Here is a 66,002-nt window from a genome sequence, read left to right as displayed (position 1 = left end):
GTCTGAACCTGAGCCTCCTCACACACATTTCAGTGCCTGTGTAACTGTGCAAATAACAAATAAATGATTCTTGACTACTGCAAAAAACAAAAATGTGCAGGACAGAGGGTTCTCCAGGACCAGGGTTAGGAACCTGTACAATGCAGTTACCACTGTACACTTTTACCATGCCATAGTGTGCACTGCATAGTGTGTGTACTACACAAACATCACCTTTCTTCATGTCCATAGTTGTGTCCCAAATATTATACACCATACACTTATATACTATGCACTATACACTCTGCCGTCTTGTGTATCGTCTCAAATGGCACACTTTCTGTATTGTACTAACTGGAAGTATACGCTGTTTCTTGGTAGAGGGCAAATTATATCAAATGCACATAATGCAATGGCAATAGCATTAGCGAAATAGTCAAACAGATAACAAAAATGAATTGGTACGTTTTACTGTTTATGTTAATGTTTCCATTTATGCCCAACAAGACCTCGGTCACCGTCAGATGGAGTAATCGTCTCCGCAGGCGAATTTTGCTTGCACAATTTAAACTAAATTTAGTAGTTAGTTGTGGTTGTGGCTATGGCTGCTGGCAATGTAAACATCTTTTTTTTGTTGTTGTTCAGCATCTGAACCTGATATGCAAGGCTCTGTTTTAGTCCCACTGCTTTTTTCTTTATATATCCTACCTCTGGTTTAAATTATTCGTTAACATAGCATTAGCTTCCACTGTTATGCTGACGACACACAGTCGTATGTTTCAGCAAAGCCAGCTGACAGACACCAGCTTAATAAAGGTGAGGAATGTGTAAAGGTCATTAGCTGCTGGATGCTTATTAACTTCCTTTTACTTAATTCTGACAAGACATGTACTCATACTAAGACCACATGCAGCTAGAAGTAAGCTTTCTCATTACATAGTTACTCTGGATGGCCTTTCTGTTTCATCTTGTGCAGCAGTAAAATACCTTGTGATTATTGACTCCAGTCTTTCATTTGAAGGTCATGTAGATAATATTACTAGGATAGCCTTCTTTCATCTCAGAAATATTGCTAAGAAATATAATGTCACTACACGATACAGAAAAATTAGTTCATGCTTTCGTCACATCTAAGTTGGATACTTGTAATGCCTTACAGTCTGGCTGTTCCAGTAGGAGCATAAACAAGCTCCAGTTAGTCCAGAATGCAGCTGCAAGAGTCTTTACTAGAACCAGAAGATATGACCACATCACCCATAGCTTATCCACACTGTACTGGCTCCCAGTAAAATTTCGCATTGATAATAAAACACTACTATTGACCTACAAAGCACTGAATGGTCTTGCGCCACAGTACCTGAGTGAACCTTTAGTCTTTTATGATCTGCCACGCCTACTTGGATCAAAAGGTGCAGGTTATTTGTTGGTACCTCGAAAAGTGATGGCTATAGCAGGGGGAAGAGCTTTCTCTTACAAAGCCCCACAGTTATGGAACAGCCTTCCAATTAGTGTTCGGGACTCAGACACAGTCTCCGTGTTTAAGTCCAGGCTGAAGACATATTTGTTTAGTTAAGCCTTTTGTGAATAGCTTTTTTCTTAGGTAAAGAAGCAGATCTAGAGGGCTCACAGGCATAGAGTGTTGTGGTGAACTGGGATGTTTGGATGCTCTGGCCCCCCTACTTTTATGCGTTCACCCAGGTTTGTTGATGGTGGAGTGGCTGGCCACATTATGTCCCAGAGTGCCCTCATGTCTGTGTTACCTTCTGGCCCTCCCTTTTACTTATGCTGTCATAGCTAGTCTTGCCGGAGTCCCTGCTTACACTCACGCAAATTACATTGTCCTTAACCGTTACGGGACAATAAGTGTACCTAATAATCTCTCCATCTCTTTCCCTCTCTCTTCCTCTCTGTCTATCGAGCTACACATGATACTCCTGAGATACCAGTGATCCTGACCCCTTCTGCATTTTTCTGGTTACACAACTGCACTATTTGACCATGTAGTATTAGCACATTTATAGAAGGGATTTATTTATTTATAATCGCACTATCTGGTGTCACCCAGATGAGGATGGGTTCCCTTTTGAGTCTGGTTCCTCTCAAGGTTTCTTCCTCATATAGTCTCAGGGAGTTTTTCTTCACCACTGTTTCCTCTGGTCTGCTCATTAGGGATAAATTCATATATTATCCTAAATGTATATATTTCTGTAAAGCTGCTTTGGGACAATGCCCATTATTAAAAGCGCTATACAAATAAAACTGAATTGAATTGGCTGATTGGATAATTGTATGAATGAGCAGATGTTCCTAATAAAGTGGTTGGTGAGTGCATATGTATATGTAATGATATTGGAAACAGTTATTGGTAATAACTTTTGTAAGTCCCTTCCTGAAGGGACTTTTATTTCAGTTTCTGTTATCTGATTGGAATTTTCTGTGCTTCACTTAAAAGGACTTTTTTATGAACTCCACTATTATAAAATGACATCAGTTGGGAAGTTTCCAGAATTCCAGAAAGTTAAGGACAGAATTGAACACAAATCCCTCTGCCTAATAACTATAAACACCACCTTTAGGTTAAATATAAACATAATAAAGGAAGTTACAAAGGTAAAAGAGGTTGTTTATAAAATAAACTGCATAATTTAAAAAGTAATTTAGCTCTTTGTTGATAATTAAAAAAAAAAAAAAAAAAAAAAAAAAACCTCTCACATGACTAAAATGGAGAAATACAGGAGTTGCAGTTCCTAGTTTCCTTTCATCTACGGGAATTAGAATACTTTTAATCTCACTGGCTAATGAGACTAAAGCCCCACTTGCTCTGATTGGATAAGGGAGAAGTGAGATTCATTCTCGCTGGACAGTGCACCTTTGTCTTGTTTATGGTTATATACTCATGTCAAATATACCAGCCTATCTGTAACTAGACCTTAATTAGAACTAAACAGCAGCTGAGTGCTTGCTTTATCTCTAAAAAAAAAAAAAATAGGTACACAGTTAGACAAACAAACATCAAAAAGATCACCCATAGCCCTCAAACCTTTGGTACATTCAGTGCAAAATATATTTTGAAACAAGACAGGCATCCATATAATACATCTATATACAAACATGGACATGATTGTGAACAACATGCATGAGCTCCAATTGTTTCACCAAATTGTTAGCAGGTGCAACAGACTTTCACGTACAGTCTTTAACTTCAGTAACTCAAAATCAAAACAGGTGAACATGAGATAGGTGATTTCGTCTTCTTCTTCTTCTTCTTCTTCTTCTTTAACCTCATCTGTTGTTAACAGCAACTCCTCATGCAAATAAAACTAATCATGACCGGCGTTGGGTCACTACTTCCAGCATGCAATATCAAGCTATGACACCTAAGGGTCAAACTCAGGTACTGCATTTTAAGACCCTGCATGCATTAGTTTAACCATAAGATCAGTTTATACAGAGAAAAAGAGCACTGCTGATTTGTGTTTATGTCATAAATGTTTGTGTTGAGATGCAGATGTGTGGATTGGGGTTGTGTGTGTGTGTGTGGGGGGGGGAATTGGGGCAATACAATAAACACAATGTCCCACTTCTGCAAACCAGTTCATGAAGTACAGTTATTTTTTTTCAGTGGACCTAATTTGCAGCATTGAGCTTGTTGGCAGTGTGACCCCTGGATGACAGGGTTTACACAGGCCTCTGGATGATGTCCTTTGTTAACCTTTCAAAAACAACCTGTATGTAATTGTACCTAAAGAAAAATATTCTTAAAATGACTAAACTGATATAAAATTCAAACTGGTGTTCAACATGCATCCCTTATCACTTCCATTACAATTACTTATTCATTATTCAGATATTAGGCTTAGTGGTTAGCACTGTGGTGCCTTGCACCTCTTGGTTGGGGGTTCGAATCCTGTCTCCAGCCTGAGAGTTTCCATGTTCTCCCTGTGCTTCGAGGGTTTCCTCCAGGTACTCCAGTTTCCTCCCCCAGTCCAAAGACATGTGTTTTAGGCTGATTAGCATCTCTAAATTGTCTGTAGTGTGTGAATGGGTGCATGATTGTGCCCTGCGATGGGTTGGCACCCCGTCCAGGGTGTCGCCCGCCTGATGCCCCAAGGCTCCACGTGACCCTTAGCGGATAAGGGGATGGATGGATTTGTCCTGACAGATGCAAGCTCTACAAGTAGCGATGAATTATGAATCTTTGGACAACAGGAAATCAAACTATGGTAATATTATCCCTGGCCGTTTTGAATCCAGTTAACTTGGAGCTCCTAGTTATTTCCTGATTATCACTGAACCTCTATCATTATCTTCAGCTCGATATTTGTAACACTTATTCCGCAATATCATGTCAAGTCAATTTTCTCTGTTCTCAGTTAATTCAATTTACATTTTCATTTAATGTACTCTAATAGATGCCTTTCAGAATCATATTCCTCCCTTACATCTTGGAGCAGGATGTGGAAAAGTGGCCTACGTTATTTCCAACGCTGAGAGGCTGTGATGGGAAAAACTTCTCCCTCAGACATCATCCAAAGGTCCCTTCAGCAATGCTGCTTTCCTCTCTGAACCACAAACCACAGATTAACAATGTACAACTTTAATGTTGCATGGTGGATGTAGTAAATGTGATGTTAAAAGTGGCTCAGGAGACACAGTGACATGCAGCTTCAGCATTAAGATATGAAAAATACTGGACAATATTAGCCTGTGTGAGTGTGTTTTAAATACAGCATGGGATCTGTGCCACATTTAAATACAATCAATACAGTGTGAAAATATCAAATGCAAAATGAAAAGTAAAACGTTATAATATTTTCACAATACTTAAATATCTTTACTGAGAAACAATGAGCAGGGATTTACTATTTAACAATAAAACCTGAACTAAAAAAAAAAAGCTGTATTAAATTTCACTGTGCAGAAGATAAAGGTGACTAAATTGTTAAAGGAAAAATCCACCCTGAATAGCTTGTATATAAATATTTTAGTCAATGGAGTTGACTTATTTGGACTACTTTTTCACTTTGGTTTTCTACATTACCCACAATGCTGTTCGATTACTTCTTGATAGTGTTGCCCTCACTTCATGTCTATCTAAAGAGAGCGATGCAGCGGTGCTTTAGTCGTTTAGCCTGTCCAGCACTCTCATCTCCTCATCTGAACACTCTGCTCAAACAGATCATCTTCCAAACTTTCATGCTAATAACACCATCGTCATCTCGTAGTTCGCAAACTAGCTGAGTCGAGTCTCTGCTGTAACTCAGCCTAACTGTGTCCAGTGTTTGCACCAGCGTCTCCACTACTTCTACGTTGGAGTCGTAATGAGTCATTTATATGATGTTGAAGGTTGCTGGAAAATGGTGAATAAAATAAGAAGCTTGTGCTCTTTTGTTCTTAGCAGCTAAAAGCAAAACTCGATTTATAAAGTTGTTCCTTATATTTAAGATCGTTTATTAAACATCACTGGAATGACCTTAGTAAGTCAGCGTGTGACATCGGCGTATAAAACGACCCCTAAATTCTCACATTAATAGTGTAAATGTAAACGCACAAACCAACAAATTAGCACCAGAACTGCTAAGCATGCCATAAATATTTCAATATAAGCATATTAATGTGTTTCAGGGTGAAGTACACTATCTGGCCAAAAATCTGTGGACACCTGACCTTCACACTATGTGGTTCTTCACCGAACTGTTGTGTATAGAATGTCTCTGTATGCTGTAGCATTATAATTTCCCTTCACTGGAACTAAGAGGTCCAAACCTGTTCCAGCATGACAATGCCCCTGTGCACAAAGCGAGCTCCATGAAGACATGGTTTGAGAAAGTTGGAGTGGAAGAACTCGAGTGTCCTGCACAGAGCCAAGAGTGGACATTATTATAACACCACATCTGGAATAAGATGTTCAACACGCACATATGGGTCTGATGGTAAGGTGCCCACAAACCTTTGGCCATATATTAAAGCTCGTTAAAGTCTTCTGCTTTTCAATTAGCAGTGGAGGAGTCATGCCAAAGCATAACAGAACCACTGCCCAATCAGTGCTTGTCAAGCAAACCTCAAATGTCTGTGAAGACGTTAGAGACGAATTTAACAATGCAATACTGAAAATAACGCAGTCGTATCTTACAAGAGCGCAGGAGCTCACGGTCACCTGCAAAATGTGTCTAAGTTCTATGCAGCTGTCTGAGACATCCTTATGTGAAACTATGTAACTTTAGCCACACCCCAAAACCATGAGAGGACTGATTGTACCATAATTATATTTAATTATGGCATGCTGCTTCATTATGTTGTAATGTAGGAACGCTGGATTGCAGTGTGATCAAAATAATTCTTTACTAACATGCAATGAAGTACTTGACATTTGGTTTTGGCTTGTTTGAGGCAGCACAGTCAAATACAATAAAGCTGAAGGGATTATGTTTCAAGGTGGGTGGCATTCCATTGCGACACGAATTCACTAGATTCGCTCTGTGGAAGAAAATCTTCACTGATTCTTTTTCATTACACAGATTAAGCTATGTGAAAGCAGCGGCAATTATAGATTCTCTCGCCGTTTTATCATGTTCTACATTAGAAGCAGTTCAAAATGTGTCTAGCATAATTGTAATTAAATATTGCACAGATTCCTCACCACTAAGCCACGCCAGTAAAATAAATATGAGAACACACAATATCCACAAAAGTGTGTTAAATTCCTCATCTCTCACACACTCATCTTTAAATGAAGGTTTCTCTCTGTTTAGATGAGGAACAAGCTCTACAGTTACAACAGTGCTGAACGACAACAGTGCTGTAACACAAATCATTCACCCGATCAGTGTAACGTGAGAAATGTACATACAGTATATCCACCAGTTTATTTTGTACATGTGGGTTCGTCTTCTCTCTGGTGAAGTGGGTGAAAATATTGTGTATGCTTACAGAGGATTTTAGTGGAACCGTTATTTACCATGTTAGTAGGCTTTGTTTGCGTGTAAGAAGGAATTTCTGTATTAAAGACTAGTGAAGTGTTTTATGTTCCTGCTCAGTATCTAATGCATTCACCATATGTTTGTGTGTGTTTGAGGACCCAGAAGGAATAGGTCCCAGAAATAGCTGTCATGCTTTAGTCACATAATCCTGGTTTTATAGCAGAGGAAGAAAGGGGTCCAGGAAACAAGGCCATTATTAAGACTGAAGTGAGGATTTGGGTACAGAATAAAAGGCAAAAAAGGTTTCAGATTTTGAAGAACACGAAAAAGAGACCGTGCAGAAGCATCACTCTAGACCAAAAGTGCTCGTTTCCTCCACAGCAGTGAGCACCTTCTCGTAAAGCATGGAGAAGGAGTGGTATGGGGGAAGATCCAAACGGTTAAAGCAGGTGTGAGCCCTGTGGACACACACACGGAAAAAAAACAGTGATGCATTTACAAATTTGAATACAAGATATTGGCTAAGCCAACTATTATGTTATGTTATTAGCAGATTATAAGAACTTGCTTTAGGTGTAGCAAAAAAAGTTCAATTGAAGGTTTATTTTTATTTTTACAAGTTTACAAAAAGCAAACAATACATTCAGAAATGCTGGCCAGTAACGGTTAGATTATATTACTGCTAGGGATGCTATACCATTTTTTTCAGCTGAAGTATGATTATTTCAGTACCAGAGTTGCTGTATTCTAATTACTTTTTTCTGATAACACAGTAATGTAACGTATTACATTTAAAATTTATATAATTTTATTACAGTTACTGATGTCAATAAAATCACATTACTTGCATTACAAATTTACTGTTAAGAAAACAATATTAAGTAAAATGCATTTTTAAATTAAATCCCATTTTGCACGGCTGTATCAGTTAAAAATTCTGTTGCATTGTTTAGTGCAAAACTATGCTATGTAGGCAGCTTTTGTGTGTACGTAGGAACTCATGCGATATACCTTTGGAAAGCTAAGATTCTTGTGATTCAATTGATATAAACCATTTCAAGATACAAATCACAACAGCAGCTACGATCAACTTCTCTGTCAGACCACCAACATACAAACAAACCTGAGGCAACTCACATATGAAGCCTCATAGCAGTCCAGTGATCAAGAACATCCCGACAAATACGGACTTGTTGCACCGGCAAAGGTCTAAGCAATCCAATTATGTAAAAATATTTAGTCCAAAACACATCATTACATCAGTAAATACCCACTGACTGTTGCTGCGTCATTTCAAATTACCTGCAAATGTACCTAATCTTTCACGGATTCTCCGTTATAATTTCAGTTCACTTGTGAATATTCCTTATCTCTTGATTTCAAAATAGCCGCTGGGTTCTGTCCTTTCGATTGACACCTCATTTGAACCAACAGGAGCTTCCATGTCCTGTCCATAGCCTTCAATAGCCAATGAGAGTCCGTGTGAAGGGAAGTGCCTTCCGTCTTTCCTTTGTGAAAAGCTCGAGCCTATTGCAACCGATTGTGTAGATGACTGACACATCATATAGCCAATGAAATTCTGAAAAATATGATATGCTGCTTTAGAGGTGTTTCAACACTTCAATTTAAAAGTCTGTGCATAAAGGTGCATAACCAGTGGCAAGTGCCTCATTTTTCTGCGCGTAAAAGCACACAAAGGTTTAAATTATGAATATACATTTTGTAGATTGCTGTGATATGACATGTGATATGATAGCTCTTAGTGTCACCTTTCATTAGCACCCAAAATTATGAGAAAAATCAAGAGTAGTAGCCTTTTTATCCTAGATATGTTTCCATGGTTACCAAGGGCCCTTTGGAGGTGTTTTTGAACACAAACACAAGATGATTTTGGTAAAACGCATGGACATACCCTTAGAAAAACATGTGTAAAATATACATTTTCTTTGGTGTTTGGTATTGTTATCAAATTGGAACTTGGACAAGGTAAGGGTTCATGTTGTGGTGCAATTATGTTTTCCAGCTAATAGCTCCCAGCTGTAGTCAGCTCCAGACATCTGTATGTACACAAACAAATCAGGTGGAAAAAAAACCCTTCTATTTCAGTGTGTTCAAATTTCTATTACTCAATACCAGTAGCACTTACAGTGAGTCTGACTTCTGGGGAAAAAAACTTAAGAGAGTCACCTTTCAAAAGAGATGATGTACCATGCACGTACTGTACTCCAAATGGTTCAAGAACAGCTTTAATTTTACTTTGGGTATGCCTTGGATAGGCATTTTAGGCTGATTTTAGAGTTGAGCAATGAGCAAGCGCTTTAATGAATGATCGGAGAACAGACGCTAAAATTACTGAAAGAACTGTCTTTTTGTAGGTTTGACAGGTTTTGAAAGTAATTTGAAAGTAAAGTAATTAGTAATCTGATTACTTTTCATATGCAGTAATCAATAATGTAATCAAATTGCAATTTTAAAGAAGTAATTAGTAATCTGTGGTGGATTATTTTTTGAGTAACTCGCCCAACACTGTTTGGTACTCATCAATACTAGGGATTAACGATACACTCTGGTCACAATTCGATTCGATTTGATTCTCAGTGAATTTTGTATAAAATTTAAATAAAGAAAAATGAAGACTAAAAAGACTTATTTCTGTATTATGAACAATGCAAAACAGTGTGTATTTTTGTCTGTATAAAACTAAATCAATTCAAAACGGCTTTGAACAGAGGATTAATACTGTAAAGAAAATGTACCACAGGTTCACCAAGTCTTAAAAATAAATAAATAAATTTATATATTCCCCCCTAAAAATTTTAATTGAACAAAGAAGTTGTCTGACCCAGGGACTTGACCTGAGAAATGATCGACTGAATTTTAATCAGCTCTGTAGCAAAAATGGAGCTCCAAAATCAGCTAAAATGCCCGGTTTCCGTGGGCTCTTACTTGGGCATTGGAGATCACAGAAGCGTGGAGATGGTGTCATTTGACAGTTAGTGTTATAAAAATAATAATAATATTAATAATAACCATTATAAATGTGGTTGAGTAACTGTATAACATATAATGTGTGATGTTCTCACAGGCTCTCCATAAAAGAACATGTTCATGTGACCAGCGTGCTCTGTATATTTCAACTCTGTGGGATGTGCAGATTGATACCTCCGGTATAAAAACAGTGCAATTGCATTACATGCATAATTAATAGAATGCGGATATCGCACATTTCCACGCTGCACATCTTCACATTTTTTCCTTGCAATGCATCATCGTCACAATGTATCGTTGTACCCCTTAAACAATACTGATACTGGTACCAAAATGAGTAAGATACTTAGTATTTATCAGGGATGTCATGGTTAATTAAATATAGCTCTGTGTGTGTTGAGTTTTATGTTATGATGTTTTAAACAGTATGTTTAACAGAGAGCAAGAGAGTGGTAGACCTGAGTGTGCAGACCAGTATCATAAAAATAATGGTCATTAAAAATGAGAGCAAGGTGCCATGAAGTGCCCCCTGACTTACAAACAAAGTGTAGATGCTGGTGAGCGAGGGGAGAGGGCATGCATGTGTCTTAATGCCTATAAATAACTTTGTGCATGTGCAATTCATGCCATCCTGTATTCATTTTTTAAATATCATGCTCGATGAGACTGCTCGGCATGCTCAGGTTGGCCGTTTTCACATTCTCTATTAAAAATACTGTTCAAATGCAATAAAGAGGTTTTAATCAGGTTAACTGTATTGTAGGAAGATGCTGTAGTTCCCGCCTCTTGATAGTTTTACCAGTCTGCAGTCTGCTTGCTTTTGATTATTAATCGTCAAATACGTGTCATTTTGTGTCTTCTGTTCATTAGGATACGGTCACTTATGGTATCGGATGTTGGTATTTTTTCAGAGTATGAGTAAATAAAAACAGTATCGGACCAACACCTGATACCAGTACTGGTATAGTTTTACTGCAACTTCCACTGCTTTTCCAGCACAAAATAACAATCACACCATGTCCTATTCCAAAACTTAGTGTTTATTACAGTCTCCTCAGATTGGATTTTAGCAGGAAGTGACATTGCTTCGACCAGTGAAATGAGCTTAAAAAGCAATAATCGCTAGATTGTCCCGCATACCTTGGAAGGGAAGTAATTTTGCCCCATTTCTCAACGCAGAAGCGACGTGGCCCGTTGCTCCCCCGGAGAGAGGCGAAGCCTTCATAGGGAACACTTGAAGTACCTGTGACAAACTGCACAAAAAATATCCAACAGTGTTATAGTTATTTACACTGGGGTCAGGAAACGTCACGACCACAAAGTAACACTACAGAAAAAGGAAAATATGTGCGGTCCAATTTAGCAAGAACAACAGATCTGGTTATGCGTACCTGAAGAAGTCTCAGTCTCTGCTCGTTGTTGAAACGCTCCACCGCCGCCCAGAACCATCGGATAACAATGTGACCATCGTGATAACCTTCAGCGGAAGATCCATTTTGTTTTTTTTTAGAAAATGCCAATGCAAAATGGCCTAATCAGCTCTTCCATTGCTTTACAAAGCCAATTAAAAAAAGATATTTGAAATTGAATATGTTTTTTAAACTAAAATACACTCTATGATTTACTGTCTTAATACGATATGCAGTCATATCTATATTCTCAGGTTACCTAAAATCAGGTAAATTCCATAAAAATAAAATACTTAATTATTATGTTCTACTTATTTCTAATCCTTTTTTTTATCTCACTTTTCACATTCTGAATTAAAATTAAAATAATTCATACCTCCTCGATATTCTGTGTTGTTTCTCCAGTCAGCCAGGTCAATTTCTGCAGTTCCAGCAATGACAAGCTCCAGCTCGCGGGCATCAAACACCGAGACCAGACGCACGTCCACAACCTGTACAGACACGAGCAAATCATAACATTTTACAAATCAGAAGCAAGTTTCATGAAATTTCACTTTCACGATCACTTTCTTACTTAACACTTCGCAGATGACTTTCCTGACAGTAATACGTATTTTGAAATCTGTAGGTAAATTGTCATAAACGCCAGAAATTAAATTAAATAAATGCAGTAAGGTTTTCACTTGCTAATATTTAGCAGAATTTGACTAATTTCACATGTGGCAGTATTGATGTCAACACTAGCGTCATATTCGAAGGTGATGTTCTACCTCATAGAAGCCCCGCACCAGGCTCTCCGTCTGCTGAGCCACACCTCTCTCAATGCGCCACTTCACCATGCGCTCAATGTACTCCTTCTTATTTTTCTCACACACTGGGACACCAGCTCCTCCAGGCTTCAGCTCCCGCTCTGTAATCTGCAGTGGAGAAAAGTAAAACCCTTCCACATTACTCATATTCTAAATGAATAGATAAGATATAATAATACATGCCACATAACACACTTGCAGAAATAGGAGGCATATTCGCTAAAGGTTTACTGGCCCGGGGTTGATCTAGTAAGCTAAAACTAAAACCATTAAATAAAATGTTTGTTTTTTCCACAAAAACTAAAACACAAGCATTAATTTAATCAAACACTGAAAGGAAAAATATGAAACCTGTATGTTAAAACATAAAACTGAAAGCACAATTGGCATTTTGTGGCTATGATGAGAAAGGAATCTTAAAATAAACATAAACCCATGGTGATAGATGTTTTTTCCTGTATATGAATATTATAGCTTAAAAATATAACTGATGATACTGTTAAGGCCTAATATTTACATACACCTAAAGATATTCGGTCTTCACACTTCACACATGTCAAGGTACCATACGTTTCTTTTTGCAAGTCAATTAGGGCATCTACTTTATTCACATCAGACATCATTTTAAAACATAAAAAAAAAAAAAAAACTGATTAAAGACAGACTTCTTTCAGCTTTAAGTCACTATATCAGAACTCCAGTGGGTCAAAAGTTTATGTACACCAGTTTGTCTCTTTAACTCCCTGGAAGATTCCTGTAATGATGTAATGAACTTCTGATTGGCCAACTGTCATAGCTAGGAGTTAATTGGGAGCGCATCAGTGGCTGTATTTAGAGCCAGAGCTTTTTTGCCTTTGATACCATGGGAAAATCCAAGCAAGTCAGCCAAGATCTCAGAAAAAAACTGTGGACCTCCACAAGTCTGGTTTAACTGAATCCCAAAATAACAACAAAAGGAGACTTCGCCATGGCCTGAAATGCTGTCGTGCAAGAAAGAAGCCTTACTCCAAGAACAGCTTTAAAAAGACAGACCAAATTGGGCAGGTAATCACCAGCTGTTTGAAGGAGTGTTCTCTGGACAGATGAAATAAAAATTGATTGTGTAGCCATACAATCTAACAAAAAAACAAAAGGCAGGAAAAAGAACAAAGAACTAGCAAAACAATCCAAAATCAAGACAAGGCCATCACAGGAAATACATAACAAGGACATAGACTATGGACAGAAAAAACACATCTTAAGAAGGGAAACTAATCAGGGGCACTACAATTTGGGTGAGCCCTCTGGTGGTCTGGGGGAAATTGTCCATGGTGGACGTGACATAGCACCCTCCTGAAGTGTCCAAAACTTAGGAGGGCCTGGACCCCTGGGCAGAGTGACAACACTAACAATGCCAGAGGGGAGAGCAATGGCCACAACGAGGTCCTCAGCTGAGCAGGTGGGCGGAGCAACGTCCTCAGCTGAGCAGGGAGGGGTAGTGAGGTTTTTATCCAATCAGGGAGGTGGAGCAATGTCCTCAGCAGAGCAGGGAGGTGGTGAGTCATCCTCAGCTGAGCATGGAGGAGTAGTGATGTTCTTAGCCAAGCAGGGAGGTGGAGCAACATTCTCAGCAGAGCAGGGAGGTGGTGAGACGTCCTCAGCTGAGCAAGGTGGCAGAACTATGTCTGCAGAGGAGCAGGGTGGCAGAGACTGAGCAAGGTGGGGGAGCGTCATCCTCAGTGGAGCAGGGTCGTGGAGCACCATCCCCAATGAGGTGGGGGGGGGTGTTCTCAGCAGGGTAGGGAGGGGGGTGATGATGAAATCACTGAATCACTGACCTGGGCTGGAGCCCTCTCCCCAAGAAAGCTCTTGGGTAAAGCCGTGCAGCAAGCTGAGTCCAAGTGGTGTGATTATCTGAAGCTCCCACTGCTGTTCAAAGAAAAGGAGGTTCAGTGCTGACAAATCCCATGTCATTCTCATTAAGCCTGCTGCATCCATATTAAGGCCTGGCATTGTGTAACCAATCCAGGAAGGTGGATACAAGTGCAGGTAAGCCTTATTGAATAAACAACTAACAAATAACCAAAAGGCAGGAAAAAGAACCAAGAACTACAGTAGCAAAACAAACCATAATCAAGACAAGGCTATGACAGGAAAAACATAACAGGGATACAGACTTCTCCGGGAAACAATTCCCAAGCAACTAAGCAGAGAAAACACAGAATACAAGTAGGGAAAATTATCACGGAAAATACAACTCAAGTGAGCACAAACACAGAAATCAGCCAGACAACAAAAGAAGTTCAAAAAAATTAGTGAGGGACTGGTGCACATCAGAAAATAGATGGCATCATGAGGAAGGAGGATTATCTCGAAATACTGAAGCATGCTTCAGGACATCAGCCAGAAAGTTAAAGCGTGGTCGAAACTGGGTCTTCAAGCAGGACAGGGATCCTAAGTATATGCATATCATGACGCTCTGACCCCTATTTCCTAACTGTATATGTGACGAATAAAGGCTTCTTCTTCTTCTAAAAGCTGAAATAAATTTGTCTCTTAGCTATTATTTTATAATGACCTCTTATGGAAATAAAGTAGATGCTTTAGAGAACTGACATAACAGAGGAAATGTTTGGTAGCATGAAATGTGTGGAATTGTCTAAAAATGTTTTTAGCCTACTGTAGGTGAATATAAACTTTTGGCCTCAATAATCAATAATCATGTATGAGTACTGGCTACTGTATACATCATAAAAAAATTTTTATAAACTAAATCTATTATAACTTTGCACAAGATGATGTTTTGAAGTTTGTATTATTTAAATCTTGAGAGACTTAACTTATGGTACTTAATGTAGATGTTAGCTAACGTTGACCAATAAATAAGGCTAATATGTAAGAGCCACGAGCACACAGCTGACCTGACCAAACACCTCCTCATTGACGGTGAAGGTGAGATCCAGCATGTTCTCAATGTCGTTGTCTTTCATCCACTGCAGGCTCTGATGAAACTCCTCATCCAGAAACTCCAAGTCACTCAAATCACATGGACTACAAAATAAAGGTCAACTGCATTTACATACATTCCAAGGATAGAGCTGATTTGTGGTTTAGAGTCCCTGCTCAAGGACTGAACAGTGACTCTCTAGTAGAAGTGGGATTTGAACAAATAAAGTCGTTCTCTGTTTCCTTGGGCATGGATTAAAAAATCTGTTTCCTAAATTAATGATGAGGGAAAACAAGAACATGCATCTGAATGGTCTGATTGAATCGGATTGGTCAGAAAGTATTGATTAAGTTTCCATAACAGCAGGATTATATTATATATAGTTCTAATTACGTTATCGTTTCAATAGTCACAGCTTACACAGGGACTTGTGTGCAGGTCCCTCCAACATAATCTATGACTAATAATAACTAAAAAAGTAAACGTTATAATCACATATATCAATCATACACACACACACACACACACACACACACACACACACACACACACATAAGACAAAATAAGACTTTTGACACCGGTACAGTGGTGACACATATAAAAGAAAAGGGGGAGTCTGGACAAAAGTAAGTCGGACAAGTAGGCAAAAAACTCTTCCTTGAGCAATTACAAAAGAAAGGTAATTCTTTTGTAAACAGTCGTTCCCTCATCAAACTGTCCTGAAGTTAATAAGACTCTGTAAAAATCTGTAATATAAATGCTTTAAGTACAAGCACGAATGTTACTCTAGGACTAGGAAGAATACAAACCACTAGGTAAATCACATACACAAACATTCATGTCAACCCTGTTGAACCCTATTTCTCAAGAATATCTGCCACTAATAGAGCTGAAGGAGAATTATTTCACTGAAGCACATATCTCAGTAGAAAGACTCACATGCGCAGCAGTCCTTTATAGAATGGACGAGTGAAGAAGGCATCCAGGAGGTATTGGTGAATCAGAGCGAGGCCCAAAATTCGCCCACTGTACCGGAACCTGAGTAATAGGGGAACTTTGATAAACTGGTTGTTCCATTAATTAAGTGAATTACCCATTTTCTCCACTGGTTATTGACTTCCTATTGACTTCAAAAACACAGTGGGTTGATTGCGTTTGTGTTTTCTGCTGACTCACCATTCATGGTGGTTGTCCACGAAGGCTGACATTGGGCTGATCTGCACAGTGTAGGTGTCATTGGCCGAGTATTCGAAGAGTCCGTAATATGGGTTAAAGAGCTCACGGGACACCAAGAAGAAGAACTCCCTCGATGGGCCACTGTAGTCCAACCTGATTGACAAAGAAAGACTCGATAAGATAGGAGAACTAATCCTGATTCAGTCTTCACATTGACTGGATGCACAGGGGGTTGATAAACACGCTGTTGCAAATAAAAACCACTTTGTATATCAACTCAGTGGTGTGATGTACTAGTAGTACAGGATACCGTGATAAGGATATCTGAAATATTCTTTGAGTAGAACTAAGGTCCTATTTATACATGTGCTTTAAAATTCTAGAGGTTAATTAAATAACTGAATAATCCTCGAACTGTCACTGCAGTGTTACGTAAGGAACAAAACACTCAGGGGTGTGTTGTTATAGCAAAATAATTCACGATGGGGTGCTGTGATGTGGCCCAACACAAAGCAGAGTTAGTGTTACCACCCCAATGAGGATTATTTTCCAATAACAGTATGTCCTGAAGTGTTTAATTTCTCTCATATTTGCCAACGATTACAATTTTTGTACTTATTCATGAATGACAGATTGTGCTTTTAACCATTTATAGTTAATTTAATGTTGTGGAACAACTGAGAAATGAGTAAGTTCCTGATATCACTTAATTTGTAAACAGTCATTCCCTCATCAAACTCTCCCGAAGTTAATAAGGCAAAATAATATAGCTTGTCATGTTATACATAAACCACAAACTCCTCTGTCCTGAAGACTTTCCCGTACACTGGCACCAGTGAAATGGAAATTGACTTATCAGGCATATTCAGTCAGTATAAACAAATTAATGGTTTTATCGCCCTAAGTCTGTTATAAGATTAGTCATGACACTGTTGGGTTTCTGTGTGTAGAGAATCATGACACTGTTCAGCTGCTGGGAAGCAGGGTAATGGGAAAAGGGAGGGGTGTGAGCCCCCTACTGGGCAAGCAATTCACACAAATGGACAGCACAACTAAAAATATTTTTTGATAGCTAATGCTTTGGACTTAAGATTCAATGGATGAATGTCCTTGTGGATTCAAACCCCACTCCTTGTAAGACCTCATCATAGCACAGCTATGGTAAAATAACCTACTTTTACCATTGGTACCAATGATCATTTTACTGATCAGGGTTGTGTCTCATTGCTTGACCTTAGTGCAGCTTTGGGTAGTGGTAGCTTAGTGGTTAAGACATTGAACTACTGATCAGAAGGTTGGGAGTTCAAATCCCAGGACTTTCAAGCTGTCACTGCTGGGCCCTTGAGCAAGGCCCTTAACCATCAACTATTCAGTTGTATAAATGAGACAAATATAAGTTGCTCTGGATAAGGGTGTCTGCCTAATGCCTTTAAAATGTAAATGTAAACCTAGTAGGCTAGGTAAAAAATGAAGAGATACTTATGAATCACTGTAAATTCTTAAAACCTTTAGTGTCTACTTTGATATGAGACCTTAAGCACTACTGGGGAGTGTGACATCACAAATAAATTCAATGCTGAACATGGGAACCCCCCAAAAACAGGTGGAAATTCCATATTTTGACCTCTGGTAAAAAGAGTTACAGCATTGCTTGGAGATACTGTTATAACTAGGACACTGGAGACTCCTTGCAAAAAATGTCTCCTAAGCTCCAGTATATCAATAATAATCTGTTCTATTTGTTAAAAATTTGTTTTTTTTTTCTGAATTTGTTTATTATTAGTTTTAGATTTCATAGACTGTCCTTCATTCACGTCCCTGTGAATGAAGTTACTATAGAAATAGTAACGTATTAGAACGTCTGGATTAATATAAACCTGTGATTTGCAGCCAAAACTATTGTCAGAGCTACTGTTACAGTAAATTAATCAATACTTTTTGACCAATCAGACTGAAGAATCCAACAGTGTTGAGGTATAAATGGAATTTAATGTTGTGCTTTTTAAAAAAATGTGAAAGACCTGTACACAGGTACGAGGATGTAGTAAAAACTCTGATACTGAGGTGTACTGTGAATATATCATCATCTATATTATCTGTTATTATTATAAAACAATAACCAGACACTTGAGTAAGCTGTCCTGATTCTAAGTCATTAAGCTGTTAAAAGGAAGTAAGTCATTAGCTAGTTTCCTGTACTAGTGAATTTCATTGACTGAACTTTTGTCAACTCAGATCTGGATAGAGAGGGCATAGACTATCTAATACATCACCTAAGGTGCTTACAGTATTTTCATTACTGTAAAATGAAACTAACCAGCATAATCTGTGCTAACGTTTTAGAAAACGTGGTGCTCTGTTCTTATGGAAATCTGAGACAGGTGAAATGTTAATAATCCATACCTGAATCTGCAGGAAAAACTAAACCATTGAAAGGTAATAATACAAGACTGAATAAACACATAACATACAGCAACCACCATACCAACAAATTTAAAAAGACTAAACACAAAATACAACATACAGCAGCAACAACAGATAATATTATCAGATAATGAAACTAATATTAATAAATATTAAAAGACTACCTTAAATAAATGAGTCTTAAGTAACTTCTTAAAACAATCCAAGGTTGGGACATTTCTAATAGTAAAAGGAAGAGCATTCCATATCTTAGGGCCTCTGAGAGGGCTGCTGAAGTGCAAATGAATTGGCCGAACGAGGAGAACAGGAGGGAGTGTAGGGACAAGACTGCAAAGATACTCTGGTGCAGTACCACGAACTGTTTTATACGTTAAAATGAGAGTTTTAAAATCAATACAAGTATGGATGGGAAGCCAGTAGAGCTGTGAGAGCACAGGGGTAATGTGTTGACATGGTGATGTATGTATAAGAACACGAGCAGCAGAGTTCTGAATATACTGAAGCCTAGTTATGGTTTTTGCTGGTAGGCCAGAAAAGAGGGCATTGCAGTAATCCAGCCTTGAGGCGATAAAGGCATGGGTAAGCCTTTCTGCATCAGGCAGAGAGAGGAAGGGCCTAAGTTGGGCATTATTTCTAAGGTCGTAAAAGGCTATTTTAGAAATATTTTTAATAAGTGCATCAAATGACAACTGAGCGTCAAAGATGACACCCAGGTTCCGTACTTGAGAGGAGGGAAGCACAAGGCTGTTGTCAACCATCAATTTGAGATTTAGGTCAACTTTTCGGGTAGCAGCCAGTGTAACAATGAGCATGAGCTCAGTTTTGTAAATGTTCAGCTTCAGAAAATTATGCTACATCAGGTACTAATTCCTTGCAGACACTTCGTCAGCACAGTTAAAGTACAGTGATTATCAGGGACAGTGCTGATGTAGATTTCTGTATCATCAACATAGCAGTGATAACCAAGGCCATACTTCCCAATAATGTGGGCGAGAGGAAGCATATAAAGGCTGAATAAAGTGGGGCCCAACACTGACCCCTGTGGAACACCCTGATAAAGTCTCAGATTTATTATTACCCAAGATGACAAACTGAGAGCAATCTGTAAGATAAGATCGGAACCAGTCCAGCACTGTCCCAGAAAGACCAAACCAGCTGCGTAGCCTATCCAGTAAGATGGTGTGGGATATAGTGTCAAAGGCAGCACTGAGGTCTAACAAGACCAAAATACTGCATGCAGCCGTGTCAGCTGCAATAAGGAGGTCATAATGACCATCACCAATGCTGTCTCAGTGCTATGCCCAGTTCTAAAACCTGATTGAAATACTCTGGTTTACTCACCCCTCCTCCCCTACGAAGCTGACGTACAGTTTGCTTCTCTGCAGGTCCTTACACGAGTAGCACATGATCTGGTTAAAGGCATCTTCGAGTAGATGATCTCTGCGGATGATCAGTCTGGGAATGAGACAATAAAGGTAGCAGGATATTATACAATAGTGTCTAATGTTGAATTCTAAGGACCCATTCAGTGCATTTCTGCACTTAAGCTTCTTAATTTCATATTTCCGGAGCTATTTAATACTTGAAACATAAGCTTTACCAATCATCCTATACATATGTTACATATACAGTGGGGGAAATAAGTATTGAACACGTCATCATTTTTTTTAGTAAATATATTTCCAATGAGGCTATTCACTTGAAATTTTCACCAGACTTTGGTATTAACTCAAGAAATCCACACATATAAAGAAATCCAAACATTAAAGTCTATAAATGAAGTTATGTGTAATAAAGTGGAATAACACAGGAAAAAAGTATTGATCACGCCAATTGAAATGTATTTAATACTTAGAGGAGAAGCCTTTATTTGTAATGACAGCTTCAAGAGGTTCCTGTATGAAGAAATTAATCGCCCGCAGTATTCAGGTGTGATTTTGCCCCATTCTTCTAAACATTTTTTCTTTAAATCTTGTTCAATTTGATTCAAGTCAGGTGATTGACTGGGCCATTTTAACACCTTGATTTTTTTCCTCTGAAAGCAACTGAGAGTTTCCTTTGCTGTATGGTTTGGATCGTTGTCCTGCTGGAAGGTCCACCCACATCTCATCTTCATCATCCTGTTGGATGGCAGCAGATTCTTCTCAAGAATCTTCCAGTAAAGGGCTTCCTTCATCATTCCTTCAATTATATGAAGTCTGCCAGTACCATGTGATGAAAAACAGCCCCACACCATGATGCTTCCACCTCCAAACTTCACTGTTGGTATAGTGTTTTTAGGGTGATGTGCAATGCCATTTCTTCTCCAAACATGGTGTGTACTATGACAGCCAAAAAGTTCAATTTTGCTCTCGTCTGACCAGACTACACACTCCCAATATTTCATAGGCTTGCCCAAATGAGTTGTAGCAAACTTTAAACGAGCTTCGACATGCCTTTTCTTTAGTAATGGAGTCTTGCGGGGTGAGTGTGAGCAGTGGAGTGCATTGCCTATTGTTTTCTCTGTGACGATGACACCTGCTGCCTCTGAGTGTTTCTGGAGCTCTTTCCGAGTGGTCCTTGGCTCTTGGGCTACTCTTCTGACTATTCTTCTGACTCCCTGGTCAGAAATCTTGCAAGGAGCTCCTGTGTGTGGCCGGTTGATGTAGGAGTGATGTTGCTTCCACTTGCAGCCCCAGTGGTGCTTACTGGAGGATTCAGAAGTTTTGAAATATGTCTGTATCCGATTCCATCAATATGTTTCGCAACAATAAGGTTGCAAAGGTCTTGCTTTTACCCATCATGAGATGTTTCTTGTGTGACACCTTGGTAACGAAAAGCCTTTTTATAGACCAACAATTTACTAACCCAGCTGATATTAATTTGCACAGATAGGAGATATGATGGATTTCAGCTGGTTCCTTGCCTTACCTTGCCTTAGAGAACTGCTTTTTCTTAGCGTGTTCAATACTTTTTTCCTGTGTACTTCCACTTTATTATTCATAACTTTATTTATTGACTTTAATGTTGTGAATTCTTTATATTTCTGGATTTCTTGAGTTAATACTGATGTCTGGTGAAAATGTCATGTGAATAGCCTCATTGGAAATATGTTTACTGAAAAAACTGTTGACGCATTCAATACTTATTTCCCCCAATGTAGAGTACAACCTCATCTTGTTTGTTACAATTTTCAAAGCCTACAAAAAGGAAATAAAAGGGAATTATGTTATACTGGATACATGGAATTGAGCTCAAATGGCAGAAAAAGAAAAACATGACCAATTAACATATCAGTGATGGTACGTATGTACATATAAAATCAGTATATACAGTATGTTTAGATAAAATCAAGGTACACTGAAAAAATCCAAACTCACTTCACTTTTCCTGGGCCCTGTCCATAACCCTTTGTTTCCAGTTTGCGGTAGAAGTTTCTTAGTTTAGCCTCAAAGTCACGTTTGTAAGGCGCAGGGGCGCGAGCATTTGCACGCGGAGTTCCTTCACGTGAGTGTGCGAGAGAAAGAAGCCAAGATAGAGACGAAATAGAACGGAAATGTTATATCTTAAAAATTTAATTTCCACAATTTAAACTCTTTGTCATTCGGTTGTATAATTAAATGTAGTCTATGTAATTAAAAACAACAATACTACAATTAATTTCTGAAGCACTGTTAAAGTGTAGGCCAACATGATTTACAAACAATACATGACAGTATACAGTATAATAAATTCAAACTGTTAAACATGAATAAAATAAAAAAAAATGAAAGTGGATATAAAGTACAAAAGAACTACAATGCAAGACATACAAAAGTGTACACATTTTTTTCAAAGATATATAACATAATATAGTTAAATGATGAAGTAAAAAAATAGTTTTAGCTTATAATATGCAACATCAACTTCTGACACTGATACAGAGAAGCGTGAAAGACATTGAGGTAAAGGAAAGGGGACGTATGGAGTGAGACCAGGTCATGTGACCTCTCACCAGGGGAGCTTTGTGGGGAGGCATGAGAGTAACTGGGGTGCAGTAAGGCATGGGCCGGCACGTACGACATCACTTCTTCTTCAAACAGACTGCAAGGAGAGACGTACAAACAAGTCTGCCATACACACTATGGTGTAAAACACACACACACCCACCCTCAGTACTGAGACTCTTCTTGATTAGTAGCACATGCAAGATAATAAATCAGGTCACACAGTCACTGACCTGAGCAGCATCACCAGATCTGCGTCACCAGAGAGCCGAGCCAATCCAGATGCACCTTCATTACGAATAAACTGGACTTTCTCTCTGCAAACACAATCCTTTTTGGTCAATCTGCACTATTCTTTTAAATCAGATCTTTATCCCCACAGAAAATACTGAGCAACGTAAACATGATTCATTTATTCATCATATTATTGCAGAAGAGTGAAATAATTCTTTATTGTTAGTTTCACTTTTACACAATCGCTGTTGAAATGAAGTGCGACTGACAGAGAAACATACTTGAGGGAATGGTTTCTCACAAGCTCCGGTTGCCTCTCTTGTAGGATCTCTAAGATGTTTGGTTGTCGAAGGAACGCCACAATTTTCTCATTGTAAGCTGTAGAAAAACAGAAGCATGCTTGTGTAAGTCAGTGGAAGAAAAGTGTTAAACACACTTATATAAGACCTATCGCAAGATACTCAATACACATTGGTCAGGGATTAAGTAATAATGTCTCATTATCAGTACTGTACACACCATTGGTAAATGAATTTTTAATCACAATCAATGTTAAGCATACCTATGGTGTTTTGTCCACTCTGCTCTCTCTACACGTAAAATATAATTGTTAGTAACCATTAGTTTGTGTTAGAATGGACTGACAGATCATTGTTTAGAAGCCACAAGATTAATAACAGCTTATATTTGCCATTCCCAGTAAAAACATATTATACAATATTATATTATCTGAAGTAGCCTTTGAAGTAACAATTAATGGTACGTGTCTTATAGTTTAAATCGATTTTGTCTTCAGTACATCTGTGAATTATGGTGGACACCCCAATCCTATGAAGTGGTTTATACACTACATCTGCTTCCCTGTTGGATTTTTTTTTCTTCCGTCTTCAGCACCAGCAGGTATTAATGGGTTAGAGGGTCATGGTAAAGCTGTAGTCAAGACCACCTGTGTCATGTTCAAGACACATTAAAGACCAGAAGTAGCTGGGTCAAGACTATGTCTTAAGGGTGTCAAGACCAAGACAAGTCAAAATTAAGACTGAAATCTTTTTCAAGGCCAAGCCTTACTTTGACTAGTTGGCTTAATTTGTGTATTGTTCCTATGATTAGGCTATGTTTTCTAGAAGAAGGAATCACTTCTTGTCAAAATTTGTGCATTAAAACACATCTTTCAGTGTAGACCAAGACCTTATTTTGTGAGAGCACACTGCAAAAAATGACATCTTAAATGTTAAAATATCTTAAATATAGTCAAACTTATCTAGTATTTCTTATTATAAGATTACCATAAACCAAATATAAGATTATTACACCTGTTTCTAGACCTATCTGAAATAGTCTTATTCTATTGGCAGATAATTTTGCTCATTTTATGCATTTATTTCTAGAAAGAAGCTAATTTATCTGCCAATAGAATAAGAAAATGGAAAGCTTAAAATTAGTAATAGTGGCTCAAAACAGGTTTAATATTCTTATATTAAGTTTATTGTAATCTTATTATGGGAAATACTAGATAAATTTGACTATATCCAAGATATTTGCACTTGCTAAGATGTCAGTTTTTGCAATACAATGCCCAAGACTGAGACAAGTCCAAGAACAAATGTCAGAGTCAAATCCAAGTCCATACAGAAAACTTCCCGAGACCAGACTTGAGTCCTACTCCAGCACTAGGTCATGGCATGAATGTAACCCACATTGGATTAAAACCTACTCTCAAATGAGGTCTCAATAACAAGGGCAATACGCAGCAGGACAAAATCTTTCCCAAGAAGAATGTATGTAGGACTGGGAGTGAGGTTTTGCATTCCCACTTACCCATAGGTACCAGGTCTTGGTATTGGTTGCGACTGGAGCCAGCAAAAGTGCTTGAGGGTCGAGGTTGCATGGGTGGGCTTGGGGAGCGAGAGTCATCTGCCACCTGGACCACAAAGAAAAACCAAGTATGTACACTTTTCATCTGAGAATGAGAAAGATGGAATAAAATGTGTCTGTGAACGCAGATGAAATACCTGTACCTCTCCAGCGCTGTGGCTCCTCTGGCGGCTCAGATGCTGTCGATGGGCCAGGAGGCCGCTGGAGCGTGAGCTCTGCAGGGGCAGCCGCGGGTCGATGAACGTTGTGGCACGGCAGTTGTGATCCACAAAGAAGAGCTAGTGAAAGAGAACGTATAGAAAACACTGTAGGTGCCAATTTGAATACTGTTGTTAACAGCTAATATTTAGAACCCCATACACAAAATATTGAGTAAGGAATAAAACATGACGAGGTGGTGTTTTATTTTTCTTATATCACAGCAATTTGCCAAAGATAATGATTTTTCATTTAATAATGAACAGGACATCGGGACACAGCACCTAGAAAGCCTTACTTGTCCTCTCAGCGCTAGACTGTCTCACTTTTATTTAAAGGATAAAATATGAGTTGATTTTTTCAGAGCATACTGTCAGTCACGACAAACAGTTAGTGGTTATTTATAAATGTTCTACATCAGTAAAACTCAGAGAGGACCTTTAAAAGCCTAAAAAAAAAAAAAAAACTTTAATAGCGTGTCAGCAAAAAGTCATTACAATTACATATTTCTTTTCTATTATATACTACAGATAATATTCTTCCCATTGCATCCATTCTCTTTAAATCAGTTATAATCTTCTTATGATACACTTTATGAGTCACCATTTGTTTTACTCTCAGTTATAGAAATTTCATTTGAGAGAGAGCTTAAGAAAGCTTAGGAAACTTCTGGCCTTGATCAGTTTTGAATCGTGAAATATAATTGGATTAGATATGAGCTATTCTCAGAGCAGGCACATCCATGTTGGTGAACTAAGACATTGGGTAGAGTGGCAGAAATCTGTGCTGTGTCATGATTTCCCCCTTCGCAGCACACTTCCCATGTCGACAAATTCCATGTGCTCGTATTTGTTTTGGTTTCTGTTTTAGTCCGGTCTCTGCCTTTATCTTGTCATTGATTTGTTGCCTGATTGTGTTCACCTGTTCTGTATTTAGTACTGATTCGTTTGTCTATTTCTTCCCTGTAGTGTCTCCATATTTTTTCCTGGTTTAGGCCATTGCTTTTTTTTTACCTCGTTTCTGATTATGGCTTATCCATCTTTAAATTTCCCTGCCTGTGTTTTGACCCTCGCTATGGATTATAATTCTTAGATTTGTCTCAATCATGCATATACAAGGTTTATGCACATTTACGGTAAAGTCATGCACTTTACCGAGCTTTCTGTGAGTGTCACACCAAATGGCTGAGAAATGTGTCTGTCATAAGCTTGATGATAGTTAACTGATTCTGATTAACACTGAATGAATTGTCACACTGACATCTCAGAATGCCGCTGCGTAGTGATAACCATATGGTCATGTGCAAGAGGGCTCCCCGTTTCGTCGTGTGTGTGTTGACTTGAATGTGAATGAGCATGTGCGTGCTGAGAGATCTTCAATGCCGTGCATCATTTGCTATTACAAGCTGAAATCAGATTTATCTGTTCGGTTATGGAATTGATATAAAGTACGCCAGCAGCGTATACAAATTAATCAATGATCTAACATAGAACAAGTGAACACAGTTGGGTAGAAAACCAATGACAGGACACGGACAAAGACAGGATTAGATCAGAAACAAAGGCACAAATCAAATTCAGAAATTCAGTATCACTGTGTAGCACTATTAAATAACACTTGCCAAATATATACTTCTGTTCATTATCTCCCACATGGTATAACACACACACACCTTGCCAGTGTGGTCGTGTTTCATCTCCCAGCCGCGTGGCAGCTCAAGCTGCTTGTTGGTAAACAAGTTGAGGAAGGTGACCAGGTCTCGGTTGTGCTGGTAGCGTTCAAAGTGCTGCACATCTCTCCGTATTCTACTGATCATGTGCTTCAGACACGTGTTGCTTGTAAACATGCGATAGGCACTCTGAAAGACAAAGGAAAAGTATGATTTATAGGTTTTTCTTTCTGAGCTATTAATAGACCTGCTTGAGACTTTTTTAATGAAATCTAAATGATTAATACTGGGTAGCAGGCACTGAGTGTACTCTCCTGAGACAGGCTATTTAGAAATAAGCTTTAATGCAATGTTCAAGGTGAATTATATCCTAGTCGCATGCTGTTACGTAAAAATCAAGATGAAAAGACAGTAGTCAAATGCGCAAATGAACGCTAGCATTGAATATAAGTGTTTTCCTTTTCTTACGCTAAAAATGTGAGGGTATTATTTAGTAAAGCAGGTCCTGGGGAATTCAAATAAAAATGATGCAGTGTACCCTTTCAAATGTTAAACTTTTTTGCCGTTTGTGGAAGAGTATTCATTATTCGAAGATTAAATATTTGTTCATTCATTCATTCATGATAAAATAAATGCTTTATCATGGTCCGAAGCCTATCCCAGGAAACTGGGCGTGAGGTGGGAATATAACCTGGATGAGACACAAGGAATCTTGCCCAAACTTTCAAACCTGAAAACCCTGATGAAACCCATGTGGACAAGTGGAGAACCTGCACAGAAACTCCACACAGACATTATCCCGAGCACAAACTGAAACAGGGACCCTGGAGCTACCCGCTGCACCACCATTCCACCCACACATATACATACATATATATATATATATATATATATATATATATATATATATATATATATATATATATATATATATACACATATATACACATATATATATATATATATATATATATATATATATATATATATATATATATATATATATACACACATATATATACATATATATACACACATATATATACACATATATATATGACTATTCATGAGTAATAAAAATTCATACATTTTAAACTGTGCTTCCTTTCTTCAAAATGACAGTACATCCAACAAATATGTAAACTAAACCAGACAGAACAACAAGAAAAGAAGTGACACGTCTCTTCCAGTGCCACCTGCAATCCTCTTAGACTACTGATTAGTTCTCGCACTACTTTATCAGCACTTTGCATTTTATTAGAACAATGTGTTCCCAGAATATGAGTGTGTTATCCAAAGAGAGAGAGAGTTAGTGTGAGTGTGTGTGTTTGCGTGTGTGTGTGTGTGTGTGTGTGTGTTACACTCACAGGGTTGGAATGCAGCACAGTGAAGAAGTCAGGACTGGAGAGAAACTTGGCTCCAGGAGATTGAAGCAGCAGGGAGAGACGGGAGTGAGAGCTGGTCTGAGCCAAAGAGCCGTCTCTACGGTAGTCTGGCAAGAACACAAACACGCAGAGCAATTAGATTTTAGTGTTGGCAGGACGTCTTGGGCTCAAGCCACCACGCCAGGACTTAAAGTCCAGTGATATATCTTTGGAACTTTAGAAGAAAACTCAGTAGAACATAATTTAATTTAAACACTGCATTACCATATGACATCCTGAATTTCTCTCTTCGCTTCACAAAACCTTTTCTCTAAGCACAAAAGTCCATAGCCAAAATATTAATTAAAATAAAAGGCATTCATTCATGCCTTCAATCATAACGTCATCCATAACTCACCGGAGACGGAGTGGGACAGCATTTCCATATCATCAACAGGAGGAAAATCTACGCTTTGTTCCTCTGAGCTCCTCTCGCTGGTCATTGTTCTACGGATGCTCTGGTACCTGATGGAACGCCAGACACAACATACTGTTTAGAAATAATATTCCAAAATTAAACTGACTAATGGCTAAATCACACCACAAAACACTTTCAATAGCACAATAACAAAATAAAGCTATAAGCCATGAGAGTTCATGTGTTACAGTGATTTTATCCCGGGTAAGGTTATTCTTAGGCACGACACAAAGCAGCGGCAAACAAATATGATAAAATCCAGTGTTCAATAAATGATAAACAATTCTTCTGCCACAAAACGTTGTCTGTTAACAGTATGCTTTGGTTGCTAAGCAAGATAACAGGTCATTTTCTTTGGACAGAACAATGGGTGTAGTGTGAAGGTTTTATTGGTTTAAAACCTGGCACATAAATACAGATTTCAGTTATTGTGATGTCATCAGCCACATAAGATTTTACTAAGTATTGAACGTGTCAAAATTTTTTCAGTAGGGTTAGTAAATTGATGTTCTATAAAAAGGTTTTTTGTTACCAAGGTGTCACACAAGAAACATCTCATCATGGGTAAAAGCAAGACCTTCGCAACCTTATTGTTGCGAAACATATTGATGGAATCGGATACAGACGTATTTCAAAACTTCTGAATCTCCCAGTAAGCACCATTGGGGTCATTATCTGCAACTGGAAGCAATATCACTCCATCATCAACCGGCCACGCACAGGAGCTCCTCGCAAGATTTCTGACCAGGGAGTCAGAAGAAAAGTCAGAAGAGTAGCCCAAGAGCCAAGGACCACTCAGAAAGAGCTCCAGAAACACTTGGAGACAGCAGGTACAATCGTCACAGAGAAAACAATAGGCAATACACTCCACTGCTCACGCTCACCCCGCAAGACTCCATTACTAAAGAAAAGGCACATTTAAAGTTTGCTACAACTCATTTGGACAAGCCTATGAAATACTGGGAGAGTGTAGTCTGGTCAGACGAGAGCAAAACTGAACTTTTTGGCTGTCAGTGAAGTTTGGAGGTGGAAGCATCATGGTGTGGGGCTGTTTTTCATCACTGGCAGACTTCATATAATTGAAGGAACGATGAATGGAGCCCTTTACCAGGAGATTCTTGAGAAGAATCTGCTGCCATCCACCAGGATGATGAAGATGAGACGTGGCTGGACCTTCCAGCAGGACAACGATCCAAATCATACAGCAAAGGAAACTCTCAATTGGTTTCAGAGAAAAAAAATCAAGGTGTTAGAATGGCCCAGTCAATCACCTGACTTGAATCCAATTGAACAAGATTTAAAGACAATATGTTTAGAAGAATGGGCCAAAATCACACCTGAATACTGCAGCCCATTTCTTCATACAGCAAGCGTCTTAAAGGTGTCATTACAAAGAAAGGCTTCTCCACTAAGTATTAAATAAAATTTCGTTAGCGTGTTCAATACTTTTTTCCTGTGTCATTCCGCTTTATTACACATAACTTCATTTATGGACTTTTTAAGGATTTCTTTATATGTGTGGATTTCTTGAGTTAATACCAAAGTCTGTATGAGTTGATGATGGGAGTTCTGACCTGCGATTGAGCTGCTCCATCTGCTGGATGGAGCTGGAGCGGGTTAAGCCCTGAGGAGCAGGAGGGCCTGTGGGTCTCTGCCACGTGGTGGTCCGGTTCACATGATCCACAAAGAAGATGCGGCCGTGACTGTCGATCCGAGCCTCCCAGTCTACGGGATATAGGTACACAGATTTTAGTTGACACAAAGAGGCCCAGCAATTCTCCTGGTGATAAACTGGTCTAGTTTGTGAAGTATGTGAAGTGTGTGAGTATGTTTAAAGTAGTAGTCTGCACAGTGTGCACTAGTACATGGGGGGAAAATCACAATACTTGATGTTTTTCAATTTTGCTAGCAACTTTAAAATTTAACAATTTTAACTTTAGCATTTACAAAAATAACATAATAAAAAATGTTGTATTAGTTTGTTGAATTTAACATTGGCTGATACTAGAAATATCAACAAATGTTCCAGAAATATTAACAATTCTCAAAATACAGTAAAAAAAATATACATCATAATGCAATTTGTCTTGATAAACATAATGAACTTTGGCATGTACATTGAAAGACACAAACGTACACAGTTGTAAGGTAACAGATACACATATGACAATGCATGCACATGCAGACAAACAAACACATACACACACTCACTGGGTGGAAGCGGCTCGTCCACACGCTGATACCGATGGATGTCTTGTCTTACAGAGGGAAGTGAATGAACCTGCTGGTGCCCGTTTAGCTGAGTGGGACCTGTACAACAGTCACACTCATATACTCATTATCATAAAAAAAACTCAACCAGATTAAAATGGTTAAAGGACAAAATAAGACACGTAAAACTCAAAACAATGTTTCCACTGTTGACCCAAAGCACAAAGCTACCTGCCCTAAAGTTGGGCAGGCTTCAAAGTTTGTTTGTTTTTTTACATTTTGAGCAAGCTATTGATTTTACCTGGATCTACGTTTGTGTCTGTAGCAAAAGTCTCAGAGTCCACAGATCCGGCATCCCCTGAATGCATTAGCTCCTCCTCCTCATCCTCCTCCTGTGACACACCTGCTGTTGCCTCCAGACTCCACCTCCGGGACATTGTGTCCTCCTCCACCTCATCTTCATCCTCATGGACCAATAACTCTGGCGGCGGTGTGTGCAATTCAAACTCATCGGTCAGAGGAGGTTCACCTCCAGCATCAATGACTTCATAGGTTGTGGGTGGGTCATCTGAGAGATCCCCTCCCCCTGGATCTATAGCCATCTCTGCCCCTTGTTCTGCTTCCTTGTACGAGCAATCATGGAAACAGTTGAAGACTATTAGTTCTTCTACTGTATACCAGCAATGGGTACTCCATATAATAAAAAAATAAAAGTGCACAAGAACATTATGGTAGAATACGGTCTAAAAGCCACCAGAAATAACAGTTTTTATTTCTTCATCTTTAAAACGAATACAATTTAGACAGGTTCTCAAACAAGACTTGTTCTTTAGATCCATTCTAAGTGTTGGACTCAGACTTTGTAACTCGATTTTATTTGTAAGAAAATTTACCTGAGCAGCAGACATAGGCATGGGGCCACAGTCAGATGCCATGGAGGAGATATCCACCTCTGTGGCCAACTCCTCACTGGGCCCCAGTCCTTCTTCTTCTTCCTCTCCTTCATCCTGTCTCTCCATCAGACTTGCGGTCTCTACTTGTGGAGCCACAGAACTGGGCAGAACCTCTGGCTCCAGAACCACCTCAGTCCCTAAACTCAGAGTCTCCACCTCTGACTCTAACCCAACTTCTTCTGGTGGCTCCCCCAGTTCCTGAGGTTCTTCAGGAGGTTTGTGGAGCATTACTGGACATCTGGTGAGACCATTCAGAGCAGGCGGTATGGGATCAATACCAGCAGACCTCTCCTCATCTTCATCAGAGTCGATGTGGAGCATATCACTGAGGCGGGTGTGAGTAGGGAAGCTGGAACTCAGTTTTGGAGATGCTGCGCCCATTGGACGCTCACCTGGTCCTTTGGGAGCCTCAATGGCATCAAGCTGCTCACTAAAGGTTCTCTGAAGTATGCTGAGCGAAGGTAGAGCTTCTTCATCCAAGGCACCAGAACAAATCTCGGTATCAGGTGATAGAGCACCACCTCCTTCACCATTTCGACGAAAACTTTGGGAGCGGGTGGGGTACAGAATGCCAGAAGGGGGAGGAAGAGGATGGGGCAAATCTTCATCATCTGAAGGGGTACCAGGGGGCCCATTAAGGGCTGCTGCCCCGAGGATTGACTCAGGTGTGACATCTAGGAAGAAAATATACGTAGTGGTTTAAAAGTTTAAAATTTCCACACTCACACTATCTATTACTACGTAAGTATTCTTAATGGCATGAACCTATGCAGCAGAATCTAATCCGGTAGGCACTTCACTGAAATTAAACCTCTCTGTTTGTGTGTACAGTATATGTGTGTGTGTGTGTGTGTGTGTGCGTGCGTGCGTGCGTTATCTCACCGTCCTGATTAGTTGAGGTGATATCCACTTTAAACTGCAGCTGACCACTTACATTATCAGTAGGCAAGCGGCGGCAGAGAGAGAAGCTCAGGGATTGGTTCCTATGAGAAATCCATATGCAGATTAAAACTATTTTTATGACACTCTCCTGCTTAAGCATGCTGTATGATGTTGTGGATAAAAATGAGAACAATTAGCAGGGGAAAAGCTGCACTAACCCTGATGCATGTCTTTCCAGCAGCCTCTGAACAGGAATGTTTAGCTGACCCAAGAAGCGTTTAATGATCGGCCGACTTTTAGCAAACTTGTCCTTAACCTCGATAACTAGGACATCAGTTATCAGGGCCACAAATGTATGTCTCTGCATAGAACACAGGATAAAACAAAGGATTTTACGTTTGCCCGTTTCCAGCTTTGTGTATCTGAGTCAAGACTTTTTTTCTGTATCTGCATGTAGCGTATGTGAATAAGAGTGTAATGATGACTGAATGACTGCAACTTCATCCATTTGCCAATACAAAGTTCTACCTTTATTTCATCAGAAACTTAAAAAAAAAAAACTTAGCTGATAGTTTATTAATGAATGAATTCTTACGATTAGATTACGTTTCTTTCAAAATCGCTTTGAAATTAAGATGGTCCATAAACTGTTAATTGTTTTTTTATTTTTTTTATTTAAGAGCTCACACATCATATCAACTCAGTAAACATTATACTATATTATGGTACTCATTTCCTGTCAAATTTTTTGACATATTATTGGATGGCTGGAATGCTAGTCCATCACAGCGCATTTTCTGACATATTAATTAAATTCAAATCAGTTTAATTTGTTTGGTGCATTTAACAATAGACACAATGACACAAAATAGCTTTACAGAAATCTTGATGTACTATATACTTAGATCTGTAATGAGTCCTAAAATTGTGTGTGTGTGTGTGTGTGTGTGTGTGTGTGCCACACCTCTCCATGCCACACAGGGTTTGTAGTATTGGTTGTAATGCCAGATCGTCTCTCTTGGCCATGGTGGGAGAAGGTGGGGAACCCGTTCCTTTTGCCTGGGTGAATGCTCATCTTTAGATAGGGGTCGGGATTAAAAAACATCCCTTTCTTCAGTCCCATGGCTCGGATATCTACAAAGAGTCAGATAATAGCACCGTCAAAATTATAGATGTTTACATACAGTTGAGGTCATAAGTTTACATACGCCTTTCAGCATCTGCAAAATGTTAATAATTCAGTTTTTTATTTAGTTCTGCCCTGAATAAGCTATTTCACATAACAACTGTTTACATAGGGGCAGTGGTGGCTTGGCGGTTAAGGCTCTGGGTTACTGCTCGGAAGGTCAGGGGTTCAGGCCCCAGCACTGCCAAGCTGGCACCGTTTGGCCCTTGAGCAAGGCCCTTAACCCTCTCTGCTCCAGGGGTGCTGTATCATGGCTGACCCTGCTCTCTGACCACAGCTTCCTGACATGCTGGGATATGCAAAGAAAAGAATTTTACTGTGTATATGTGATCAATAAAGACTCATTATTATTATATAGTCCACAAGACACAATAATAACTGAATTTATGCAAATGAACCAGTTCAAAAGTTTACATATGCTTGATTCTTAATACTGTGTGTCATTATCTGAATGATCAGCGACTGTGTTTATGTTTTGTGATAGTTGTTCATGAGTCCCTTGTTCATCCTGAGCAGTTAAACTGCCCACTGTTCTTCAGAAAAATCCTCCAGGTCCTGCACATTCTTCGCTTTTCCAGCATCTTCTGCATATTTCACCCTTTCCCAACAGTGGCTATATGATGTTGAGCTCCATCTTTTCACACTAAGGCCAATTTAGGGACTCGTACACAACTATTACAAAAGGTGCAAATATTCACTGATGCTCAAGAATGCAACACGATACATTAAGAGCCAGGGGGGTGTAAACTTTTGAACAGGATGATCGGTGTAAATATGTAAACATCTGTTATGTGAAATAGCTTATTCGGGGCAGTACTAAATAAAAAACAAAATGTAACTTTTATGATCGCTGTTTTTTAAATTTATTTAAATTTATACACATTTACAAATTTCATACACATTTTTTTCTTTATATGTCATTTTATTTGATATATTATTATTAAAGCTTTTAGAGCAATCCTTGTAACCTATGCATTCTTTAGATACAGCGTTACAACCAATACTCACTGACTCAATATAACAAATACAAAAACAAACAATAATAACATTATTGAAGAGTCATATTATGATCAAGTAATATTATATGTCATGTCAGAAGTCACATTTAATATAACATTTCTGATATATCTTTAACTAAATATAATATATAAGAAAATGCTATTCTTTTTGATAATAACTGATGAAATAAAGATTTCTAGGCTCAGACTTTTGGACTCAGTCACGGCTCCAGCTGACCTGACAGGGTGAAGCTGAGCAGTTTTCGACTGGTGTCTGAAGTCAGCTGTCCTTCGCCTTGGCCGTCAGCCTAGACAACACACCGCAATAAATATCGCAAGCTCTCTCACGCTGTCTTTTTCTCTCACTCTTTCTTTCTTTTCTTTTCCTTTTACACACACATGCACACTCTGATTACTTAACACACACATTCAATTTATTTATACTATTTATATCAATGTATATATTAGTAAATAAACCTGCACATCTGGCTGTTGGAAGTATAGAATGTTAGATGAAAATATTATTAGTTTCTTATATAAAGATATAAAGATTATCATTATTAAAAGTTCAGTGATCATTAAACGTTTCTGTATTGCTATGAATACATGAATACATGAATTTGTAAATGGCAGCAATACAGGATAAAAATTCAGTGCTTTTCTTAAGTTAAACGGTTTAGTTGACACAAATGAATATATAAATAAAAGATATCCAGTCCGTACAGGATTTTACAGAGATTTTTTTGTGATTGTTGCAGCCAAAAATGCTTCAATTTGCTGCAGCTTTTTTTCAAACTACTTGAATTGGCACAAAATTGTTTTGCATGGTCTTTCACGGTGATGTTTGTTGGTAAATGAGACCTTTTAGCTGTATTTTTGTTTGATACACATGAATGGAGGGCTTTGACTGAATGCGCGTTGTGATGATATCACAAAAAATTGCTCCTCCGAAGACTGCAGAGTTTGCGTTAATTTCTGCAATTGTAAAATCGTTCAATCCTGGAGGGACTGTAAATCTGCATGTACATACAATTAGTGCTGCAACGGTTCTTTTCATAATTGATTAGTTGGACGATTATTTTTTCGATTAATTGATTAATAGGATTTGGGGGGGGGGGGCAAACTTTCAGTACCATTTTTTCGTTTATTTAAAATAAAATCCACAAACTGAGTGTTACAAATATAAACTTCAGACTAAAACTTTACACAACTGTTTGTCAAATTATATAAGACAGAAAAGAACCCAATACACACCAGACTATATATTATTAATTTAGGACTGTAGTTTAATTCAGTGCTTTTTGTGCATCCATAAACATTATGCATAAAAATGTCTATATAATATAAACTAATATATAAGTTTATATTATATAATAGTATTCATGCATTACTTTTTATAAAAGTAAACTGAAGGTGGTCATTGCCACTAGAGTTCCTTTTGAGATGATGAGTTCCTTTCTAAAATTCATACACTAGACGGTAGAGTACACAGTGCATAGTGTAAGTGTATAGTACGTCTCTTGGGACACAACTTTAGTATTTACTCTCCGATGCGTGTTTTCGGAACAGAAGTAACGTAGTGAGTAAACGCACCCCATGCCGCCGCAGACCAACTAATCCATAATGAGATTCATTGACAACGATTTTCATAATCGATTAGTTGTTGCAGCTCTACATACAATACTGTATATCCAGAAATGCCTTTTAAACACAGATTCTATCAACATTAACACTCTAACTAAAAGGACAGACCAAACATCGAGGATTCTTGACAGTGATGCACGGCGTGGTGGCTCTCAAGGCTCCAGTCAAACCATGATAGTATTTGAAGCAGATTCTGGTCTCAGCTAGAAGTCAAAACAGGAGAATAAACAGAGATTTCTGGTATAGTTCATATTCCTTAAATGACAGTTAAAATGTCCTTAATGAACGACAAATAAAATGTTAGCAAATTGCAGCCATACTGACCATCCAGGAAGTATGGGCCAGCCTCCAGCCTCCAGACAATCTGACCACACTGTGTGCCGTTCACACCACGATTCTTGCAGTCCCACACGTTTGATGGACAGGTCTCATCTAATAAAAAAAAAACCCACAAGTGTCTGCGTGCTGGTGTATATCCTGACTTTCAAAATTCCTGGATTCCAATTTGCACGAATACAACTACTGTGGACATTAATTTCATAACTTGTAATATGACTGTCAGGAAGATAAGTACACTTATGAATTGCACATAGCCTGTTTAAGTGACTAAACATTACATAAATGTTGATGAACGCGTGGAAAATATTTCCTTAACCTACTTTTAGTAATACAGATGAAATCGATCCCAGTATAGAGCCTTGAGGGATTTTCAACATCTGAATATTATCTGAATAACTGTGCTCAGCTTAATAGCATTCCCTAAGTCAGCTGTGAAATTATTTTTTGACTGATCCTTCTTACCTCCTTTTTAGGTATGGGTTTTTAATTCAAAATTATGGAATGTTTTATTTGCTAGGTCCCTTGTTTAAGGGAAAAAAAAAAAAAAAAAAAAAAAAGGACTTCCAAGGTCAATGGGAAAATAAATACTGCACAAAGAATATGATGAAATGCAATGGCACGTTCAATGAATTAAATTTGTGATAAAATGTTTCATCCCCTATAGCATAAACTGCTTTTTTATAGTGTCGGTCATGTAAGGCTAATATAATACGTTACTAGATAGACCTAGCACAAGGAATGACAAAAGTCAGTGAAATAAATTTACTTTTATTAAGTGCAAGTAGTGTAATATTTTACACTAATAATGTAATATTATAATGTGTAATATTTTACACTAATGCTCAGTTTTAGTTGACTATAAGATCCAGAGTTTTCTATCAACTAAATTTAGACTAAAACTAACAATAACCAAATAATATGGCTAAATAAAATAGCTACATGACTATAAAAAGGACTAAAACAGTTCAAATAGTATCTCCAAACAGTGTGATTAATTAATGAACAGAGTAGTGAAGAAAAACCGATAATACAGTACAGTATGCACAAGTAACAGCGGGGTTGGGAGGGTTACTTTAAAAATGTATTCCGTTACAGTTACAAATTACTTCATAAAAAATGTAATCAGTAACGTAATCCAAGTCTCACAATATGAAAGTAATGTAATCTGATTCTTTTTGGATTACTTCAAGGTCACATGTAAATAAAGTCAAAAGAAAAGCGATATGATCGAAAATACTTTTATTTAGAGCTTATTTTAGAGCTTATTTTAGAGCTTAAAAACGTTCAATGTTTGGATTTCTTTTTAACAAAATATATACATTTTTTAATTAAAGATCACTATCCCTGTTGCGGGTAACATTACATCACAAAAGCTAGGGTGACCATATTCTAGCTTCCCAAAAAGAGACCCGCCCCCTTTTTTTGGGGGGGGGGAGGGGGAGGGGGGGGTGTCTTAATAGTGTTCAAAACAGTGTTACTATGAATGCAGACTTTAATACAATGAAAAAGACACACTATCAGCATCAGATAAATTTATATAAATAAATTTGGTTTCACTCTGCCCACATTTGACATTTTTTCCTAAATACTTTTGAATGTCCATGGAATAAAATATGCCCTGAGTGTATCTTCTGCCCCTTCTGCCATTATTTACACATTTGAATGGCTATGTAAAACGAAGCAGTGCGATAACATGAAATTAAAAATGACCTTATATGGCCATGGGCATTGTTTCGACTCAGAACAGCTGCCATTTGCTGTTATTGTCAAGCAACTGTTGGATGCTGTACACAACAGAACTTCGCCTTTGTGCATTTGCTGAGAGTAAGCTAATGTCTGAGAGGCAGGAATTTGGCCAATAGTTGCTGCAAGCCTTTTATAAATGGCCAATTGGTGTGCAAGAAGGCGGGAATTACAGAGAGGGGTTAAAGCAGTGCAAATATGCACACACATGATGCAGTGTTAGACCATAAGCACATCATAATGGAACTAAAGCTGAATCCCGGACATTTTCTCAAATTTTTAAATCCCGACAGGACGCTTTTTTAAGGTCCGAAAAAGAGGACATGTCTGGGAAAAAGAGGACGTATGGTCACCCTAACAAAAGCATTACAGAGAACAATTTTAAAATTCATTTTTACCTAATTAACTTTGTGCAAAATTGATTTGCGAAAGCACCAGGAGGTTGCTCATGTGAGCCACGACTGGCAAGAGAGAACCAGAACTATAATCAAGCAACTGTCTACATTATGTTGTCAAAAGATTCATTTCTTTGACTTTAAATGAAATTTTTTAAAATCCTGACAGTATTCCTATGTTTTTTACAAAACGTACATGTGACTTGATTACTTTGATTTTTGACGTAACTTTAACAGATTACACGTACCAGTTTTTTGTATCCTGATTACGTAACACTGTTACATGTATTCCGTTACTCCCCAAGCCTGAGTAATAGAAATGCGATGGCAACTAACTTACTGTGCAAATTATGCTCCTTATGCTGTGTCACACTCACACTTGCTTATATAAGTCCCTTTTTAAAAGTAAGGGGCAAATCACATTGACGCCATCATTGAATGTCTGCTTAGTTGTGGAAATGTAGAGCCCCCTAGGGATGAGCCCTGTGTGAAGGTAATGAAGTACTGAGGCCTCCCGGTCAATAGGTAAAGGCAAGGTGCCCAGGTGGATTGTTTTAGGGATTAGGACTGTAATATATAAATACAGGAATGGGAAAGGATCTGCTGTGCATTGTTCAGCTTGTGTTCTGTCAGAATGGTAAAAACATATTTATTATTTGAAACCATGCAGCAGTCCTTCAGTCCTCCTCCTGTCAGGAAATGATGGTTAAATGGCATCAGGAGAATGGTAGCTTTGCCAACTCAGGGACATTCAGGCTTCCCATGAGTGTGATTGGAAGGCTTGAGTTTCAGCACTGAGGCTCCAGGATCGCAGACCTGATCTATACCCTGATCTGATACTAAATCGCTGAAGTCAAAGGGTACTACTTTATAGGTCAAGTGATGTGACCAAGGTTATGAGCCATATTTAATCAAACTGTTATTATTATTATGATTTTTTTTTTTTTTTTTTTTTTAGAAAAGTAAAGATCAATGTTAAACTCAAACCAAGTTCTCATATCGTTCCAGACTTATTCGGTCAGTCCTGCACTGAATTTCATTAATGCACTTACTTAGAAAAAAAGTTACTTAGAAATTCTACTTAGAAAATGTTTTCACTGTTTTATAACATATGGTTCAAATAAGGTTCTGCTATGTTATGAATCTGAAGAGCAAGTAATAACTCACTCGTACCTATGTGATATAGGCCGATCCAGTCAGTAGCATCAACCTCCTCCTTGATGTCCCAGGAGATGACTAGGTTCTGTCCACGCCCGAGAGTGAACTCCAGCGTAGAGGCTGTGAGGGAAGAGCGACCCTGTGAACTGACCAGGTCTGTGTCACTGTTAGCTCTAGTGATTCCTGCTGTCCCAGCTGCGGACGTTTCAGTGCCGCCACGCTCGGCTAGGCTCCTCAGGTTTTCGGGGCTCAGCGTGTGGCGAAGATGAGGGCTTCGTCTTCGTGCACCCTGTTGCTGCTCCCGTGCCACCAGGTGCTCCCGCCCCTGGGGCGCCATGCTGGGCGCCTGGTGGGAGCGGGGCCTGGATGGCAGGACCGCTGTGGCGAGAGACGGCCGAATGATTGCTGCTGGTAGGGGGGCAAGGCCAGGAAATGGATGGTGTCTTCAAAGAAGATTATTGGTAGGTTATTTGTCTATGAATATTAGGGAATATTCTAAGCCTATACTTGTGTAGGGGCAGATATCAGAAAGAAAATGTTCCCATGGAGAAGGTTTTGTGGAAATGTAGGTTATTTTACATGGCAATCATTATGGATCCTGGGTGAGAGACAAGGCACAGACTAGGACAACTGTTAAACTTGGATCAGTGGAGAGGGTGGACTGCTGTTAACCAGCCACACAATTCATGATAAGTAGCCACAACCTGAAAGAAGAGATACAGCAAGAAAACAAGTAAGAGAGTGTGTGTGTGTGAGAGAGAGAGAGAGAGAGAGAGAGACATTAGTATTTGTGGCATCCGTCAGTAAACAGCAAGAGCATCAAATTGCTTCAGCCAAAGAAAGGAATCTCTGAACTGGCAGCCATCATTAGAAAGGACAGGAGCATTGTCCTCTAAATTCAAGCTATTCAAATACAATATGCTAACTAACCTCACTTCTGGAGAGGAAATCGTCCCACATGCCCATAGTTAAATATTTTTTTTACCATGTGTCAGACTGACTAAAGACATTCATACACAGTACCGTTAAAATGCTTTCCATTTTCAAAATGTTTTTAACATCTTTTCACTGATATTAAATTAATCATTCATTCATGCTTAGTAACCACTTTATCCTGGTCAGTGTCACGGTGGATCCAGAGCCTACACCCAGGCATAACATAACCCGGCAAACACCAGGCATAAGGTAGGAATACACCCAGGATGGGACACCTTCAGGCATGTTTTTGGACAGTGGCAAGACACTGGAGAGCCCAGAGGAAACTCATGCGAACAGGGGAAAGATGATGCAGTAACCTGAGCTCAGGATTGAACCCTGGACCCTGGAGCTGTGAGGCAGCAGTGCTATCATCTGTACGTGATCGTATGCACGTTAAAGGGAATGGTTCAACATACTATAGTTCAAAAATGCTTCACAGGATTACAGCTGGAAAAAAAAGTAAATGTTGGACACCAGGTCTCTGAAAACTATTATGGTGGTATGTCATGTCCTGCCAAATGCATAGAGGCTTTAACAGATTAAATTATACCACAAATATATGCATCTATTGAAAAAGGTGCTCTGTAGTCAGACGAGACCAAAACAAAATAAGTCTTTTGGAGACGAATGATCGCTTTTTTCATAGTGGAGCCAATAAATAATAACCAATAAATATTAATATATTAGCCTGTAATAACTAATAAATATGATCTTACATGACTCTTTCTTGTGAAGCAATATCAAGTTAAATGAAGTCTGCTTGATATATGACTTTAAGCAGATTTATAACAAATGAAACTTTAACCAAGGATTCTGAAAGATCTGCTGTAGGGCCTTTATCAGTTCTGTGTTGTAGAGTCTTGGCTTACTAATAACCTTGTGTGTAAATAATATAAGTATTTTATAAATGGGTTGAAATACAGCTTGCCTCTTACTGAGAAACCACTAGATCTTCCGTCCCTTCAGCTACCGCAAAGGGTGTCACACGTCTGTTCCTGTATTGTTTAGGCTTATACTCGTCCATGAGCCTCGCTGAATTCCCTGAACCAATTAAGCTGAGTAGCCAATCACATTTTAAGTGGGCTCATCTAGAACCGCCCCTAATCTGTAAAGTATCATCATGGATAAGTAATGTTATGGAGTTGTATTTCTTATAAAAGCCTGAAGTTCAGCATGCAACTGGAGATGCTGTTAATAGAGCAATTTAAGAACCCTTGCTTGTATTTGCCTTCGTGATACTCAGTGTTATTATAATAGCAAAGTAAAGGTATACAAAAGGTCCTCGTTTATCAAGAACCGTTGTACTCATGAAAATCCAGCTTCACGATTAGAGACAGCTGTACAGTGAGGGAAAAAAGTATTTGATCCCCTGCTGATTTTGTACGTTTGCCCACTGACAAAGAAATGATCAGTCTATAATTTTAATGGTAGTTGTATTTGAACAGTGAGAGACAGAATAACAACAAAAAAATCCAGAAAAATGCATGTCAAAAATTTTATAAATTAATTTGCATTTTAATGAGGGAAAAAAGTATTTGACCCCCTCTCAATCAGAAAGATTTCTGGCTCCCAGGTGTCTTTTATACAGGTAACGAGCTGAGATTAGGAGCACACTCTTAAAGGGAGTGCTCCTAATATCAGTTTGTTACCTGTATAAAAGACACCTGTCCACAGAAGCAATCAATCAGTCATATTCCAAACTCTCCACCATGGCCAAGACCAAAGAGCTCTCCAAGGATGTCAGGGACAAGATTGTAGACCTACACAAGTCTGGAATGGGCTACAAGACCATTGCCAAGCAGCTTGGTGAGAAGGGGACAACAGTTGGTGCGATTATTCGCAAATGGAAGAAGCACAAAAGAACTGTCAATCTCCCTCGGCCTGGGGCTCCATGCAAGATCTCACCTCGTGGAGTTGCATTGATCATGAGAACAGTGAGGAATCAGCCCAGAACTACACGGGAGGATCTTGTCAATGATCTCAAGGCAGCTGGGACCATAGTCACCAAGAAAACAATTGGTAACACACTACGCCGTGAAGGACTGAAATCCTGCAGCGCGCGCAAGGTCCGCTGCTCAAGAAAACACATATACATCCCCGTCTGAAGTTTGCCAATGAACATCTGAATGATTCTGAGGACAACTGGGTGAAAGCGTTGAGGTCAGATGAGACCAAAATGGAGCTCTTTGGCATCAACTCAACTCGCCGTGTTTGGAGGAGGAGGAATGCTGCCTATGACCCCTGGAACACCATCCCCACCGTCAAACATGGAGGTGGAAACATTATGCTTTGGGGTTTTTTTTCTGCTAAGGGGACAGGACAACTTGACCGCATCAAAGGGACGATGGACGGGGCCATGTACCGTCAAATCTTGGGTGAAAACCTCCTTCCCTCAGACAGGGCATTGAAAATGGGTCGTGGATGGATATTCCAGCATGACAATGACCCAAAACACATGGCCAAGGCAACAAAGGAGTGGCTCAAGAAGAAGCACATTAAGGTCCTGGAGTGACCTAGGCAGTCTCCAGACCTTAATCCCATAGAAAATCTGTGGAGAGAGCTGAAGGTTCGAGTTGCCAAACGTCAGCCTCGAAACCTTAATGATTTGGAGAAGATCTGCAAAGAGGAGTGGGACAAAATCCCTCCTGAGATGTGTGCAAACCTGGTGGCCAACTACAAGAAACGTCTGACCTCTGTGATTGCCAACAAGGGTTTTTAAACCAAGTACTAAGTCATGTTTTGCAGAGGGGTCAAATACTTATTTCCCTCATTAAAATGCAAATCAATTTATAACATTTTTGATGTGCGTTTTTCTGGATTTTTTTGTTGTTATTCTGTCTCTCACTGTTCAAATAAATCTACCATTAAAGTTATAGACTGATCATTTCTTTGTCAGTGGGTAAACATACAAAATCAGCAGGGGATCAAATACTTTTTTCCCTCACTGTATATTATCCTACTGATCAGCTTCAAATTGTCTTGAGTTACTGCAATTCTATCTACAGATTGTGCCATCAGGTTTAAATTGCTGATTTAAGATGATGTGCTTTCACACTTGAGTCATCATTTTGTTGTTTTCAGCTCTCGGTAAGCTTTTTTTCTGTTTTGTGGGTGTCACTAAATGTAAATCAGCTGTGCCATGATCACGCTTGGTAATTTATAGCCGATGGATATTTATCAACACACACACACACACACACACACACACACACACACACGAGTCTTTAGTTCATGTTGGCCTATAAAATTGTTTACAATAAATTTACCTTAAAAAAAAAAAAAAAGATTGAATGAGGCCTACTTGTGTTTCAGTCTGTCCAAATAAAAATGTAGAACTTTTGGTGCTGTTGGATGTAAAACAACTCGAAATTCATTGAAAGCATTTTCAGCCATAGGAGTAACTTCCAAAAGTTCTGGCACATATAGCTTGAGGTTTAATTCTTCGGATGTAGCTGATATTAGCTGCTTGGAGTCTACATAAGTGAGAGGGGTTTTATCAGAACCACAGCTGGGTAGGGGACAACTGTACTGTAGTGGCATCAATTATGTCAAAAGGTTTTGCACTAAAAGGGTCCAGTGCTTGTGCAGCCTCCAAATATCTCTGCACAATGAGATTACTGCTGATAATTACTAACTGGAAAATCTTTTGACTATTGAATCCCTTTCTTACTCGTGAAAAAAACCCATGTATTCGGATGTGTTGATGTAGTATAGTACCACACACACTTATCTGTGGTTGATAGGTGAGCACAGGAACATTTCTTTCTGATGCAATCTGAGTGTGTGTAGCTGTGCCATTGTGGAGGTCCCTGTTGTGCACCAGTGGGCATTACTGCAGCACTCTGCTGCCTGACAGAATGGGCACCTTGGGGAGCTGGCACATAAAATGGCACTGGGGTCTCTCTTTGTTCCAGGGTGTTTGTGTACAAAGCAAGACAAACAGCACTCACGTCACAACTCACTACCACTCAGCTGAAAGCCCAGCTACACTACTATATCATGCCAAACGAATACCTTTCATTATTTATCATTATTACATACTATAATAATTAATTTATGGCAGCAGAATGAATTTAGCCAATGATTTAGAAACTGTAACTGCCCTGCAGTGGACGCTCCCCTGTTCCTAAAGTTCACGGTGAAAATCACAGCGTTTTAGCAGATATGCTGAACACCATGTTTTAGGAAAATGTTATGTTGCCTTTTATTTATTTGCGTTCGTGAGCATGTTGTGAATGCCGACCTTTAGTCAGCTTAAATGGTCAGAAAAGCAGAGTCAGTCGGTCAGTACAAACAATCAATGAAACAGCTTCAAGTACCAAATATTTCGGTTTCATTTCCACCTTTTTCAGACTTATACTTGGATTATTTCACTTTGATGTTTATTATTTCAGGAATTGTTCCAGGATGTTTCTTTCCGTATTTTGAAGACTAACCTTGGCTGCTTAGTGTGGCATTTAGATTAATAAAGGTCCTGATTAAAGCTTTGGGGAGTTTTTTTTTTATTATTATTTTTTAACAATTTTAAAAAACATTCTAACTTTTAAACGCTGTTGGACTTTTACTTATTCTAGCTTTGTCTTGGAGCAGAAAGGATTTACGCAGGTTGTGCGCAATGACTTAACTTGAACCTAGAGATGACCCAGCATCAGTATCAGTATCAAGCCGATACCAGTAAAAAACAAAAAAACAAAAAAGCGTTTCAAATATTGGATCTTACAACAAACAGCTAACTTTGGAATTGGATTTGGTAAATTAATTTTTCTGAATTGGAAATGTTTACATATAAAGAGACATATAAACAAATAAATAAATATAAATATATATATATATATATATATATCTTAGGTTGGCATTCATTTTATTATACTTATACTTAATACTTTATTATATTTAAAATGTAGGTGACTTTTGTGTGATAGAATTTAACTGTGAAGTGCTTCAGTGTTCAAAAAAATAATTAAAGCTTAGTAGTTTTTGCGTATCGATATCGTCTGGATACTCGAGTTTTCAGTATTGGAAACAGAAAAGTAGTATCATGCCATCGCTACTTTAAAGCATCCTTGTGCCACTCAAATCACGCTGCACAAGTCCCTGGTGTTCTTATCTTGAGTTACTGCAGGTTGTAGCTGGTTTCCCTGGTAGCCCCTGACTAGTGCGATATGGCCACGCAAACTACACAGCTGTCATAACACATGCAAAACCAACCATTTAAAAACAATATCGATTTTCCACTAAAAATGAGATGTCTTGCCTATTTCGGCCACAAGACAGATGTTTTCCCACTAACTGTGGAATGCGTGCAGGATTAGAGGCGTCCAATTTCTATATTCGTAGAATTCAGATTTCTTGAATACGGTAAATACGGTACCTTGGCATTTGTTGAACTACTACTTTTTAGTGACTTTAATATCTATGATCCAATATGAGTTATTTTTCCTAAAAAGACATGCAGCGTTCTCCAGAACTTTTCATAAGCACGAACATGACCATAGCAAATAAATATACTTAAATCATTTTTAAAAATCCAAAAAATAGAAAAAAAAAGTACTTTAATTTTTTTTTATTTACTTCTTCGCAAAAAAATATGTGTCACATTGATAAATGTGCCAAAATGACAACCATTAAGAATATTTTGAATAAATGCATACTTATTTTTCATTTGTTCTCAGTGTATGGGATATACAGAAATATGAGACTTTTTTCAGACCATTCATTAGTTTTGGAAAATCCAAAAGACTTTCAAAACAAAACAGACTGATGGACGTTGACCTGCGCAAACCAGGTAATGGATAATACTGTGTGCCCACAGATCACAGTTAAGTTGACGTGTTCATGTGGTTAATCTGAAAATCCTGGTTCAACTGCACTTTCATATTTGGAAGCATCGCAAGAAAGAAGCCCTTCCTGAGAGCATCTCTCAAATCACGGTGCCTGAACTCCAGCAAATGTCACCAGAGGTACAACACTGTGATCAGATCAAAACCCTCCTTTGTTGTGATGCACTCCATCAGCATGTTTGGCAACAAAAAGGGACTGTGTACAAGGAAAAGCAGCTGATACCTCACTGTAAAAGATGGAGATGTTTATTTTGTGTGTTTTGTAGACAGTGGTTCAGACGTTCTTGTGAAGATTGACGGAATCATGAATTCTGCCAAGTTACAGGATGGTTCTGCCTCTGCCAGGAGGTTCTGACTTGGCCATAGAGTGCTCAATAAGACACTTCAAATCAACACAGAAATGGAAAAAGTAAGAAAACCAATGTTTGGGGGTTTTTTTTCCATAAAAACTTTGACGCTACCTGAACACATTTAAATGAGTTATCATTAAACGTGTAGTACATCATTAGACGTACACTATTTGACCAAAAATATGTGGACACCTGACCGTCACACCCATATATGGTTCTTCCCCAAACTGTTGCCACAACGTTAGAAGCACACAATTGTACAAAGTGACTTTGTAAGCTGTATCACTACAATTTCCCTTCACTGGAAACCTGTTCCAGCATGACAATGCCTCTATGCACAAAGCGAGCTCCATGAAGACATGGTTTGCTAAGATTGGCGTGGAAGAACATCTAACTTACTTAATATCCGGGGAACAGCATATGGAATAAGAATTATAAGACAATATTCAATAAATTACTCTTATTTACAGATTGTGGTGTATTAAGCCAAAAATAATGAGATATTAAGTAGAAATAAGGACACAGTCACTTCAGCTTTTTTCCCCACAACTGTTGAGGAGAACATTAGTGAATCTAGAACAATCTAATCTAGGACATTGGGTTGGCTCAGGTGGTAGAGCAGGTTGTCCATTGGAAATCTGGTTGCAGCCGTAGATAGCTTCCTTTTTCTTCCCCGTCCAGGTATTGCATATACTTTCTACCCCTAGCCACTTCAAGTGTTTCATGTGTTTCAGCTCAAGCGCACCTGGTGCAACTAATGAAGTTTGATTAGTTACATCATGTGTGCTTGAGACAACACCTGTTTTGCAAATTTTGTGCTGTTGTGAGGGATTCTATTCAGGAGGTTGAATAATTTTGAAACTGGAGAAATCCTTATAAGTTGCATTTTCATTTTGGGGAAACCAACTGAAGCATTTGTTGTGTTGAACTATTTCAATTGCTTTTGTTTGATTTGTTCATTGCAAACAGCTGAAAGTCTGTAAATTTTGACAATAAACTGATTTGCAAAGGGGGTTGAATAATTTTGATCGCAACTGTATATATAAAAACATCAAAAAATGTTAACTTTTCTCTGTCGCTTTAAAGAAAAAAAAAATCATAACTTGTTTTGGCTTTTATGGCTCTGACAACTGAAAAAGTTCCCAACCTCTGAATTACAAACTAAGGCCCCATTTGTATTAAATGAGAAATGACTGCATTGCCTGGATGTCAGTATAACAATAACATCATGGCCATGAACAATCTGAACCAGATTTTGCATTTATAACATGCGGTATATATCATTATTTACACATATACATTTATATACATTCTCATATGAACCGGACTACCGACGGAGATGGTCTATCTGATCTATACGGATGATACTGTGCATGTGCGTGGTCCTATTTCTCCACTTATAAAGTCAGTAGCTTGATCTACTTTGGAATCCTTTAGAGATCTAAACCAGTAGGCATTAAATATTTGTTATGCTAAATATTCACTATTGGCCAATGAAACTTTTCTTTCATCTGCTATTATAAAAGGATAATGGGACAAACATTATAATCGTAATTACAACTAGAAGAGATGTTCATGTAATGTTCCTGTAATGCCAGAAAAGGCAGCAATATACAAATGAGACCTATAGCAGGTGTGTGTCTGTGGTTCTGTCCATATAACGGAGACCTCTTGGGGGTCCACTCTTTAAATATCCTGGGTTATTTCATATTACTTTAATCCTTTTGGGTGGTTAACACAACATCGCAGCTAAGTTTCCACTAGAACCCAGTGCTTGGTTTAATTCTTATGTATTATGTCTACGTATACATGGACAGCAATATTCTAATTATTGACCTTATTCTGAATAAGACAATATTGTGATTAAGGTGTTTACATGAGTCGCTTTTAGAATATTCCTTTCATGTTCCAGTTTTTACATGTTGTAGAACAGAGATCGATTAACAGCCCGCGTCATTACGTCACTGCGCCACGCCGTCCAACGTTCCCTCCAGAATTTCACGCATCGACATACAGTTCCTCTTCGTTATGGTATAATATACAGTTTTGGGTGTTTTTATTTTTAATTTTACGAAAACTTCAAGTGCAGTTGATTATTTGTCATGCTGTACGTGCAAATAGACGACTGCTTGAAGCCGTGGGCTGCGTCCCAAACTGCATACCTACTACTATATAGCAGCTGAGATACATGTATTTAACCTACTATATAGTAGGTAAGTACGCGGTTTCGGATTCAGCCGTGCTCTCGTTTGCCGTCAAACGATTGAGCACTGCCATTTGTGTTGAATGCGTTGAAAACTCCAACACGATGTTAATAGTGTGATTAAGGTGTGTACGTGTCTGTAATGCACATCGATAATGCGACTAAAACAGGAATACTCCACGTGTCTTAATTCGAGTATGACTTTAGTTGGATTAAGGTAATCAAAAATTGCTGTTTACATGCTAATATCTTAAATAGAGTATTGTCTTAATTGGGTTAATATTGGATTATTGTTGTCCATCTAAACGTAGTGATTTTCAGTGATTTATTCCCACCTCGTGGCCAGGCTTCCAGGGACTGGCTCCAGATCCACCGTGATCCTGAGCAGGATAAGCGGCTTACTGAAGATGAATGAATTAATCATTGGTTTGTCAAATGTTGTGGTGTTTATAAATAGATGATATAATAATTATATAATTATTATCCATCATAGCTACCATATGTTAAGTGTTTCATTTTGTTTGTTTAATATATGAATAGAATTATCCTATCCTGCTGAATGTAATGCTCTATAAATAGTATTTATCCATCCATTTTCTGCACCGCCTTTCCTACACAGGTCGCAGGGAGCCTGGAACCTATCCCAGGGAACTCGGGGCACAAGGCGTTGGACACCCTTGACGGGGTGCTAAATGGTAAATGGCGCACTTATATGGCGCTTTTATCCAAAGCTCTTTACACTCTGTCTCATTCACCCATTCACACACACTCCAATGGTAGTAGAGCTGCCACGCAAGGCGCTAACTTGCCATCGGGAGCAACTTGGGGTTCAGTGTCTTGCCCAAGGACACTTCGGTATGTAGAGTCATGTGGGCCGGGAATCGAACCGCCAACCCTACGATTCGTGGACAACCCGCTCTACCACCTGAGCCACAGCCGCCCACATCACAGGGCACAATTGCACACACGCACACATACACTCACACACTACGGACAATTTGGAAATGCCAACCAGCCTACAGTACGTGTCTTTGGACTGGGGGAAGAAACCCTTAAAGCACAAGTAGAACATACAAACTCCGCTCACACATCGCTGAGATAGGATTCGAACCCCCAACCCTGGAGGTGTGAGGCAAACGTGTTAACCACTAAGCTGAAACAAAATTGTAAATCGAAATTAAATGCTGCAATTGATTTTGGTGTTTAACATTAAGTGGATTATATAACACAGGCCTTTTAGCACATAAAAAATAAACACATGGCAAACAGCCACAAACAGACAGATAGATAGATAGATAGATATTATAAGATATTGTTATTATTATTATTATTGTTATTATTATTTCTTACATTTGTAACAACCCATTAATAATAATAATAATAATAATAATAATAATAATAATAATAATAATAATAATAATAATATCCCGTGGTTTAGTTACTATTTAGTAAAATGAAGCATTTTTTTTTTTTATAAAGTTGCCTTTTGGGTTATGTATGGTTCATAATCCAGCAGTGTGATCATACTGACCCAGCATTTTTACAGTGTAATAATAATAACAATAATAATAATAATAATAATAATAATAATAACCACAAAGTCGATATGAAGGTAAAATATGAACATTAATATCGATGCAAAAATAACAGCTCTAATGAACCACAGCGAGGGGTTTTTCATTACTTGGCACTGGGGCGTGTATTACGTCATAAATAATGTGAACCGGAGCGCAGATCGGATCCTCCTTCATAAGACGCTTATAACGCGTCTTTCCAGAACGCCATACCGCAGAATTACACGCGCACAGTGGAGTTAACATTACCACCCGATTTCTGCGTATTGTTCTTCCCCGTCCTGCTCTGCACGCGCGTCTGCAGCTGTGCGCTGGGAATTCCCCATCCTGTCTGCTGTTTACTGCTGCATCACTGAGCACCATCTAGTCCTGTCATGATAAACATCTGACCCTTCTTCTATAATCCTCCATCCAGTGCAGAACACACACACACACACACACACACCACCCTGTACTAATGCGGTGACACGCTGCAAAGCAAAGCCACAGCAGTCTGCAGATATTCGCTTAGTCACAGTAGGAAAATAAGATGGGTTACGCGCGTGCATTAGAAACGAGGCGCGAGGAGAACGTGGCTTACCTCGTGCGCGTCGGTGAAGTGATCACGAGGAGGGGAAAGTGCGCAGTGTGCAAAAGAGATGAAGGGAAAAAATATAAATAAATCCAAACGTAACACTGGTGTCAGTGTCAGGGAGGACCGGAGAGGCAGCCAGGTGTCCCTCCCTGGTCCTGGTATCACGACACGACTGGCGGATTCGCAGAACCGAACCGAACTGAACCGAGCTCCTGCGCGGTCAGTGGGTGTGTTACTCTGTCTGTCCGCCTGCGCTCGAGCTCACGCAGATTTCACGAGCGGAATGTTAATGCAGGACAGAGATGCCCCGTTAATTTTGGCGCTCCCTCCTGTCCCATCGACTTCCCCTGCAGTGGCAGCTTACAGCGCGTACACACACACACACACACACACACACACACACACACACGGTTCAGCAGTTTGAGATGCTGATGACGACTACGATGGGAACAGAGTGCTCCTGCAGGGGCAAAATAACGGTCGTGTGTGTGTGTGTGCTTCATCATCCTGTGGGGGGAAAATGAAGTACAGAATGAATGACAGAAAAAAAAGAATAAAGCGAGAAAAGAAGGATTAACGTGATAAAAGAAGGAAAGGAAATAATATTAGGATAGAAGGAAAGGCAGAGGAAATAAATCATTCAAAAACGAGAGAAAGGAAGGAAAGAGGAAAGCAAGGAAGCAGAAAAAGAAGAAGAAAAAAGTAACTGAAAATAGTTGGGGGGGGGGGGGGGGATGAAGGAAGGCAGTCAGGAATTGCACATGGAAGAAATGAATGAATGAGAGACACCAAGATAGAGCAAAAGGAGGAAAGGAAGGAAGGGCAGGAAAAGGAAAGAGACAAGGAAGTATGGAAGGATGTGAGTGAAATAAAGAAATGAAGATGGAAGGACGGAAAGAAAGAAAAGGAGGAACGAATTCCTTTTCCTATTTCCTTTGTTTCATCCTGCTTTCCCTTTTTTCCTTTAGTTTTTCTTTGCCATTCCTGAAGAAATGAATGGCAAAAGAAAGAAAGAGATGAAAGATGGACAAAGAATGCAGAAAGGGAAGAAGGTAAATAGAAAGGAACAAGGAAGGGACTGTGGCAGGAAGGAAGGAAAGAAAGAAAGAGACGATGAAAAGGAATGGAATAATGGAAGAGCGTAAGGATTGAGGCAATGTAGATAATGATCAGTTATCTTGTCCATGTTAAGAGTCTTGCTCAAGGCCCAACAGTGACAGGTCTGGAATTTGTAACCTTCCGGGTAACAGCACAAACCTGTCACAAAGCAGAGTTTTCAAAATCCAGGCGTCGATTTATATATTACAGTGGGGGAAATGAGTACTGAACGTGTCAACATTTTTTTCAGTAAACATTTTTCCAATGAGGCTATTCACATGAAATTTTCACCAGACATCAGTATTAACACAAGAATTCTGCAAAAATAAAGGAATCCAAACATTAAAGTCCATAAATGAAGTTATGTGTAATAAAGCGGAATCACACAGGAAAAAAGTATTGAACATGCTAACTGAAATTTATTTAATACTTAGTGGAGAAGCCTTTGTTTGTAATGACAGCTTTCAGATGCTTCCTGTATGAAGAAATTAATCGGAAACAGTATTCAGGTGTGATTTTGGCCCATTCTTTTAAACATATTGTCTTTAAATCTTGTTCAATTGGATTCAAGTCAGGTGATTGACTGGGCCATTCTAACACCTTGATTTTTTTCTCTGAAGCCAACTGAGTTTCCTTTGCTGTATGCTTTGGATTGTTGTCCTGCTGGAAGGTTCAGCCACGTCTCATCTTCATCATCCTGGTGGATAGCAGCAGATTCTTCTCAAGAATCTTCTGGTAAAGGGCTCCACTCATCGATTATATGAAGTCTGCCATGCAATGAAAAACAGCCCCACACCATGATGCTTCTACCTCCAGTCTTCACTGTTGGTATAGTGTTTTTAGGGTGATGTGCAGTGCCATTTCTTCTCCAACATGGTGTGTAGTATGACAGCCAAAAAGTTAAAGACTGCACTCTCCCAGTATTTCATAGGCTTGTCCAAATGAGTTGTAGCAAACTTTAAATGAGCTTCGACATGCCTTTTCTTTAGTAATGGAGTCTTGCGGAGTGAGCGTGAGCAGTGGAGTGCATTGCTTATAGTTTTCTCTGTGACGATGGCACCTGCTGCCTCCAAGTGTTTCTGGAGCGCTTTCTGAGTGGTCCTTGGCTCTTGGGCTACTCTTCTGACTATTCTTCCGACTCCCTGGTCAGAAATCTTGTGAGGAGCTCCTGTGCATGGCCGGTTGATGACGGAATGATGTTGCTTCCACGATAATGACCAAAATGGTGCTTACTGGAAGATTCAGAAGTTTTGAAATATGTCTGTATCCGATTCCATCAATATGATTCGCAACAATAAGGTTGCGAAGGTTTTGGGAGAGCGCTTTTATTTTTACCCATCATGAGATGTTTCTTGTGTAACACCTTGGTAACAAAAAGCCTTTTTATAGACCATCAATTTACCAGTCCAGCTGATATTAATTTGCACAGACAGGAGGTATAGTTACTTTCTAACTACATACAGATTTCAGCTGGTTCCTTGCCTTACCTTGGAGAACTGCTTTTTCTTTGCGTGTTCAATACTTTTTTCCTGTGTCATTCCACTTTCTTACACAACTTTATTTATGGACTTTAATTTTGTGAATTCTTTATAATTGCGGATTTCTTGAGTTAATACTGATGTATGGTGAAAATTTCATGTGAATAACCTCACTGGAAATATATTTACTGAAAAAAATTGACACGTTCAATACTTATTTCCACCACTGTAGATCATTATGAACAAGAGAGAATCAATAGTGGTAAGGAAAAACCTCCTGAGACGACATGAGAAAGAAACCTTGTGAGGAACAAGACAAAAGCGGGAACCCATCCTCATCTGGCTGACATGGGATAGTGCGATTATATATCATTACACTTCTACACCTGAATACAGGATGTTCAGTATATGGACATATTATAGAATGAGAGTCCTGGGATGAGCACAGGAAGGCCTTTATGGTTACAGCAGCAGTTTGTAGGTACAAGGCACATACACGAATCCGGGTGGGACCATCAACAACAGGAGAAAGTGAGTCACAAGCTCCAGGCATTTTTGTTTCTAGATCCAGCTTTGTGGATATAACCCTGTCTCTGAGTCGCCCAATGAAACTCCTTACCATTAAGCTAGCCACTGACATCATCTCTTTTTACTCGATCCTCTATCTCTAGAAATTTGCCATGATATCCACTGGTTCACTTTAAGTGAGAAAACTCATTCATACTTACGGCACTTGCTATAAAAAAAACAGCTAAAGACCCACCACTTCCATGATCACTTAACTAAACCCTAAAATGTCAACCCCCGGATTATCCTAAAAACAAACAAACAAATACTTACTCTGGCTCTTACACCTCTACTCTGCACACTTTGCTTCTCTAGAACTCAATTATAAATCGTGTATGGTAGCACTACTTGTATTGTTCTCCGCTTGATAAATCGCTTTGCTTGTATTTCCTCCTTTGTAAGTTGCTTTTGATAAAAGAGTCTGCTAAATGAATAAATGTAAATAAATGCAACAACCAGAGTGTGTTGAGTCTAACACCAGATCATCTCTCCTTATTTAATTGAAAGGTCCTAAACCCAGTTCCTCAGCTGGATCAGCATAATTACAGTCTGCTGGATACACTGCAAGCTACATTAAAACTGGATACATGTATCCCCATATCTGTTTCATACGAACTGATGGATATAGCCTACCTGACATTCCTTTAAACAAGCAGATTTTGATTTCCCTCCAACTATGTTTCCATTCCAAGTGCTGCTTGCCAAGCCACCATTGTAAATAAGATTTAGTCTGTAATGACTTTTCGTCAGATTACATTAAAAGGTCAACAGTTCCATTGCTCTGTCAGCATTCACATCTCCAAGCCTGGTGCCTAACGATACCACCTCTTTCCATCAGCAGGCCGCACACCTGCTCCTGTCCCTCTGTCTGCGAATGTTTTGGCTTTCTCGCTCTCTCTCTCTATATACACTAACCCCCACTTCCCTGGTCCTCAGCATGGCAAAGACACCCATGGGTCCTCAGTCGGTAGGGCCCTTCATCTCACTTCCAGAACCACTGTGTGAACCCCAGCACCTTTCAGGCTACACTGGTATCCTGTTCTCACTTGGATAGTACTGTTCCTAACACTTTCTGAGCCATTTGCCTTAGTTTTTTCTGTTTCTAATCTCTCTCAAACAGTTTACTACTGATTGATTTCACCCGAGTCTCATTTCCTACAACATTTAACCTCTCCTTTGTTAGCGAGTCGTTTTAAAGTCTTTTCCAGCGTACATTACTAAGCTGTGTGTTTATCTCGATTCGGACCTTGGAAGTTATCTATTTAATCTAGTTAATATTTTGGAAACCAAAACTAAAGGCATGCTAAATGTAATCTGTTTAACATTACAGATAAATAACCTGACTAATGAGCTAGCATTAGCGTTACATCTCTGTACCAAAAGCTCAGTAGCAAGCAGCAAGTGACAAAGTTTTTGGAGCACTCATTTAAAACAAAACTTATAGGAGAAATAAAAACCATGTGGCTGTTTTTTTTTTTTTTAAATCTTATGGTCATCATTTTCTCAGATAGTGGTGCTTAGATATCCTTTTATGTATGCTTGACTAATGCGCATAAATGAAGGCAAGAATAAAAGGAATAATACAGTGGTCACATCCATTTTATAGTGGTAATACCAACCGTCATGCTCGTTAGAAATGTACTAAGCTTTAGCAAGTTTAGCTGAGCAGTAAATAACAATCTCACCATTAGGAACATCCATCCATCCATCCATCCATCCATCCATCTTCTACCGCTTACTCCTTCTTCACGGGGGAACCTGGAGCCAATCCCAGGGAACATCGGGCACAAGGCGGGGTACACCCTGGACAGGGTACCATTACGAACATGAGCAGCACTAAAAGAGGGAGGGAGGGGAACCCCCCCCCAAAAAAAACAGTACATTATTTTCCAGAAAATTTTATCAGATTGAGAAACTGAACAAGACCATTGAAAGCTAATCGAGAAAATCGAAACATTCACCATTTTATTTATTTTTTTTTTTTTAACAGTTCTCACAAATTTCATGTAAACATTAGTTAAAATGTGTAGCTTATATATACACACACACACACACACATATTTAAAATAAAATTTAAAAATAACATTAAAAGCCACCACACAGCTTCACAACACAACTTTACAACAACTTTATATCCTGAGAATGAACAAAAGTTCACTTGGTCACTCGACCTTGGCAACAATCAGCAGTAGCCTTGCACTTGATTAATTACAGGACTATATCAAGTCTCTAAGCTTTGAACATTTACTTTGTTTGATCGTACACACTCTGTTAGATTCAAGAAATCGGTATTAAAACAAAACAGTAGACAATGCTCCCTTACACTGCCCAGCACTAAATAGCAATAAATCCTTTACAAGAACCCTTCAGAAAAAGAACGAACATGTTTCATTCTTATTCTGTCATTGGCAGCATTTACAGTATCACATCATATAACAAATATTCTTGATGAATAACAAATAATTAAAGGTTTAGTCGCTGCATTAAGACAACAATAAGCACAAGTGATGTAGCTTAAAGACGGTTTCATTTCAAGTGGACCAATAATAATAACAATAATAATAATAATAATAATAAAGTGTTAGCTTTCATTCATGGAGAATATTGTGTACTTATACAGTATACAGATACTGCCTTAAACAGAGCGGCACGAGGAAAAGGCCTTTCATTGTCTGTTAGCACAGAATGTTATTCAAATCAAGAAAAGCAACTCAAATGATTAATCTGTACATGTGTCTAATTTGTTCATGAGAATAAAACATTACTACTGTCCTGTAAAACACAAAGCTTAAACAAGGAACATGGGGTGATCGATTCAATACCTTGGTTCAATACACCTTAACAAACGTATTAAAAAAGTGAAAAAGTAGTGAAAGGAAACCACCACCACCACCAAAAAAAACACAAAACAGTAATACATCAGATTACTTTAAATAAACACTATAACTTACCAAACCAGTCAATTTTTTAATAGAAAAAAAATACCACATACATTCAGGTTAATACAGTTATATGAAGTCATCTGTATGGCAGGTTGTGTCCACTCTAATCTAATTTTGGTATGCCACAACAGTATTTTGGTTCATGAGGCAGTGAGCTGCGAGTCGAGTAAATAATAAATAAAAATATTCTCTATACACACACTAATTACTCCGACTTCCTTCATCAAATTTCAGACCAGAACGCTTGTAGCTTTAATTCCACACTTAAACCCTTCGTACCCGACGTATTGCTTTAGCTGTATGTATTGTGAAGAGTTAAATCTACATTGGTGTAAAAAGAGAAGGTTCTCTCCAGGAAATATGGTGCTGGTTGTATATTAGACCAAACTCTAACTTACAGTTAAGGTCATGAGTTTACATATGCCTTGCAGAAGTCGTTATTGGTATTATTTTATCTTCTGGGAAACATGGAAATATCTCATGTAGCTTCTGAAGGGTAGTACTGAATTGGGGGGGGGGGTGGGGGGGGAACTTTAAACAAAATAATTTTACACCAATCTTCCTGTTCAAAAGTTTACACCACCCAGCTCTTAATGTATCGTGTTGCTTTCTTGAGAATCAGTGAATGTTTGCACCTTTTAATAATTCCTTATATTTATATAGTGCTTTTCTAGAGAAAGTGCTTTACATTGTATGGAGGGGAAATCTCCTCAACCACCACTAGTGTGTAGCATCCACCTGGATGAAACGACGGCAGCTATTGTGCCAGAATGTCCACCACACACCAGCTGTTGGTGGAGAGAAGAGGAGAGTGATGTAGCCAAATCAGAGATTTAACTGCTCAGGACAAACAAGGGACTTGTAAACATCTATGACGACACAAACACAGTCGTTGATCATCCAGGCAACAACACGCAGTATTAAGAATCAAGTGAATGTAAATGTTTGTACTGGTTTATTTGTGTAAATTCAGTAACATCTGTTATGTGAAATAGCTTATTCTGGGCCGCACTAAATAAAAAACCAAATGCAATGCCATTTTTATTATCCTTTTTTTTTTTTTTTTTTAAATAGTTTTTTAATTATTAACATTTGGCAGATTCTGCAAGATGTATGTAAACCTGGCCCCATGACCTCAACTGTGCTTTAGTAGTTATGAAATTAAACTATTACAGTAAAACAGCAATATTTGTAAAGAAACTCGATCCCGATCAATGACATTTGGGAGAATAGATCTTGTTGTGAACCATTCTTTTTTCACACTGGAGACTGCAGGAGTAGTTCCTCTAGATTTCACACAGTCCCTCCAGATTTCTACAATACACAAGAACAGGATCTGTTTCCACACAGAATCGCTTATTTAAGTGAGCAAATTATTAAAGGAATAGATTGAATTTGGGCAATTTCTCCTTTACTCAGAGTGTAGTCAAAAAGCTGAGACATGTTTGGTGTCTGACATTTAAAGCTAATGGTATAATAAATCTGGAAATCTTTTAAACTTCATATGCATGTTCCAAATAGCAATGTTAAGCTACATAACCTCAATTTTAATAAAACGGATTTGTAAATATAATTGGGAAAGTCCATATTTCAAAAGCACATTTCAGTTTAAAGACCATATTATCATCCATAATGTCCAATACAGTCAAGGTTTAGGAGGCGGGGGCTGAGAGGAGAGAAATGATACCAGACTCTTCTGAAACCAGTTTTTCCAAGATGGCTGTCCTCTATGAGCGTTTAGCTACACGGTGAGGTTCCGTTCATGTTTATAGAAGTTGCACCGTGTCCTAATCCACACCAGCTAGTCTGTATGACTTCACTCCATCGCAACACTAAATAATCAAAACACTGGACACCAAACGTGTCTCGGCCGACTGACTGCACTTTTGGTTAAGGGGGAAATTGTGTAGAATTTCATTCTTCACCATGTAAAATGGTGACTTTTTGCCATAGTCAGACCTGATGGTGTAGAAATACATCACAATCACAGCATGTCACGGTGTACACCAATTTAAGAAAAAAATCACAAACATCAACAGTTATACAAAACCCCATGGCAAATATTTCACTAGAAAAAGAAACCTGCTTGCATTTAGATTTCACCACAAGGAAGAAGAAACCGATGTACGGCAACACTGATTAGTATCCAGGCCTACACTTTCATACACACACACACGCACACAGTACATTCACAGTGCAGCCGACACACCAGCATGTCATTCCTCAGAGCAGTGTGTTTTTGGGAACTTGGTCCAACATAACAGAGAAATTCAGTTTCCTATTGTATTTCTGAGAGAATGGAGTATTGAAGCAGATCATGAACGCTGGTCTGATTGACAATCATTGATCTGTCCTTATTGGTGAACAGGGCATGAAGAAAGGCACTGGATCTCAATCTGATTGATCTGATTGGGTGAGTGACTGGGACGATTTGGTGTGTACTGATTCTAAACACGGAGTGACAGCAGAGATCCTGCAGTGGCAGCCCACACTGTCTAAAGAGTAACGGGAGAAAAGGAGAGCGATGTGAGCCCTACTGACATGTTTACAACAATCACATTGCATTGTCCACACTCTAAAGCATAAAGATGGCTTTAACTATGTCTGAATTCAACAGACACGTTGACGCATTCACGAATGAACAAAAGGTCCTGCCCTAAATAGTAAAGGACCTTTTATTCTCAAATAAATTCTGTACATGTAGGTGTACTCTTCAAAACCTAAAAAAATAAAAAAATAAACAAATAAATTAGCATTCTACACTAGAGTGGAAATAACAAAATGACAGTGATGTAGGCTAGCAGTGAAAAGTGGAGTAAGCTATAAAAATCCATGTTTACGATTTAAACGGTTTTCTCCATTTACCCCAAATCGATTAGTCAAGTTTCTCGATGTTTGCATCTTTAGCTTTGTACTGGAGCTGCAAGGCTCCAAACATTTCAAGTGAAAATTTTTACAGAAATATGTCCACAAGTCTGGATATATCTTTACATTAAGTAATTAAATTTTGTAAAAGCATCATTTTAGCTGAACAGGTGGGCAAAGCGATACCAAAATGTTCTGAGGAAGAAACTCGCTGTGTCCCAGTTCGCCTATTTATACGATGTACTAAAAGTATGTATTCTTTTTTGAAGAAAAACTACATACTTTTGAGTGTCTAGCAAAAGAGTATGTAAGTACTGGGACATATCAACATGTCATGTAATGGAAGAGAACGTTGTTGCTCAATTACGCAGTTACATTGTTAATGTAAACAAACTCCTCGTTGCATTTCAGCTTTTCATCATTCAGAATTCCTTATATCATTTATACTATATCATTCCCTTGATTTATTTTCTCATATTTCATTTACACTCTCTAAAACCTCTTTTAAAAAAAAAAAAAAAAAAAAAAGTCACAAAACTCCTCCCTCACTTGCACAAGGAGTTGTGGGAAATATTCACTGAAAAAGCGTCCAAGGATCCATACCTCTGAAAATCTACTGGAAATTACAGACCATCCGGGTACCCTTGGGACGCTCATTTCAACATACTACCATTTGGGACATACTAATTCTACTCTTGGATACTATTTAGGATGGATAGTAGGCGAATTGGGAGGAAACAACTGATTCTGATTTTCCAAGAGAGCTACGTCTACAACATCTCAGCGTCAGGTTGTAGCTCCAAAGCAGAACACTGTTCATCATGTTCTGCTGGCTGATCTACTGACTACATTTGAGGTAAATTTGGAGAAACTGAAAAAATTTCCTTGTAAAAAAACAAAAACAAAACAAAAACATTGCAGGATTTGTTGATGTTGTCTTTTGAGGTTCATATCTCCAGAAGGCGGTTGTGCTAGTTGTGTTGACTGTCAAATAATAAGAGAACGCACTGCCACCATGTGGATCCATGTGCTTCACTGGTGCTGTTTAACACGATGTGCTAGGTAAGACATGCTAGCTCCCGAAACAAATAATCAACTAATGATACTAAAACCAGAAGCAAAGAAACACAAACGCAAAATAAGCAGGCTGAGCCTAGTGCTGGTCAACCATTATGATTCCATGTTTATGGTAAGCACAACCCCGAAGAGAAAATGTTAATAAATAGAGACAGCGTGACTCCGTATGGGATTCCGTTACCCTGTTCAGCAGCATGATGTCACATGACCAATCACATGATTTAAATCCACTGGAATCACTGTGAGAGAACCACCAATGCAAGGACATGCTAAGGCTGTTTTGGTCTGGTCTGGAGGGTTGAGATGGGGTCAGAGGTAACAGGAAGCCGCCAGCAGCGTCAGAGCAGCAGAGAGGAAGTGAGTGACCCGATACAGATGAAGAGTAGAAAAGGTCAACATGGCTACACTGAGAGGGAGCAGTAGGCGCAAGGTCGGCCACAGCATCAGCTTACTGCAAGAGATGTGAACACACACACACACACACACACACACACACACACTTCATATGACTTCATACAAAACAATGAATAATCACAAATTCACCACATCCACGACACACCATGTTCAGATGCAGCTTGTCTGACCTTTGACCCATGTAACCCAAAATTATTCTGAGAAATACGGATCTGATGTCTGAATGAACGCTTTTCTGAAATGCAAAATCTACAAACAAGTTAATAGTACAGAAGACTTCACTGCTCTTTAGTTTCAACTAATGTTTATAAACAAAAGCAAAACACATTGGTCAGTTTCTTCTCAACTGGAATTTTTCAGTAATTTTTAACTCAGAAATGAGTCAAGAAACTTTATTAAAAAAATAAATAAATAAATAATAATAATAATAAAAACCACTAAAAATGTGCTTGTAAAATCTTAAATCCCTGTTTAGGATGGGATTTAAGATTATATCTTAAACAAATATAAATAAGATCCTAAACAGGCAGACCCTCTTACCGGAGCCCATCCCGGGGGACTCAGGGCACAAGGCAGGGACAGGGTGCCAACCCATTGCAGAGCACAATCGCACACCCATTCACACACTATGGACAATTTAGAGATGGCAATCAGCCTACAACGCATGTCTTTGGAATGGGGAGGAACCCAGAGGAAACCCCCGAAGCACAGGGAGAGCACTCATGCTCTACGCACAAAGGGCGGAGGCGGGAACTGAACCCCCAACCTGGAGGTGTGAGGCAGATGTGCTAACCACTAAGCCACCGTGCCCCCAAGATACACTCTGTACATAGTGAGATACTGGTTTGGGTGTTTAGATGAGGAAGGAATTGTTTTATTTTCCTTTATTTTCTCTTATACTTAAAATCTGTTTTGTTCTCTTTATGCTGATTACTTGCAAGCGTATTATGTACCATGGTGTTCTGAAATAAATAGATATATGAGAGATACATGGTACACCCTTTTATCATACAGTGAGCTAAGCCTCTCTGTTATCATATGAATGACCTAAAAATTTATTATATACTAAGTAGATTTTCACACTTTTTGTTAGACAGGAAGGGAGACAAGAGTATTTATCAAGCTGGCCACATGTGTCAATATTGTTTATGGGAACTGGCCAGATAAGGGGGTGAGTAATTTATCTGAATGCCTCCAATCCTCTAGAGCCTGGGAAAACCTGCTGGGTATCAATCAATCAATGGTGCAGTCCAAAAGCCCTAGCTGGCACACGGTGGTTTTGTGATCAGACTGTATATAGTGAACACAGTTGTACATTGGTATATTTGTTTCCAGCCATGTGTCAATCTAATGATAGCTCTGTCCATCCATCTGACTCACCACCACAAAACACATCACCGTGTAAATCCTAATCCTAGGGACTACACAACAGTAGTTAATAAATATTTGCGGAGACTCAGGAACATGAAAATTCAGTAGAAGCTTTTTTAGCATGTAAAGTTACCATGACACCCCATTGATTCTGACTTCTCTCCACATGTTAATACAATGTTCCCTACTCGTGTTCATGACATAATTCAGAAAAACAAAGCTACAGTTAGAATCTATATTGTGTGGTTATCATCACCAGTGCGTATTATTAGAAATGTTTCTAGGGACAGTGAGCAATCACATGGATGTATACAATATTTTACATGTACGCAACCATGGTGGTCCAGGGCCTCAGGTGCAATTATTCCTTTTTATTATGGTGTCATTATAGCCTTAGATCAAATCAGAACACTTGGAGATCTTGGGAGATTGAGAAATGACACCCAGCCTTGCTTTAGGCAATATCTCTGTAGGATTACAATCACACTATTTACCAGCATCACAAGGAGGGACCTCTTTGTGATCCAACTGATAACTTGAGTGATCTTAGAAGAAGAATACAACTTGAGACTATGACTAGAAATGACAGGACATGGTTTGAAGGTATGCTTGGACCAAAATGTGTGGAGGTGGAGAGACCATATTATAGTCTGGTTTACATTTACATTCATGGCATTTGGCAGACACCCTTATCCAGAGCGACTTACATTTTTCTCATTTATATAACTGAGCAGTTGTGGACTAAGGGCCTTGCTCGAGGCAGCAGTGACAGATTGACAGTGCTGGGATCTGAACTCAAGCTTCTGATCAGTAGTCCAACATCTTAACCACTGAGCTAGACAATTAATGTTAGGTATCCTCTTCTGAATTCCTTCTGCTGCTACAATCAAGAGTTCCATCATCAATGAGGATTAGTGAGCTTGTTCCAGAAGCAACCATGCAAGCCCAAGCCATGACACTACCTCCACCATGTTTCACAGATGAGCTTGTATGTTTTGGATCATGAGCAGATCCTTTCTGTCTCCACACTTTGGCTTTTCCATCACTTTGATAGAGGTTAATCATGGTTCCAGAACTTTTGTGGCTCATCTCTGTATTTCTTTGTGAATTCCAATCTGGTTTTCTGATTCTTACTGCTATTGAGTGGATTGCATCTTGTGGTATGGCCTCTATATTTCTGGTCTCTACTTTTGAAGTCTACTTCAAACAGTGGATTGTGATACCTTCACCCCTGCCCTGTGGAGGTTGTTGTTGATGTTACTGAGTGCTATTTGTTGGGTTTTTCTTCACAGCTCTCATAATGTTCCAGTCAAAAACTGCTGCTGTTTTCCCTGGCTAGCCCATCTGTTGTTCATTACACTAGTGGTTTCTTTATTTTTCAGGACATTCCAAATTGTTGTATTGGCTATGCCTAATGTTTGTACAATGGCTCGGACAGATTTTCCCTCTTCTCTCAGCTTCAAAATGCCTTCTTTTCGCCTATAGACGGCTCTCTGGTCTTCATGTTGGTTTATCCTTTTTAACAACAAATGCAGTCTTCACAGGAAAAACCCCACGCCCAAACTATGAACAGACATTCAGAGCTATTAATTGTTTCAACCATCAATTTAACAGGGCACACCTGGGCAACAAGAAACACCTGAAGGTCACGTGTTCCAATATTTTTGGTGGGTGGGTTCAAACAAAAGGAGCCATGTTGCAAGTTGTTTAACATATTTAGATGTAAATATCAGGAAATTAAATCTGAAATCTATCATCTCATTCATCTTTTGATCTCAAACCCAAATGTCTTCAGTGTATAGCAAAAACAAAAGTGCTAGCCTTGCCTTTCCAATACTTTCAGAGGGGAATGTATATATTGGATAGGCTTTCACACTTAGTTAGACAGGAAGGGAAACAAGTTGCGTGACAAGGCCAAAACAGAACTCTGACTACACTCCCATATTTCTCCATCTGAAGAACTTAAGTCTGAAGAATTTAAGCAAATTAAGTTAATCTACTGTGAAGATCCTGTCTCCTTATCCTTCCACCCTTTGCATTTGACTGAAGTTTTATTCTGTTGTGAAAGAAAACAGGGTGGATGTGTAAGGTTATGATCATTTCCAATTTAGAAGAAGAAGAAGAAGAAGAATTCTAGCATAGAAAATAGGGATCCAGCACCTTCTATGCTTGGACCCCTAATGAACGAATAAATCAACCAGTGAATCAATCACATAATGAAGAAATCAATGAAAGAATGAATTAATGACATTTGCTAAAGTTTACTGTTTCCAACATTAACTAAACTAACTAACTTCTACCACACACGCACACACATTCACCTGTGGCTCAGAGTGAGCGTATTGCAGTTGACGAGTAGCACAGAGGCGATGAGCAGAGGCAATATGTGTGGCCAGAATGGGTCTGGATCCAAATGAGCCGAATATCTGCAAAAAAAAAAGTGTGACAGACAGAGGTGGGAGGTTCTTCAAAATGACAGTGACTACGTTTACATGGACAGCAGTAATCTAATTATTGACCTTACTCTGAGTAAGATAAAAATGTGATTAAGGTGTTTACATGAGTCACTTTTAGAATACTCCCGTCATGTCCCCGTTTTACATGTTTTAGAGCATAATTAGATTAACAGCCCGCGTCATTATGTCACCGCGCCACGCCGTCTGACATCCCTCCAGAATTTCACATATCAACATACAGTTCGTCTTCGTTATGGTACCGTATACAGTTTTGGGTGTTTTTATTTAATTT

At 38.8% G+C, this 66,002-nt stretch overlaps 2 protein-coding genes across 5 annotated transcripts in view; both read right to left on the bottom strand.

The window, feature by feature from the left end:
- Positions 1 to 6,302: 6,302 nt before the first annotated feature.
- Positions 6,303 to 52,162, bottom strand: hecw2a (HECT, C2 and WW domain containing E3 ubiquitin protein ligase 2a). Of its 4 annotated transcripts, none has more exons than XM_053626415.1 (30): positions 50,979 to 52,162; positions 39,939 to 40,627; positions 36,613 to 36,720; positions 36,397 to 36,491; positions 34,883 to 34,952; positions 33,425 to 33,594; positions 32,679 to 32,821; positions 32,461 to 32,561; positions 31,519 to 32,252; positions 30,927 to 31,248; positions 30,626 to 30,724; positions 29,989 to 30,139; positions 28,355 to 28,461; positions 27,940 to 28,064; positions 26,576 to 26,761; positions 24,843 to 24,983; positions 24,649 to 24,751; positions 23,112 to 23,208; positions 22,830 to 22,913; positions 22,605 to 22,693; positions 21,991 to 22,111; positions 19,973 to 20,086; positions 16,208 to 16,360; positions 15,971 to 16,069; positions 15,006 to 15,135; positions 12,067 to 12,213; positions 11,673 to 11,787; positions 11,279 to 11,364; positions 11,028 to 11,140; positions 6,303 to 7,357 (listed from the first exon to the last, which is right to left on the bottom strand). In XM_053626415.1, the coding sequence occupies exons 2-30, from the start codon at positions 40,258 to 40,260 to the stop codon at positions 7,246 to 7,248; spliced, it is 4,437 nt and encodes a 1,478-aa protein (XP_053482390.1). In that variant the 5' UTR covers positions 40,261 to 40,627; positions 50,979 to 52,162; the 3' UTR covers positions 6,303 to 7,245. The 4 variants fall into 4 exon arrangements, with proteins under 4 accessions (XP_053482390.1, XP_053482389.1, XP_053482392.1 ...); XM_053626414.1 differs by having other exon boundaries at positions 51,449 to 52,162; XM_053626417.1 differs by having other exon boundaries at positions 24,849 to 24,983; positions 51,449 to 52,162.
- A 4,371-nt stretch (positions 52,163 to 56,533) lies between these two features.
- pgap1 (post-GPI attachment to proteins inositol deacylase 1) overlaps positions 56,534 to 66,002 on the bottom strand; it is a 30,433-nt gene continuing 20,964 nt past the window's right edge. The window contains exons 25-26 of the mRNA XM_053626409.1: positions 65,576 to 65,680; positions 56,534 to 61,920 (exon numbers count right to left, since the gene is read on the bottom strand). Of these exons, the coding sequence (XP_053482384.1) occupies positions 61,779 to 61,920; positions 65,576 to 65,680 (247 nt within the window). The 3' untranslated portion in view covers positions 56,534 to 61,778. The remainder of the gene's footprint in view (positions 61,921 to 65,575; positions 65,681 to 66,002) is intronic.

The sequence above is a fragment of the Ictalurus furcatus genome, chromosome 6 (genome assembly GCF_023375685.1).
Source record: "Ictalurus furcatus strain D&B chromosome 6, Billie_1.0, whole genome shotgun sequence".
NCBI lineage: Eukaryota > Metazoa > Chordata > Actinopteri > Siluriformes > Ictaluridae > Ictalurus > Ictalurus furcatus.
This window is presented reverse-complemented; position numbering and strand designations above follow the sequence as displayed.

What these genes read in the sequence shown, in the direction of transcription:
- hecw2a (XM_053626415.1), bottom strand. Translation starts at nt 40,260, where the DNA reads ATGGCGCCCCAGGGGCGGGAGCACCTGGTGGCACGGGAGCAGCAACAG. An exon ending in CTGGAAAGACATGCATCAGG is followed by an intron (nt 32,562 to 32,678) that starts GTTAGTGCAGCT and finishes GATTTCTCATAG; the next exon opens with GAACCAATCCCTGAGCTTCT. An exon ending in AGCTTCGTAGGGGAGGAGGG is followed by an intron (nt 16,361 to 19,972) that starts GTGAGTAAACCA and finishes TTTGTCAATCAG; the next exon opens with GTTGGACTACAGTGGCCCAT.